We start from the raw sequence: 71,158 nt of genomic DNA, 5'->3' as shown, positions 1-71,158 counted from the left end.
TAGCTTTGCTTGACAGTGTCTTGTTATATCTGTAAGATACAGGCCTAACAGCATTCCTGCATCCTTTGTTCTTTTTGATGTGAAGCTCCAGCAATTAATATTTTTTCCCTGTAGTTCCATCTGAGATTCCTATAAAAAGCATCTATTTTAATAATGTGGTGGAATAAATGGATGCCTCATTGTCCTTAAAGCACTATAAACTACACTTTCATCTACACACACTACTGTTGCTTTTTAACAGTGGTCCAAAGACTGGGCCATAAAAGACATGTTGCTAAAACAGGGTTCAGGATTTTTACCTCCAGTTTTCACAGCAAGAATGCATTCTGTTGGATGAGCATACTGATCAAGGTATATATGTATGTATTTTATACATTTGGGGGGCACTTGAGTAAATTATATTGTCATCTCTCTCAATTACTCCTTTTATATATAAACATACTCATCTTTCCATGCATTAAGTCATTCTTACAGGGTTTCAAGATGATGTTTTAAGGCCTGACATAATCAACAGATACACTCTTTGCACAGGCATCATTCAGTAGCTGTTGATGTCCTTGGGAAGAGTTTGTGGAAGGTATTACTAATCTTGTATTAAATAAACCACCTTTGTGGTTTATTGTGCTGCCTTCTTCAACTAAATACTCTTCAAAATGAGATAAGAAAGGAGGAGTTTCTTTATCCTTGAGAAAAGATGGGCCTGTTTTATGAAACAAGAACATCCTCGTAGGATGTCATTGTCATCAGTTCTGGCATGAGGTTTTGACTTTATACCCTTATCACTGTAACTTTTACCAGTGCTTTTTAAATGAGGTAGCATTTGACTTGCTTTGCACACACAAGCAAATTCCTTAATGGCAGTGATGGCTCAGAGGCAGAAACATCTGGCCATGTCCCAGGCAAGTTGGGCAGCTGCCCACAGAGCTCCAGCATCCTTGAAGTCATCGTTTCTGCCATCAACAGAGGCTGATTGCCCTAAGGAGAGCTGCTCCACAAAGGGTGCAGAGCAGGGTTGGGTTTGGCTGCCCTGAGTTGAGTAGAATAGGGGGGTGTCAATCAGGAATCATTACTGGAATAGAATAGCATCAAAAAAACGACAGAGGCAAACAAATTCCTTAAGTAGCTGCTGCTTTAGGAGTTCCCCCAAAGTATCCCATGATGGACTTCTTGATTAAACACTAGGGCAACTTGTAGAAATAAATTTGTGTTAGAATCCATGCTGAAAAGGGGTCTAGGTTAAGATTTTGGCGTGTATCTATGATTAAATATGCCCTTTTTGTATGCCTATGCCACATTCCCAATTTTAATGTAAATTTGTTCAGCCAGGATAAAAGTATTTTTTAATAAACCCATTATCAGTACTGACAGCCCGGGGTGTTCTGTTGCTCATTGTGGATTGTTAGCACTCACTGGCAGCAGCCAGTTGCCCTTCTATTTAAAGAAAAAAGAAAAGTCAATTTGGAATGATAAAAAAGGGAAAGCCCAAGGGAAGCCCCTGACAATAAAAGTTAACTGCAGATGAAAGTGGGGTGGTTCAGACCTCGCTGCTGACGTTATGAGCACTGTCATGTGCTCTGCAAATCGCAGCAGGCACCCTGGTGGTCACAGATTGAGCTCAATCAGGGGCACGTTTCCATCAGATAATAGGAGTGGGCTTTGCTGAAATAAAAGCCAGTGACAGTGAGATGATGTTCTGTGTGCACAGATTTGTTGGGTACACACACACATCTGGTGGCAGCGTCCTTGCATGCACTGTCTGAGATGCCAGTGCTGCCCTGCTCAGAGCGTGAGCAGAAATCTACTTGCCAAGTGCTACCACCTTCATCTTTAGTGCTGTTACTTGGAAGAGCAGTATATTTCTATCTCATGATGATGTTTCTTAAGTATTAGCAAACTGGAAACATTGCTAGGGTTTTAAGTGCTGGAAGCTCTTTGGCACTTGTAATCCCTGAATCTTTTTTTTTTTTTTTTTTTTTTTTTTTAAGAGGAAAGGGTTTCTTTCTCCTGAGCACAAACCACACCTTGCTTTTTTGGGTGCATTAGGGTTGCTGTCCTTGCAGCAGCTGGGTAGGATGTGCATTCAGTGCCCATTTCTTGATCAGCCAAAGGGCTGCTGATGTGTTATTTTCTCCCATCGGGATCTCTCCGTGCTGCGTCTCTAACATTTGCATCCCTTGCCAATCCAAGAGGAAAATGGCTGAAGCCTGAGCCAGCTCCCACTGAAGTTGATGGTGAAATGCCCACTGACTTCAGTAGGAGCTGGAGCAGGCTCCAAGAAAGAAATTGAATGTCACTGATCATTGGTAGCAGGCCAAGATGTTGATGTCCTGGTAGGTTGTTTTTCAATATTTCTTCTGCTGCATGGTCTTTTCTTTTGTTTGTTGGTTACTGGAGAGACTTGGAAAAATTTAAACTGGATAATCTCAGCCTTCTGCACAGTAGATGTGAACAGTTTTCTCTGTGTAAGGGTCTATATACACATGTATTTATAAAAGTTACCACTCCATATGTGTAAAAAAACAGCCCTTGCTTGCCACCACATTATTTTGGTTTTTCATCTCCTAAACCTGGAAGAATCCATTGTGTGGTTCTTAAAAGTTCAAAACAAATTAGTCTGGTGAAATATTTGTACAGTACTATATGCTTAGGAAAATGGTCTAAATAAATATATATATATACACATATATATATATATATATATATATATATACATGGAAGAGTGGGTTATATATATATAATTGGAAAATATTGAAAGAATTTGGGTCTCGGGAGGAGGGGAAGCCGCTGTTACTGAATTGATATTTAGTCTGAGTTAATCTCTTGACAGACAGTTCTGCCTATTGTCAGCTTATTATGTAGAAACGTAAATTTGTTTTCTTCTTCCTCTTACTGACAGCCTTCAGTGAGCATCCCCATCAGTAATTAGAGGATGCTCTATCTGCTGGGTTTATCTGCTAAATAGGGTGAATTGCTGGAAGCCATGGGGATGTTTTACTTAAGATGTACCAGAGGTAACAAGGAGATTCTTCTGTCAGGCTTCCCTGTCTTTCATTCCAGCCTCCCTTATTTGAGCCCAAAGGATCTTATCTCTGAAGTCAATGACAGCACTCCCTTTGATATGAGAGGTGGTTACATCAACCACTTCTGTCACTGGAAGTAGGCAGGTCACGTTCAGACTTGAAAACAAAGTGAAAAGACCCCAGCCTCCCTCACCCTCTATTAAAACAAGGCACAGCACATGTCTGGCAAACCCATGTGTGTTCTAAAGCTCCATACGGACTGGGGTGCCCTACGCCATGTGTAATGGAGCTGCTGTCATCTATTATGTATTATGACATGCAGGCAAATTGGAAAATACAAACTGATGTGAGGTGGTAAAAACATGAATGAAAAGGCATTTCCTGCACATGCATTGTGCCTGTCATTTACCAGCAGAGCTGTTTCCCTGGCTGCGTTTGCTTTTCTGCTTTTTGCTTCCCTTGACCCAGCAGTCAGAAGAACTGATTGTTAGATTTAAATCAAAGATGCTTCTCAGTGCTGGGTGTTTCAAGAGGTAATAGTCTGGGTGCTTTTCATGTTTTTCTAACATGATTACAGCACCCAGAAAAGCAGTTCTGTCTCTTACAAGCACATTTCCTTTGTTTTAAGACCATACTCCTATAGTTTTTATATTTGCATATGTCGTGGATACCATTTCCTTATCCATCTCTGATGCTTTGTAAGGATTTAGCTATGTACCAAGCTTCTTATGTAGTCCAGGTAATCAGGCTCCTGAGTGGCAAGAGGCAGAGTTGTAAGTACAGCTAGAAATTCAATGCAGTTTGCATTCTCTTGGACAAAGTGGGCGGGTTCGCTGTAAGAAGTTAACAAGCAAATGTATTTTTTACTATGGAAAAAGCTAATAAAAGAAAAGTGTTACTTCAGATCCTTAAATGCTCTGAAGCAACGATCTGAATTTAGTAGCAGGCTATGGATATCATGTTTTGTTTTCCCATTAGAACCAGCTTAATGGAAAAAAAATTCAATTAGTTCCCTTTTTCCACCGCAGTCTTAAATTTTCTTGCAAGGCAAGTTTTGGTCTGAGAGCCTTCATTGATGGTGACACTAGACAAGATAGTGAGATTCTTCCTTGGCTCTCGAAACCAAAATGGAGTTTGCATATGAACTGAATTTTGGTTGAAGCAACTGTGGGTATGTCTGAGACAGACCTCTGGGGAACTGTAGAGCTCTTTCTTGTCTGATGCTGCCCTGCAGTATTGTTTGCTGCTGCTCCTCTCCCTCCACTGCAAGGCGTGATTCAGGGGGTGAATGGATCTTGGGAAACCTCTTTGAGGGGAAGAACTGGGGCTATTGTTTCTATTGGGGAAAATATGTAAACTTGGAGAAAATCTGTGTTTTTCCATTCTAAGATTATTTGATTTTAATTAATTGGAATCCTTAGAGTTATGTCCAGATTTACACGATACAGTTTTCCTAAACAAAAGCAGCTTTTTTGTAGGGCTTAATGTAAACCAGGTTGTATCTGACACAGGGTACAGTTACAATCACATAAGCTCCTGCTCCTTTAGAGCTTTGATTTCCTTCAGCATAAAAACCTGCATTTATTTGTCTTGTTAATAGCAGCCCATTGCTCTCCTTAGAAATGAGTCCAGCATTGTGCCAGGAAAAGGGTTTGTTTGCTAAAGGAGGGGAAAGATGAGCAAGGAATTCAGATCCCTTTGTTTAAGTTCTCAAGTACAGGACAAAAACAGGAGCTTGGGAAGGGAATGTTCAGCACCTTGCTGCTCACCTGGCTGAGCTGTGGGCAGTCCAGCTGGGTGCCAGCTGGTGAAATGCCACCAGAGATTAGGGATTTGCTTTTTCCATCATGCTGTGGTGCTGAGTCGGTGCTTCCTGAGCCAGGCATTCCTGCAGCACCTTCAGAAAGGGAAAGGGAAAGGGAAAGGGAAAGGGAAAGGGAAAGGGAAAGGGAAAGGGAAAGGGAAAGGATGGTTTCCCTGGAGCAGCACCGAGTGTGCCCATGGGAGAGGTGAATGAAAGCAGTGGGAAACCTCTCAGAGCTGCACTGGGCTGGAGCAGCAGCAGAGGGATCTCACCCACCCGAGGCAGGAGATGGGATGAGTAGAGCCCAAGCAGAGATTTGTTGTTGTTGTTGTTGTTGTTGTTGTTGTTAAGAGGTTACTGCTTGCTGGCTGTGTTTCTGTCCATGCAGCTGCTTTACGTGTTGAAGTAGAGAAATTAGGGTCAGAGAGGATCTTGCAAAGTTCCTTAGGAGGCTGTGCAGGGGCCAGAAAGGTAGAATATGGAGCAGGTTGAAGGCAGAGGGTTTCTCCTCCTCTGTTTCCTTTTTAGTGACGGTTCTGCCCCTCTTTCTTCTCCACCCCCATGTAATCCTTGGCTCTTTTCTGAAAGGCAGGGCCATCCACAGGCATTACAGGAGCACAGCTTTGTTTCCCCATCTCAGTGTTTTCAGCAGTCTCTGTGCTCCCAGGATGAGCTGGTCCCCAGCAATGGCAGGTGTCACTTTTGTCCTCCTCACACTCCACAGCTGGTGTGTTGTCCCTGGGTCCTGCTTTTGAGTTGTGTGGCAGAGCTGGGATGTGGCTCTGCAAAGCCTTGTTGCATTTAAAAGGTGGTTCCAGTAAACAAAGCAATTTCAAACCTGTGGCTCTGGCTTGCAATAAATTATTGATTGGTTTCACATTGGTGATGCTGTGTAGCAGGAGCACAGGATGCTTCTTCATGAGGGGACAGTTCACACGATGATGTTTGCTGGATTAAAATTTTAGACCTTGGGACTAAAAGAAGAGGAAAGATACCTGCAGGGGGTATTAAACATTTGAACATCCACCACTGATTCAAACACCAACCCCTAACCCACTAGGGTGAGCAAAGTGCATCACTGGCTAGGATTCTTATGTATTGACTAGTTATATTTGTTTTAAGTACTTCCCACCATTAATATTGGGGTAAACTGCATCTTTCTTAAAAGATTTCTGTGGTTGAATATTCAGCAGCCTCTGGTGATTTAGGGACATGGTAGTATATTTGCAGTTGTGATGTCTGAAGAAGAGTGCCTTTAATTAAATTGCTTTTTCCTGTTGTACCTCTGAGAATAAAGCATCTGCCTGAGAAGAGCTTAGAGATTTAAAAAACAATTTCAATTGTGAGTCTTGTTCTGTGGCATAGATATTTTCATTATCTGGGCTGAAACCAGTAAAAGAGAAAGCAGGCTGGCCAGAAAGGATGAGGGATTGTTTTATTATTCATTTGTATCAGTGGTGTTGAAAAACATACCCTACTAGATCTCAGGGAAAGCAATAAAAAGGAAAAAATTAACATGATTTAAAGCAATATGGGAACTTCTTGCTAATCAGTTAGAAAAATGATTTAAGTAGATTGAAGTGCTGCTGTAAGTGTGCCATGTTATATCCCGCAGTCTTTTTTCCTTCAGATGTGGTTTCCCACAGCTTGAGACATTTCTCTAGCAGTGCTGTGTGAAAGCAGGAAATGGCTTTTGTTGGGGGAGTGGGAATTTGGCTTCTGCACAAAATGTGCTCAAAATCGCTGAATAAACAAAGAGGAAAAGCAGGAAAAAGTAATTCCTTCTTCGCATTTCTGTTATGGTAGGAAGATTGCTTATAAGACAATAGGCTAAAACCCAAAATTCAACATTATTTTTAAGATTATTATGCCCTTCTGGTTCTCCTCCAGTTCTTATCCTGTTCTCTAAATATAGCCATCCTGTGAGAAAAAGCGGGCCTTTTTATAGCAAGTGATTAATGTCTAAGGTATTCATAGTTTTCTTTCTGCAATATATTGTAGAAGACACATTTCCAAACTGATCTGTGTGGCTTGGATAACACATAAGGTATTATTTTCCATTGCTGAAGTCCCACATAATTATCCAAAAGGGGAAGCCATAGCATTTTATTTCTGTTGTCTCCCCTATATAAAAGAAGAATATCCAGATTCTTGTCTCTGAGCTCAGACACTGAGTTATCCCAGGACTTCAGCTGGGAAGCCCCACTGCTGGAAGAGCTGAGAAATGACTCAGTAGCATCAGATCAGCAGCAGTGTGTGACCAACTGCCCCTGGTGTCAGTCACTGACAGCTCAGCTGAGCTGTGAGGTGCTCTGGGGCAACAGAGCATTTGACACCCTTTGGGCTCAAGGCGAGAGAAGGCACAGAACTGCTGGGGCAGGGGAATGCCTCTGGCTGCAGGATCACCTTCCTCCTTGTGTCCCGAAATTCAGCCTTGTGCCTCTCACAACACATCCTTGTGGGCTGGTGAGTGCCACCTTCGTTGTAATAGTGGTTATTTTTCTGGGGAGTTGTGTTTTCTGTAGGAATATTTATGCTGAAATAATACTAAAATCTTCCTCTGGAGAGGAGCTCCTGCCCTGCTTTCTGCACACATCCCTGTCACTATGAGCTCTTGTGCCATTGTCGTTTCGGTGGAATGGGGTTTATTTGACATTTTAAGTGAGAATTGCAAAGGATGCTTCTCTGCTGCTTCGTGGCTCAGGCCATAAAATGAACACGTGATCTTATCCTGCTCTTGGGTTGAGCAGAAAGCCTCTGCTGAGGAAGGAACTGCAGATGATCTTGTGGAATATTACTCTGAATGCAAAACATGATTTCTTTTTAAACCTTCCAGCTTTGATTGTGTTCTTTTACAAAATCCTTTTTTTTTTAGAAAGGGCCCTCACTTTTTCTGTCCTACAGTACTGTTTTAGTTAGTGTTTCAATGCATCGGAAAGAATGCAGGAAAGAATGAAGATACCAAGGAAATTAACCTCATCCCAGTTCATGGATTTCTTCTATAAAATTATGTAAAATTGCTGTGATTAAAGAAGCTGGAGTTGTACTTTTCGTTGAGCTATATCCAGTTTTAAAGTAAAAATAAAAGAGGTCAGGTAACTAAGCAGTGGTGACTGTTATGAAGTAGGACTAAATTCTTCAGCATTATTGTTTAAGCTGAAATAATCCTGTGATGAAATTATGGGTTTGTTTTGATGGTCAGACTTTGCAAGGCAGAAACCTGTAGAATATGGCACAAATGTTGCAGGTGAGTAGCACAAGGTGTGATTGCCTTTTCTGGGCACATATGATATATATTCTGTACAGGTGCCATACACACCACCTAGCAGACTGAAGGATTCCCCTGTAAGGTGATGTACTTTTTCAGTGCAGACTCAGCACTAGAAATCTCTGAATTCCCACTGACTTCTGGTCAGTGGTCTGGGGCATTTTGCACATCACTGGAGCAGACCCTCAGAGACCAGTACCCTGTGATTTTTCTGTGTCCGCCTTGCAGGTACCAAACATAATTTTATTATATTCTCAAGGCTTTATTCTCACTCTGTCTGTGCACATCAGTAATAGTGTTCCCGTGGGACAATGGTGTCATGCCTGTGGGAGCAGAATGTGAGCTGAAGGAAATCTTGGTGATCTGTTTCCTTCCCATCATCATCTTCTTGTTACCCCTCCTGTGGTTGGTCTCCTCACAGTAGGGGTTTGCTGTGAATTTAATCCTAGGATGGATGATCTTGTCACTTTTCCCTACAACAGTGTGAGTGAGGTCCATTAATAGTTAATGGTCAGAATTGTGTCCCTAAAGGAATTGTCTTGTAAATGGAGCGTGGTGACACTGTAAGTGACATGTTGGTACCTCCCCCAGCTCCTGCCTCAATATAAGCATCAGATCCAGCAGTGAGAACATTCCCCAGGGGGCAGGTGGCTTTCCATGGTCCCTCAAGTGTCACCCATCTTTCAGCTCCGGCAGGCTGGGCTGAGGTAGCTGGCTTTGCTCTTCTCTGGGCAAAAGGTTTTCACAGAATCAGAGTGCTTGGAGTTGGAAGGGACCTCTGGAGATCATCTGCTCCAGCTCCCAGAGAGGGCACCGAATTCTTTTGAGACAAAAGAATTTTGTCTATACCTATTATGTCTATATACCTATAATTTCAAAGGTATGTTTTATTAGAGAAAGGGAAATAGCTTGTGAGGTTTATGCCTCTAGAGCATAATAGAAAGTTTGTGAGGTTTATGCCACTCACCACATACATTTGCATTGTTTTCTAAAACCATGTATTCAGCAGATCCGTGGCTGCTAGGTTTGATAGGTACACTAATTCCAATTTGGTAGATGCCAAATATTAATACCTAAAATAACCAAATAACTCCACCATCACATCTCTGTTTTCTGTGGGTTGCTGTACAAATTTAATATCAAAATTTAAAATCTGTAGGGATGTTTCATATTCAAAACAGGTAATAGCTAACAATCATGTTAGAAGAAGCTAATTATTGGGGAATGTCATGTTAGCTGGAAGTCACTGTGTAGGCAAATATTATGTAAAAATCACAGCATGGAGAGTTGGCACATCTTGGATATTATCCTAACCTAGTGCTGGGATTAAGAAAATGACTTTTTGTTGTAGCTGTAGAACATTCTTGGTCCTCATGAATAGGCCCTTGGGTCAGCTAATGGCTGCTAGCCTGAAGTGGTAACTTGATCTCCAGGAAAGGAATTGCCATTTGGGCCCTCCTGATGTTTTTGAATTATGATGCAGGGCTGTATTTGTAAGAGTCTGAAGTTAAAAAAAAACAAACAAACAAAAAAAAAAAGCAGGCAAGACTGTATGTGTCTCTGTATTAGATTTGTGTAATCACCTGTACCACAGGTGATACCACAAGATGAATTATGAGAGATTGTCAGCTACTTAATTTTATATAAGCAAAAGGAAAAAGCCCTCAAATGTAAAATGTAATGAGCAGTCATTTTCCCCCTCTGGACCCTGCATACATTTACAACAAGAAGCTATACATGCTGTTTAAAGGTCCCAGCCTGAGTGGATAAGGCAGATTTGGACTGAACTGACCAAGAGCACTGAGCTCGATGAACTTCAAAGGTCCCTTCCAACCCAAACCCATTTTATGATTCTGTGTATGTGCAGCAGTTCAGAGGCAGAGTTGAGAGCAGGATTGATCTTCATCTGGAGAGATGTATTGCTGGAACATCCTGCCTCAGTGTTCTTTATTTTTTTGCTGTGGTTTACTGGGGTTTGGGGGATTTGTAAGAGAAAATCAGTTTAACCATTGAAAATGACACCTGGAAATCTGAAGATGTTTTAATCAAATTTTTACAGTGAATGAGCTGTGATTGAAATTAATTCATATCTCTGGCTGCCTTGTCTCTCTGGCTTTAGAAACTCTAAAGCTTGGAGTTACTGGGTGTCTTTCCAAATCTGTCAGCCTGTGTGGCCCTTTCCACTGCAGTAAAAGTGCCTACTTAAGTAACACACAGCCAGCTTGACCTCAGAAGGGTACAGCCACCCCTGCATCCTTGGTTCTGGGCTCCTCAGTAAACCACACCTGAATTATTCATGCAGGCTTTATGAGGATCATCTCTGAAAATGATTGATGGAGGTGAAACTACAGAACTCATTCCTCCTTTTTATTTCCAGCTCATCTCCCAGTGGGAGATACCAAGAATGAAAGCCAAAATTAATCTCCAGCACTAAATTGAACAATCTAAAAAGTTGGTTGGGTTTTTTTTTCTCCTTTTCTCTCTGATTGAGTTTCCTCTCATGGTGCATGATAAATTGTTCAGTAAATACTCATGTGAAATTTATACCTTAAATTCATTATATAACAGCTGCAAATGCTTTGGAGAGCTAGGCCTGATGGAATCTGTTTCCTTTAGGTCTTGCCACAGATGGTGCTTTTACACTAGCACTGCAGTGTTTGCTCATTTGGGTCCTTCATGCCATGGCCTTGGACTCTGTCCTTGCCTCAGATCCCTGCCCTACTTCTACAGGAACTGAGCACTGTGTGATGGTCCCCCGGTGGCAGATTCCTTGTTTGGGTCCTGAGGTTTGGGGAAACAGGTCTGCAGAGGACCTTAATGTGGGTTTATGTTTCCTAGAGGCAATGGATGCACTTGGACAGACATTTTCCCCTTGAGCTGCAGCTCTAGCCGGTTGTAAAGAACACGTGGATCTAAAGATAAGTTGGGGGGGAAAAAAAAGACAAAATACCCATTTCTGTCTTCTCCCCCTCAGGGACTCCTGCTGTCCCTCAGGAAAAGACTGTAAGAGTTATTATCAGTTAAAACTGGTCAGGGAGGAATCACTCATCTTCTCAGTCCTCACACTCAATTAGTAGTAGTGCTCACACTACAATTAGAGGGCAATTAGCAAAAAGCAGCTCTCCAGTGAACCTTTGCAGTCCTTGCTTTCATTGCATGACCCTCTGAGCACTCTTGGGTGGCAATGGAGCACAGTTTGATTTTGTTGTTGTGTGTGTGTTGTAAGATTGCCTGGTTTATTTCCTCCCAACGTGTCCTATTTCTAAATACACTATGACAATGAAGTTGTTATGTCAATAAAATACAGAGACAAAACAATTGGTGAACAGATTTTTGAGTAGCAGAGAGAAGGTTTAGTTTATGGAGTGCTGGCAGGGCATCAGTGATACTGCTGACAGGTAAGAGAGACCTCAATTAATCCAGGACATGTTCCACTAATTAGGGAAATAAACCCTACTTTTTCCTAAGTGCAAAGTTTGGAAGAAAATATACAAATTGAAATACAGGCTCTTCACCTTAGCTTTTGTGGAGCAGATCCCCCTGAAGCCAGTCTCCTGGTTACCTGTGATTCCAGAACCCTGGCTGATGGAGAGCAGCTCCTTTGGCTCCATCCCCCTCTCCCCACTCCCAACACAGGCAGCACTTCTCAGTAATGCAGCTCCAACTCCTGGCTTCAAAAATTCATAATATCACCCCCCATTTCCTCTCCAGATTGTTCATACTGCACATCAATAGATCAGTACTGCATAAAGTAGTCAGGCATGTCTTTTGTCTTTTTTTCCTGAAGTAGGCTATACACTAAATAAAAATTCTATATAGATTTAACATTAAATGTAATAACTCTACAAAAGCCCGTGGAGCTCCCTTGGCACATCCCAGTTCCAGTTTTGCTCCCTTGAGTGCCTTTGTGGGAGGTGATACTGCTGAGCTCGGTCCTCATGTCAAAGTCCTGCTTTTAAGTCTCTTGTATTCCCTTTCCCTGCTGTGAAATGGAACCAGGGTGGTGCTGGCTGTGCTGCTGCAGTGTAAATATTGGAGGAACCCGAGGCAGATGGCAGCATTCCCACCACGGCCCAAGGCCACAGCTCTGTCCAAAGCTGCTTTTTAATGAATTGAGTTTCCGGGTGGAACTGAGGTGACCTCACTCACTTCAGGAGCTGTGTCTGCCTGACGAGGGCAGGCAGTGAGGAGAGGCAGGGGAATGAAGAAATCTCATTCTTGCTTCCTGACTCTTTTCCAGCTACACTGACAAAAAGGCAATTTTTCATTCTGAAATTGGGGAGGATTTGAACTGTAAGGACCTGTGGTTTATAAAAAAAGGTAACGTAACTTTTGAGGCTGGGTTTCCACACTGCCAGAGGTGAAGAAGAGAGGTCAACCCTAGTGACTGCCTTCAGTATTTCCCCCAGAGATTTATGTAACAGGCTGGGCAAGAGCTCAGACTTCCCAGATGAGAGTGGGAGCGCTCAGGCTCCACAAGCTGATGCAGTGTTGCCAAATTTGGTTGGTCTAGTCTGATTCTTGGATTTCCCTGTTCTCCTCTGCTGTGGGACCCCATCTGTATGTGTTACATTTACGGTTTACCTTTGTCTTTCAAGAAGGGACATGAAAGACACAGAGTGAAAGAATGTTTTGTGACTTCTAAAATCTCAGTTTTTTCACCTGTTATGTACAAAATCCAGAGGATACAGATGGAAAGATATGTATGACATGTTATGAAAGTAAGCTCCCACTAATTTCCCAGGCTGGCTAAACAGATGCATGAATTTGTGCTCCTTCCTGTAGCTCCCACTCCATCCCTGCCCCACAAACAAGTCCTGCAGGCTCATACTCTGGAGCTTCAGAATCATATTCTAGGTGGTACAAGACTCTACCTCTGCTGAGAACATGCCCACAGCTGGACCTGTGGTGGCTGCTCCTTGTGCAGCTCTGAGCTGGTGCCAGCTCTCAGGGTGTATCACAATTTGACAATCTTGTTTTGCACCAAGAACTCTACAGCAATAACATTATTTCTTTATTTCATTATTGTTCCATGTATTCCCTGAATTTCTCAGAGACGAGGCATTGTGAATTGAACTGGCTGAAATATGTGATTTCCTTTTCACAGAAAATCCTGTTGTTCTGGGAAAATCTTTTCTTACCATTTTTCACGTAGGACTGTAGCCTTAAAAAAATCTCACATAAGAGAGATCATCTGTATTTTCACTAAGGAAAACTGAACACAAGATTTAATATTTCCAGGATGCATGTTGACTTTGGAGCATAGTACTGGAATGTGCTTCCAGGCTTTATGCCCAGATCCCAGGCCATGATAAAGAAGGTTTTTCTGGTATTAAGCTTCCCTTCATGTTTCTTTGTTAAAGAGAATTTTCTTTGTGAGCACAACTGCTTCTCATAACAAATCAGGATTTGAGTTATGGTTAAGACAGTTCTTATTTGATGATACTAGCTGAAAATCAGGAGTGTTGCATCAGAATCTTTTGGTAATTATTAAATATTAGCAAAACAAAGCCTTTTTCTGGAGCTCAGGCACCTGAGCTATCTGTCCATAGACTCAAGAGGTTTTCCAGAGTGGAAACTCATGCAGTGAACAAAAAAGAACAAGTATTTTTATTTACTTCAAATGGTTATGCCCAGTTCATCCAAGGAAGAGACCAAGTAAGCAAAGGGGGTTCTTTTAAAAGGTAAATAAACAGGCACCAATTCTCTCCATAATTTAACTAAGGAGGACACAGAACTGCTCCATCAAGGCAGTTTAACAAATCCTCCTTTGAGTAGGATATGAAAATGGAGGGGTTTTTTTCCGTTACTGTATATGTTATATGTGCTGTACAGACAGTTTGGAAAAAGGAGTCTAAACATTATTGTTTGAGTATGACAGAGCTAGACTTTGAGTTCAAATTGTAGAGGGTGAAACATTAAGTGCTGCACAATGAAAAACTACGTGAAAGCCTGAGAGATATGAATTACTTCTCATTTTGTTGGTTAAGATGATAACTTCCTGGTTTATTTTTATGACACTGGGAAAATGTCACACAAGTCTGTTTCTCTTTGATTCCTCAACATTAAAGTTTCCTGTACCAGCTCCATGGGGGGAGGAGAAAGGGTTGTTGTTGTTGGATACCTGTTGTGAAGCTTTATTTACAGAAGCCCTTTGTTTGCAGCTGTTCTTTAAGCTTAAGATATGTAGAACTTAAAACATGGTGCATCTTTGTAGGGATACAATTAAAAATGACGCAGTGTTCCAGTTTGACTGTTCTGTGGCCTGAGGAATGAGGATGGTTAAAGAAGTGGCACGAAGGCTTTTTGAGGAGCTGCAACAGCAGATAGAATGGAAAGCCAGACACAGTGGTTTTGAGCTGTGCAAGTTTGGGGAGGGAAAAAAGAAATCTCCAAACATCCAAAGTTACAACCTAACAGAACTCCTTTTGCTTCAGGAGTAGGGGTGATGAGCCAGGGTTTGGTTGGCACAGGGTCATGATGTGCATCCTGACGGGATGGGAGGAGGTGGGAGCTCACTCTGGGATTCTGCACAGAAGAGGGAGAGGGAAACATGGGACCCTGAGGTATCACAGGTGACACTGGGGTCTCTTCTTCCCCAACTCTCCTAAGGCTTTATGCTGTGATAGATTTAGGCAAATGAATGCAAATCCTGTATTTGTACTTCTCCTGACGTGGAGCTCCTTAAAATAATCATGAGTCTCAGGAAACCAAACAAAATCTGGCAACTCAGAGTTATCTTCTAATTTAAGCAAAATGGGAGGAGTCCTTGATTTGGGGTGGCTTGTGGAGTGCTTCTGGAGGATGAAATGGCTTCTCATTTTATGGCAACACAGAACCACTGGGAAGAGGCAAATCAGTCCTGTCCTTTAGCAAATTGCTGTGTTCAATTTACTTCATTACAGACCAACAATCCAAAACTGCATCTGACCAACAGAAATGCTTATTGAATGTATATTGAACATATGTTCAGTGCATATTGAATATGACACCATTTTTACTGCATTCCTTGCTCCCAAAGGATGAAATGTTTATAATTTGGGCTCATTTGAAGAACACATGATCTATAGTTTCCAGACCTAGAAGGACAGTTTCTTATGACTGTACACCTCTAAGAGCAAGTGGTGTGTCCTTGAATGGTTTAGATCTTCACGTAATGTTTATGTTTTTTTCATCATTTTGTTGAGTTGCTCCCTTTGGAGCCTGTGTTTCATTTGAATGACTCCTTTTTGGGTGCTGCTGTGTCCTTCCTGGGCTGGCACCAACTCGTGGTGGTCCCTATGTTTTTGTGTCCCTGTGAACACATGGTACCACAAAAGGATTATTGATAATACCAGGAATCCATACATTTTACAGGCTGTCTTACCTTGTGTCACGAGGTCTATTTGAAAAGGGCTCTGGTAAAATTCTGCTGAAAATAGAATGTATTATTTATTTCCATAGGAGGAGAATGCACAAGAGTTTGCTGCACCTCAGATATCTTCATATCTGCTCTCAGCCTTGAGAGCACACCAAGAAATTTGGTGCTATTTTAGATCTGCCAAGCCTGACCTGCAAACGTGAATCCTCCATGTGCTCACCACTCTCTGCTTTGATTTTCCTCAGGAGCTCTGACTCTGAAGAAGCATTTGAGACCCCGGAGTCCACCACACCTGTCAAGGCACCACCTTCACCTGCACAGCCACCCCCTGAAGCAGCAGCAGCAGCAGCAACAGCAGTTACTGCAGATGTAGCAGAGCAAGAAATAAAACCTCAGCTGCCCGTGGAAGATACAGGTAATGAGTGGGACAAGTTACTGAGGGAGGTGAATATACAGGGAGCTATTTCTCTAAGCACAGGCAAGGAATTCATGCTAATAAATTTGCTTCTGGAATATTAGCTGATTACTCATGCAGAAAGCAAAAAGCCCTGTTGCCTCCTGGAATAATAAAGTAATGATCTGTCCATAGCATTTGAAAAATATTAAAGAAAAGAGGAGCTCTCTAGAAAAAAAAAAAACTTTCTTCCTTTTGAACCAAGCTTCTTTTTGTAGGATCATTACAGAGTCAGATGAGTAGAAAAAGAAGATGTGAGTTGCAGATGCAGGCACCTGTGTGAGCACTGTTAACTGTGACAATTAACAAAAGGCCATTTTCAAATGTGTTACTGAAACAGGAGGTGGTCAAAAAGCCTGTTAGAACAACAGAAATACTGATTTTATAGGAGGAACATGGGGCTATGTGTGAATGTATGGTATACATATGTGAAAATTGATACATACTGGGAAAATAAAATCCTTAAAAAGGGAGAATTGTGTTTAAAACCTAAAGAAATTCTTTCCCCAAAAAAGTGTTCTTTGTTCTCCAGATTGAGTAATGGAATATGAGGGAGTAGAAAGCATTCTGTTAGCCCAAAATAGCTTTGTTTGGGCTGTCGGATGACAGCTCAACAGTTTGAGACTGAATTCCCCATTATGCTGTCTTTTTTCCATCTGAAAGTCAAGTCATCTAGATCACCTGGCTAAATTGTATGCAGATAGTATTTCTCCCAGCAGTCTAAAGCTCACTTGTATTGTGTTTGGAAAGAATTATAGCACCCCACCAAAGGTCTCAAGCCACCTAAAGCATTTCTGGGAGATACTCATTAAACAATGCTGTTTAGGATCTTGATTTATGATACAGGTTTATAAGAAGTTTCAAGGATTTTCCACAAACTGATTTCACAAAATAAAAAGTCAATATTGAGGCACCCTGATGCTTTTTCCTTTCTGCTGTTAGAGTTCCTTTGTCATTGTAGCTAAAGTTACTCATTCTGCATCTTCTTTCTTTTTTTTTTTTTTTTAAATCTTTGGCAATCCAATGATTATGAAATAAATGCTTGGAGAACAAAAGAACACACATGCTGAACAGGATTGGAGTGTGCTTTTAATTACTGCAGTAGATTATCTTCAAGCCCTTGGTTACATATGTGCTTCCCTGGCACATGATTCTTGTCTTCTTCCATCCCAGTTCTCCCCCTCCTTTTTTTCAGATCTTTCTGGGGAAAGTGGGAAACTGAATATAGCTATTCACAGCCAGTGTGAACTTAGTTGAAGGCCATGGGATGGCAGAGGGGAACCACTTCATTTGCAAGTCAGATTGTCCATGGGAGACAAGTTACAGCAAAGGGACAGAGATCTGTTCAGTGTTCCAAAATGATCCAAAACACAGTTATACAACAGGAGAATTTATTGGAGTGGAAGAAGATGTGTAATGCAGAAAAAATCCGAAATGTAGGAGGGCAACACAATGCATTCATTTGTTTTGGAAATCTTTAGAAGAAATAAATAATAGTAAGACTATAGTTCAGGTGTTTAGAAATGAGAAAAGTTAAACAATTTTGTCCTTTATAAACCACTTGAGTGTCTTGTAGTTCATTTAGTTCATAAGCTATTCATGTGGCTGCACACACAGAGAATGAGTCCCTTCCTCAGGGCTCAAGGGCATTGAAGCAGAGTTCCTGGATGGCACCATACAGCTAAAAAAGCAGGTTTCACTAGATGAGCAGTGTTGAATATGGACAGCTGGAGAGCCTGGCACAGGCAGAGGCAGCTCTGTCATGCTGGGCTCCTGGTTCAGCAGCCACATGGCTTTGTCTTCACATGGCATGGGTGACAGAGCGTGTGTTTGGGTGGAAGGAGGGAGCACAATAAGTGTTTAAAGGATTATTTCATCTATAGCTGACAGTAATTATTAATGCAGATGGCTGCAGTTGTGTTGCATGACATCATTAGCACAGCAGCTGGACCCCACTGCTGGAAAGCCAAGAGGAGAGTTTTTAATTAGGTTGACTTCAGTGGTCTTTTAATAAATATGATGAAAGTGAACTAAGCTGTACTCGTGCTGGGTTTTTGCCAGCTCCTGGTGGGGTAAAACCTGCTGCATGGCTCTGGTCCATCAGCAGCAGAACAGAGGAGGGGAGTCAGTCTGAGGGTAAGTCTGGAGGGGAAGAGGGGCAACAGAGCAGGTATGGAAACTACCCCTGAGCCCCAGGAAGTGCCACCAATGAGCCCTTCCATTCTTCCCTAAATAAATTCTGGGAAACATGGGTTATAATCTCAAGGCAAATTGGAGAGTTTGAGGTTGTAGTTAACTATTTTTTGTCATTATTTAAAATTATTGTTCCTTGTCTCCTCAGCTTCTCATAGCATTGTTCTCTTGTCCCTTGTTTCATCCATCTGACCACCAGAATGTCCCCCAAGCCCATTCTCCCAAATACCCTGGTTTTGGCCAAGAATTCCTGTCTGGAAATTTTGTCACCTCCACTGCCTTCCCCAGATGGTTACTGAATTCAGACTGTATTCACAGGGGAGAGTTAGAGCTGGAGCCTCCTTTGTGTATTACAGCCCAACAACCAGGATATGGGGCTCCTATATTTGAGTCTTTCTGGTGCCAGGGAAATTCGAGGTCAGGCTTTCTAACAGGGACATTATGTTCCAGACAAAAACAAACTAAATTTTTGGTATGAACAGCATTCTTCAGGTTTTTTTTCTATTGAAGCCTGATATGGAAAATTTGAAAATAAACTTTTCTATACAATGTTAGAATATGTCTTAGAATAAATGACAAAAGTATTTGTACAGAACTTTAAAAAAGTGATACTAATCCATTTCCTGACATCAAAGGGTTTTCATAGCAAGAAGGAACTTGAAATAAACTGTGTTTCAAAATTTCTATTGTAAGGTGATTCCAATTCCTATATGCTTTTGGCACTTTTTCCTAATAACAGTAACTGGGTGCATGTTGTATGCATTTTCCAGAGGTTTGCCTTTGTTTGCTTTTTCTCTAGAAAACAGAACTGTTATTCAGTTTTTTCTGTTTGCTTATTCCATCTGTTTAAATGTTGTTGCTAAGCTTGTCAGAAGAGTGTTTCATTTTGTTTCCAGCTCAGCAGTGTTAAGGCCTATTTTCACTTGATTGGGGTTCCCTCTGCTTTAGAGATGCTTTAGCAAAGTAGCCCCTTGCTTTGGCTACTTCTGTAAAAAAAGCAACAGAAATTGGTTTTGTTTATTAATGCACACAGCCTTGCAATATCTTTTTAATGCTCTCAGGCACAGGGTGGTATTCTTTGGTCTGTCCTGTGGAGGGCCAGGAGCTGGACTTCAGTGATCTTTGTGGATCCCTTCCAACTCAGGATATTCTGTGATTCTGTGGCTTTCTAGCAGCTTCTGATTCTTCCGTAGCCAGTGCCAGATGAAAGTGCCAAGTGTTAAATATGCCATGTAGCTCTGATATTTAGGTCTCATCACTTGTATACAAGAAGTCTGAGTTTAATGCTGTTGAATTTGGATTTGAGATTTTTTTTCATAGTTGATCCAGCCAAAATTTGGCTGAAATCAGAGTATTTCCTAGTGGAAGGAGCAGAACTTGGACTTTCTTTTTTTAATGAATGAAATGAGGGGTTTTGAGGAGCTTGCCTGGTTTTTTATTGCAGTGTAAGTTCCCCAGCTATCCTCCACATTCTTAGAGTGCTTTATAAAACTTAATATCTTCTTGTGGGCAGCTCCTAGCAGTATAAATTGTGAGTGACTCAATGCCAATAAAAGGCGTAAACCTGATTTAAAACTTTGTGCTGGTCTCTCTCTAGGGCAAGTAAGTCCTGCCTTAATTCCCATAGCTGGTGTGGTAGTATGTTCCTTTGTGATCAGACTGCATTTTAATAAAATACTGTAGTGATACTGATTGCCTTAATTTTGTGTTGTAAAAGAACAAATGCTCTCTGAATAGGCTGTTAATGCCAGGAAAGTGTGGTTTTCATGTCTCTTTGTAGTAATAAAGCCTTGAGTACCATTTATACCTCCTGCCCCAACAATTCTGCTGCTACCAGGAGTGAGCCTGTAAAGCCTGAAGAGGCTGACAGCAGCATTTCACTTCTGCCAAGAGCTGTGTTTGCTGAGACAGTTTCACATCTTGTTTCATAAAGAAACAATAAAAATATCGAGCAAGGCTCTGCAGAAATCTGAACTCTCGAGTAGAAAGGATTTGATGAGGAGGAAGTCGTGAAATAAGCAGTTAAAGAAGATTAAAGCCTTGCACTGTGCGGAGCACACAGAATTGAAATTTGTTGGGAGTAGCTGCAAAGATTTGCACACTCCCTTTGCATGATGCATCCCAAAGCCCAGCCACTTATTTACAGTCCAAGTCCTGCAGGGCAGTGGTTTATTTTATTTTATTTTATTTTATTTTATTTTACTTTGTTTTAATGCATGTTTATACTAGTTTCAACAAGGGCCTCGATGCTGTTGAGGGCTTTGACATAAAGTGGAATGAAAACAGTGCATAACTGCAGATGATTCCTTGTTCAGCTCCCACTTTCATTTCGTGCTGACCTACATTTGTACTCCGCTGACACCCCGGTGTTTTTTGTGATGTATTCCCCTGAACTGCCTTCCATTCTCCTTTCAGGGTGAATGGGACAGCTTAGGCTGATGCTGGAGGTTTATAGCATTCTCTGAGTGCCCTTAACAGGAGTCCCATCAGTGTCACCAAGTGATGTGTGTGTGAAGTGAGCACCAGCTCCCTGGCAAACTAAGCCTAATTAATGACCCCTCAGCCAGGCTGAAACCAAGCCCAAACCAGTGGGGATTAAGGAGAAAAAGAAACTGTTCTGATGTACTGCCATGCTATTAGCATTCATTTAGCAGAAAAACACATTAGAATATTATTTTAATTGGTGTATCCTAGTGAATTTCCACAGTCTTAAAAGAGAAACTGCGTAGCTGTCATCCCTTTGACAGTCTCTGGAAGTACATGGTGCCATTTTGGGAAATGTGTTCAATTCCCTTAAATCCTTTTCTGTCCTCTACATCCATAAATAATAATCCTCGCAGTCTCTGTGCAGACATACAATTTCTTCTGAAACAAAGGATTATTTTTCCCTTTTATTAATTCATTCATAATGAATTCTCACTAAAATAATAATTGATTGTCTGTATTGCTTTTATGAACAGTGTTAATGAAGTAGCAGGGCAAAATGAGAGTTATTCTGCAAAACATGTCAGGATTAGAATGAAAAGGATGAGCAGAAATGTCTCTGAAATCGTTTAGGTCTGAGCAAAGCATTCAATTTTGACTATTTTTCTCTATAACTGCGTAATTTTAAAAAGTGACAGTGTGAAGAAGGCTGTGCTGCTTCAGCAGGAAACATGGGGGCATTTTGCTCCTCTGTGAGAGCTGTGAGCAGCTGGCTCAACCCAGCCTGAACTGGGAGCTGGAGAGAGCTGTCCCAGCTCTCAGGTACCCCACAGGGACACACAGGGACAGAGGTGACCATGGTGCATTCAGGTCAGAGTAGTGCAGTCACAGCAGGAGCAAACCATATGCAGGGTTTGTAGAACATTTGAATAATCAACCTAATGAGCTGGAAGGCAGCAAGAGCCATCACCTTTCCTTTCCTTTCTGTATTTTCTGATTTTTTGTTGCTCATTCTGTCTTTTTCTACTTTGTCCAATAGAATTGTTACATCCCAAGTGAAGAGATTTCTATAAATTATTTTAGGATACCATTCAATAAGAAAACCTTTAATTGCAGTGCAAAGCTGCTTGGATTAAGAGTTTTGACATAAATCTCTCTACAAAATTTTTTCATCAACAAGTTAGAACTACACTTGTTTTCACAGGAAAAACTTGGTTTAAATAATCAGTAGGGAGCTTCTAGCTTTTTAAAAGAAGATTTTTTTCAACTGAAAATATTTGTGGAGTTCTCTAAATGACTTTTTTTTTACCTTTACCATAATTTATTTAATATTAAGTTCTCAATTATTCATGTCTTATTATAAACTTACAGCTATTGACTGCTTGGGGCAATTAGAAGAGCAGTATTGATGGGTTAGGGAGAGGAAGCCATTTTCCTCTGGGTAAATTGGTAAAAATAGCACATGGGAAACAAAACTTAAGGTCAACATGTAACTACTGAAGCACCAGTAAATTTACAGGAGATTTACTTCATAAGAGCTCTGACACAATTATGTGAACTCTTTCTAGTAGTAGAAAATGGGAATAAACAAGCGCTTTATGTGCAGTTCTTCTGGTATTTGCAATATTTATTGTGTGCATTATGGTAATATCCATCTCTCTAAGTGATAGTTTAGAAGAGGTGCTTTAGAGGCTATTCCAGATACAAATTTTGTCTTCTTGTGAAACTTGCCTTGAATCCTGTTCTGGGGAGAACAGATCTATTTTTTCCCCTAATCTGGCTCGTATATTGGAAAAGTCACTTTGGTTTGTTTAGTCAGTTTGTATGATTTTAATGCCTTTTTCTTTTACTTGCAGTAATATTCGATTCTAATAAAACCTCCTAAGCCCCTGTTGTAAAAATGTGTTTGAAGTGCACTCACTGAATTTTGTGTTTGTTCTCACAGGGCTGTGTCCAGAAGCTGAACCCGTAACCGATGTGTCACACAGTGAGCCAGTTCAGGAGAGCCCTTTCCGTCCCCCCTGCCATTCCTTCTCCACCGTCTTCGACGAGGACAAGCCCATAGCCAGCAGTGGAACCTACAACTTGGACTTTGATAACATTGAGCTGGTCGATTCTCTCCATGCCTTAGGACCGAGCTCTGCAGAGCCCAAGAACCGTGACCCCAAAGCAAATGTCCGGAGGAAATCCACGGATTCGGTCCCAGTTTCCAAATCCACGTTGTCTCGATCTCTCAGCCTGCAGGCCAGTGATTTTGATGGAGCATCTCACCTTGGCAACAGTGAGACGTTAGCACCGTCAGTGGATGTGTATGGTACTGGTTCCAGCAGTGCTTCCAGTACCCTCAAGAGAACAAAAAAACCCAGACCAGCTTCCTTAAAAAAGAAGCAGTCAGCCAAAAAACCTCTGGAAGCTCCCCTGGTGAAGGAAACCCCACAAGAACCGCCTGAGCTTGACCAAGCAGCTTGTGAGGATAAAGCACCTGAGGTGAAGGCTGAGTCAGCAAAGCCCGAATGTACTGAACCTTCCAAAATCTCTGCTGAGAAAGAGGAGGCCCCGCCTGTGCCTGAAGGATCCGACCCTTCGGATCCGGACAGTTTCGAAGGGATTGGTGCATTTAGCTCCGGAGGCAGCAAAGTGCAGAACTCTCCCCCTGCCAGCAGGAAAACGCTGCCTCTAACAGCGGCCCCCGAGGCTGTGGAGGTGACTCCGCCGGACACCGGGGGACAGGAGGACCCTCCCGTCAAAGGCCTCGCCGTGAGGCTGGAGTTTGATTATTCTGAGGAGAGAGGGGGGAGCGAAGACCAGCAGGAGAGCGCTCCTCCTCCCAAAAAAGCAGGGAAAAAGCCTGGTGCTAAAATGCCGCTACGGAGGCCAAAGACTAAAAAACCGGTGGAGAAGCTTGACAATGCTCCGACCACCCCGACCAAGTCACCCGCTGATCCAAATGAAATCCCCATCACAAAAGGCTCTTACACTTTTGATATCGACAAGTGGGATGATCCCAATTTTAACCCCTTCTCATCCAGTACAAAAATGCAGGAATCGCCCAAACTGCCTCAACAAACGTACAGCTTCGAGCCGGATATGTGTGAGGACTCCATTGACCCTTTCAAGTCTTCTTCTAAGATAGCCAGCTCGCCTTCCAAATCTCCAGCTTCCTTTGAGATACCAGCCAGTGCCAACGAAACGAACGGAACGGAAGGAGACAGCCTGAACAAACCTGCCAAGAAGAAGAAGACGCCATTAAAAACGTAAGTTAAAGGGCAGAGACATTTCTAGAACAGAAGCAGCATGTTCCTCCCCCTTAGCACAGTTACATGGGATTTATATCAGGATGGAGAGAGGGAGGTGACCTTGGTGGCCACAACTGGAGTCACACTGGGGGGCTGTTCCTGGTCTCAACCTTCTTCCTCAGTAATTTGGTATTTCCAGAACTACCAAGCCACGTTAGGCAACTGCATTCTTTAAGTCTTTGGGCTGATTGTAGTTCTGAACCTGGTTAAATTGTAATTTATCAGTTATGTACCCAGTTTTCTGTGACCTCATTCTGGGAAGTTGACGCTGTTTTAAGATGATCAGAGTAATTGCACCAGCACAACTATTTTATGAATCATTGTTTTTGAGTGTAGGATGTGAAATAGTAAGGCAGTGACAAGTCTCATATTGCAAACAGCAGGAAGATGGTTTCATCCAGTGGTTTACGGCATTTAAAAGAAAATAACCTGAAGCAGAAGAGTTCAGTACTGAAATACATTTTTTTAATATATATACACGACTAAGAAATGTAAAAAAATTCCTTTTTATTAAAGAGTTTACAATTGTGCAGAAGCTTTAAAGTCTCTGAAACTACTGTATGTTAGGGAAATAACCAGCTTTTAGACCCAGGTGACAAATTCCAGGTTAAATTTTATATGTTGCTGGTTTTAGATATTTAGTTAAAAACCTCTATGATTGGTTGCTGACTTTTGTGTTGCTTTATCTGCTCAGATATTGTTATTTTGAGTTGGTGATCAGTAAGTTTGTATCCCATATATCTAAAGTTCATCTCCTGTGTGTATCTATAATAAAGTATCTCAGTTCATGTTCCTTTATGGTGTAAATGTTCCAGCTAGCTAACAAAAATGGGAGCAAAAATTTTCAATGCCAATTTAAGATAAGCAGATAACATGGTTAATGAAAAGCAGAACAAAAGCTGATCTCCTGTACAGGGTGAGATGGAGTTGATTCAGATTTTTCTGAACAGCCTCCTGCCTTCTAAGCTTCTAATTCAAGTCCCTTGTCAGATTTGAGGAAGCTTGTGCCTTTATTTTCTTTCTAGGGAGGTTTCTGACTTATGGATAGTTTAGACCAGTGTGTAGAGTTGTTTTCTTTGGGAGAGGAGCCTGGTATTTCTGGTGTTGATACTTTTTGAGGTTTATCTGAAACTTAGTGGTAAACAACACATTTTTCCAAGGCTGTAGTCCAAACTGATTTGGTCCAAACCAAGAAGATTTAAAAGTCTGACAGCAAGAGAGGAGCAATTTGAGTCTTACTGGGGAAGTGCAGAGAGGAATTTTAATATCACCATATCTTTAAGTTTTTGCAGCTAGCCAGAGTCTCCTTGTGTCTTCCAGTAGCTGGAGTTGACAGATCCCCAGAGCAGGCCTCTTGGGTTCTCCCATCTGCTTTGAATATTGGAAAGAATTCCAAAGTTATTAATTTAGGGGCAAAATGAGTTTACAGAAAGTCTGTTAAGCCACATTTGTCCTTGAGAAAATCCATTGCAGGAAAATTCTGTCCTAGAATCACAAAGTTCAGTGCTGGTGTTTATCAGGTGGAGAAGTGAAGCTTCCCCAGCTCAGGGCTCACAAGTTCCTGGATCAGGAGGGCTACAGGAACTCCCACCCCATGCTTGGCACTTCTTTCACTGGGTTGTGTTGTGTGTTGCTCACTGCAGTCCCATAACCTCCTTTTGCAAGTGCTTTTGTTTTTGTTTTTTTTTTTTAAACAAAGATGGGACTCTGCATATTAATAACGCATTACAGCTTGCAGCTGTGGTACTTCATAGAAGAAAATTACCTTAAGGCTTGAGAGGGGATGCCAGGATAGGCAGTGACAGGAGGTTTTATTAGTATTGTTAAGGGGTGCAGAAATCAAACCCTATGGACCAGTTTAAAAATTAGTTCCTCATGTGGAAAGGGAGTGATTCTAGATTAGACGTGAAGAAGCCAGGCATGAGTTTAAGCCATTTCTGGGCTTGTACTACTTGGAATCTGAGCCATGTGCTCAGTCTAGCATGTGTTAAATCAATAAAAATAAGCCATTTTTGTTTTTGAATGAAACTGCAGCAGCAGTCTAAGCATTGACACCACCCCCCCCCCCCCCCCCCCATGAAAAGATGAAGTTTTTACAAGAGATGTGAGCTCAACACAAATTGCTCTCTGGTCATCTACCCGAGTGCTGAGCTGCTTGGAGACAATCACATTGCTCAGGTGATGCTGAGCAAAGAGCAGCTGATGCCTCCCCAGTGCCAGCTCACAGTGATGAGTAAAAATAGGTGGTTTATAGAAATACAGCTTCTGCAGGCATTGCTCTGGAAGCTCTTGGATGGCTGGAGGCTGTTTAGAAATGGAAGGTACCAGCTGTCATGAGCATTGTACGTGAGGAGAGATGAGCAGAGGCTGCCAGGCTTATGAGCAAATGAAAACTTCTCTTAGCCTAAGCTGTTTGGCAAGGTTTGGTTCTGCTTTGGGGGAAAGCAGTTCGCTCTGTTAGAACATCAGGTTAGGTTTTGGAGAAAAGCAAACCAGCTGAGATTTAAAGAAATGTCATTTTCTATCCTGACCTGGGTAAATGGTTTGAAATGGTCAAGTAGCTTTTTCTGTGCTGCCGTAACACATCAGCAAACATCTCCTTAAGCTTAGCTGCCATTCAAGAACAGTTTTGCATCTCATATAATAACAAATACTGTGTTCTGAAAAGCAAGCAGGTGGCCTCCATCAGGGAAGGCAAGGACAGTTAGTGTGTTGAAAGGAACTTAGCTTGAAGGTGTCATCTTTGAAAAATGTGTTTTGTAAGATGAAAGCATACCAAAAGTATAATATTGAACTAGAAAACATTGAAGGACTTGCTGACTTTTTTTTCTCCTTGTGTATTTCCCAATAAAAAGTAGGGGTTAAGATTGTACAGCTAGAAAATATGCATGATCAGATTGCCTTAACACATTAACATTAACAGAGTATTTGTAGGTTAATCTTTTTTGTCAGTTCCTTCTGTCTGTCTCTCTTTTCTTTGTCTTATTTGTCTTAGGATGGTAGAAGATGTGATGTCTGTATGTTCTCTGTTGTAAGTAATTCTAAGCTAACAATTCGAATTTCCTCTTTGATTTATGGGCTTTTTAATTTTACTTATTTATTTTGCAGCATGATCAGTTATTATTCAGCATGAAGTTTTTATGTTAATGATTTCACTTCACTTGCACATATGAAAGTTATTTTAAGTAAGATGCCTGACTGTGACTGAGTTTGCCTCATTATCTGTTGCCTATCAAAGAAGATCCTCATTTAAAAATTATAAAGATTTTGTATCCTTGAGCTAAAATATGAAAGCTTTATTTCTACCACTGAACAACAAGGCACAATCCATTCTCCGTAGATACTGCATAAAGTGCTTTTCTTTCTTGAAGGAAAAAGTTATCCTAATTAATTCTGTCATCATAACTGGATAATTAATGGCACTGAACAGTCCAATATTCAGCTGCCCAATTTATTTTGCCCTCTAGATGTGGTATTGATTTACCCTCTGCCGATTGAAACCCACCATTAGAATTTCTGGTGTCAACCTTGCCATCACTGATCAGGGATGAGCTGGTGGGCAGTAACTTTTGCCACTGCATCTCAGTTCAAGCATAAAGTCTTTATCAGTGAGTTTGCTGTGGTATTTTTCTCCTTTTTGTCGCTAGTAACATCAATGGTTTTGAATAACTGGCAATATGCATCAAGAGAACAGACAGATAATTAGTTTATTCCTGGTTGGAAAATCTTTTTAGCCAGTTGTTAATAAAGGCAACATTCATAATTATACACCATCATGACAATGTATGTTCTTCATTCCTTTTGCTTGAATGAAACCTGTGGTATTTTGGGGGGCTGTAGTATCTGTGCTGCCAGTCTGCACTGTGAGGTGTCAGGGGAGCTGGAAGCAGAATTGCCATATTTCTTGTTTTATTTGTTTTTAAAAAGGTCTGTTGTGCCCATTTGTAATGATGCAGCTCATTCTGACATCTGGGGAGCAGCATCTGCCTCAGATGGTTTTATATAGCTCATCTAAAGCAAACCAGCTTTTTCTTCCTGGTTTTTGGGGTCATTGGAGCCTAAGTTTATCACAGTTTTAATTCTCAGGTAAAGGTGTGGGTTAGACCTAATCTTGGGATGTGAAACTGAAGCAGACAGAAGCTAAATCATTTCCACAGGGCCCTGGAGGTGCCTGTGGGGGAGCAGGAATTTGAATTGCAGCTGAGCAGTAACTCTATTCTGTGAATGTGTCAGGAGTTAGCATGAAAAATATGGCAATCCTGCTGCTCTCAGCTTTTGGGGGATCGAGGCGTGTTCCAAGTGCATGACAAAAATACATACCCATGGCATGTTTCTCTGTGGTGTTGCTGCTTAATGGATGGGATTTTAATGCAGAAGGGCTTACAGAGGTTGCATTGTCTGTGGCTGTCTCTTGCTGAGTGTGAAATGACCTGATTCTTGCTGCTATTACCATATTAACAGTTTGAACTTTATTTTCAGTGATACATTTAGGGTGAAAAAATCACCAAAAAGATCCCCACTATCAGAACCTCCTTCTCAGGTAAAGTCCTGCATTATTTTGATGCATGTAATTCATGTTTTTGAAGGGATAAAAAGAAGGAAGTTCGATTAATTTAATTGTGGAACTGTGTGCTTAATAAAAGAAGGTATTTTTGTTGTAGACTCATGCTTTTAATAATAGATGAGATTTTTGTAAAGAATATATGCATATGTCCAAGTATAGCACATTGGGCTATTACCATAAAGCATTAACCTTTTGTCCTCTGTTATAAAAGTGTGTACACATTATGTAGTAGATGTATTTTCTCTAGGAATTCCAGTTAGAGTATTAGCAAATGTACTTTGGGAAGCCCTGTGTTAAGATGGAGCAGGGATATGAATAAATATCTTTCTGAAAAACAAGACTATCACTATCCACCCTGGAATTTTTAGATTAGAAACTAAACACACCAAATTGGTAGGCTGGAAGGGAAATAGAAATAAACCAAGTGGGCTGATCTACCAGGAACATGTGCTTGGATAGTTTGATTGCATGTTGTAAACTGCTGGCAGGTGGTTTTCTTGGAAGAGAAGTTAACAAAAGCTGCTCTTCCACAAAGGCCTGACTGCTTTGATGTGGCACAGCTCCTTCCATGCTGCTGTTCCTCTTCCTGTTATCCATCCTGCCTTTCTATTTGTACTGCTTGACAATGTAGAAGTGAAGAAAGGGGAAAGGGTTCATGACCTCATGGACCTACAAGGATTTGCTCCTATAAGGGAAGCCTAAAAAGTCAGTTTTGGTAGTCAGAGACTTCAGTGACGGGTGATGTGTGCCACTTGTGTCAAGTGCCTAACAGATTTCAACAGCTCTGGATCTTCTTTCTTCTCTGTTATCAAAGCAGCTTTGCAATGCAAGTGTTTATCATCAAAGAGCTTAGTTATACTGGGAAAACTTGCTGCTGGTAGAGTTAGTATTTTCCATTAAGTATTTTACACAGCACTGCAGCAGAGATTAGGGAATTAAAAAGATGGCTCTGGCGGTGCAAAGGAATTCAGAGATTGAGCTGTTCCACGTGTTAGTGAAAGATAATGGAATTAATTGGCTCTTGTTTGCTGCAGGATCCTACTCCCCTGCCAACTCCAGAAACGCCTCCTGTCATCTCCACGGTGGTTCATGCCACGGATGAGGAGAAGCTGGCATCCTCTGTGACGGGTCAGAAGTGGACCTGCATGACTGTGGACCTGAACACGGACAAGCAGGACTACCCACAGCCCTCTGACCTGTCCACCTTCGTCAACGAGACCAAGTTCAGCTCTCCCACAGAGGGTACTGCCTGCTCCAGCCAGGGGCTGTTTTCTGAGACAGGGGGTTTGGTTTGGTTGAGGATGCTGGCCTGTGCTCTGCTGAATGCAGACCTTCTTAGGGAACCCTAAAAATGCTGTTTTGGGGAACTTGGCAGTTAGAGGAGCTGAATGTAAGACCCCAGCAGTCCAGCCCTGAGTTTTCAGGAAAGAAAAGATGCTTAAAGGGAAAAGAGAGGGACCTTTAGAGAAAGGCTTTTGCTTCCTTGGTGTGATTAATTGTCTTCTCTGTGAGCACTGTGTTCTTTCAGTGCCTTCACAGGAAAATGGGGTCTGATACTGCTCCAGAGTCACTGGACTACTGATTTTGCCCAAATTTTCTGTATTGCATTAATACCCATACCATGCCATCTCTTCTTCCAGCTTCCTGGGCACCAAGTACCTTTATGCACAAAAGTATCCAGGATATCCCCTCTCTAAGATAGTTACCATTCATTTTTCCAGATAAAATTCCCTACTGGATCAGCCTATTAAAGTTTTTCTTGCCATCCCTTCCTATGAGCAGCTGAGAGCTAAAGCTGGAAGTTTCTGTTTAGAGAACTGTCATTCCAGGTCTGTAAAATTTGGAAGAGACAGAATTAAGAAAATTTGTGTGTGGCCTTCCTTGGGGCTACCAGAGGGAATTCTGCTTTGCAACATCTCCAAAGGCAGATGTTCAGCTTTGTGGGTGGGAAGCATGTTTAACTTGGCTTAACCTTTTTCTTCTTGATCTGAATTAATTTTTTCTCCCCAACCTTTCAGTCCCTGACCCAGTCTACTATTAAATATACTTTATGCCATTTTAGGGTGGGTCTAAATTGATGCCTTATTAAGAACTCTTAAACTTTTAGGTCAAGGTGTTTGACATCAAAAAGCAACAACAATCACAGTGCTTTTGTTCATGTGCATGGATTTTTGGAAATCTGTTGAGTATTCTAAACAGATAAGTATTTCATGATGGATGAATTCATTTGGCTTTATTGTCAAATCATAAATGTTAGACATTGACTTGCCTGTATTTGTATTTTTAAAACTAACTTAAAGAAACATTTCTTAGAAAGTAAGTCTCCCTAAATCTGGGAAAATGGAAACTGTATGAAAGAAAATGGAACAAAAGGATAGTGAGAGACATTCTGAAACAATCATTTTAGCTTTCAAGGTGGGTAGAAGAAAGTGAGCAAAGCTCCTAATTAAATGGTAATTGTCTTGTCTCATGTGTGCTGCATGGTGCAGTTGGGGTTTCAGATTACACACTCATTATAATCAACAATGCTTCCGCTCTTCACATTTCTTATTTTTTCCCCTTGACAGTCTTGCTCCTGCAGCTTTGAGAAATTTCTGAGTAATTTGAGGGCTGTTTCTCAGCATAGGTATTTTTACCTCTCCCAGACACCTGTGTGTTACCCTGTAACCTAACACTGCTTGTGTGCAGATACAGCCCAGCTCCTGAGTCAGCCAGTGCATCCAGCCCTCATCTGTTTCAGGCACTGCCTATAGCTGCTGCCATTTTCCTGTTGCACACACCCGAAATAAGCCGTAATTATTAGCAGAAAATTCTGATGCAATCTTGCAGCTATCTGTAGGAGGAGTTGGAGGACATCGCTTAGTAAGTCTGTTGTATGTGTTTATAAAAGATAACTGTCTTGCTTCGTGGGATATCCTGGGCTTTTCTGATTTTGAATGTATAGAGATAACCAGAGTCTAAGATTTTGGAGGGGAGATGATGTCTGAGAGGAGAGAGAGAAATTATGCTGGAGACTCCTGAGAGCAGTGAGATGAAACAAACTGCATTTAACCAGCCGTGTTATTCCTTTTGTTTCTACTTGGACTGTTTTCATCTGTATCCTGCCTGTTTTTTTTTTGTTTTTTTTTTTTTTTTTTTTTGTCAGCTGTACAGTTAAATCTGTGTTGTCCCAGCAGTCACTTTGGATTGGGATTGCTGAGCTGCTGGCAGTGCTGCAGGCAGGTGGAGGATCCCTGTGGCTGTGCCAGCAGAGGACAGTGCTGGAACGTCTGCTGCCCCTGAGCCAGCCTGGACACTCAGGGATTGCTCTCTGGAGCATAAAGCTGCTCCATGAACGCTCCTGATGCGCCTCACTGGGCTGTCTGTGAATAAATGGGATACTGAGAGATGGTTTCTAAACACTTGCTGCTGTTACCTGGGATTTCAGGCTTTCTCCTGCAGTTCAGCTCCTCGTAGGGAGTTTGAATTCATCCTTCCAGTTTGGGTTTTGCTTTCACCAGGAAGAAAAGTGAATGAGAAAGGATATTGCTGGTGTCTCACACCAGGGGGTTGTCCATCTTGCCTGGCTCCCTATTACCATTAAAAACATATGGTGCTAAGAAATTCAACGTGAGGAGCCTGCTATTACAGCATTCTCTTCACTCACAGGTTTTATTGTGAATATCTCCAACCAGTACTGAAGGTTTGTGGCTCTTCCTCTTCAGTGGTTGGTTGACAAAATATGTAACTTGTGGAATTACAGTCCTTGTGCAGTGCTTTTTATTACTAAAACATTCAAGCACTGTAAAATTAGCCTGAACCCTCTAAAACTTTTTTAATCAACATTACATGAAAGAGATTATCTTCAGGGTTGTTTGTTTTTAAACATCAAGCATTTTAATGGTGGTTATCATCTTCGTAATACGAGCCCTACTTTTCAAAAGCTGCCCAAATCTAGAAGGATTTTAGCACGTGACTTTATCATAATGCAAATGCTAGTGTGCATTTCCCTGGGATTTATTTATAGTGGAAATCAAATTATGCAAGTGGTTTATTGAATTAAGTCATGGAAACAGAACAAAGTACAGCATTTGGACAAATTAATTATGCTTTTAATTGTTAAATTAAGTTGTAATTGTAGGAAGTTTGCTTTTATTTGAGTGCAGGAAGGTATTTCCTGTGTTAGATCTCTCTGCTGGATGACCATGGACTGGGACGAAATTCTGGTTATTCCCTCCAGTGTAACTGGGAGATTAGAAGCAGAGAAGCAGGAAAGATTTGCATTTTGATTAAACTTCAGACTTAGGGTTCTTTGTGAATCTTCCTGCCTTAGACTCTTCCACTGAAAACAAAATGTGAGAACAGCCCAGTAAGCTGGGCTCATGTCTCACCCCTGATTCATGAGCATTCAGATATTTTAGGTATCTTTTTCTTTAGTGATAGCACAGTAGTTGCTCTGAATTAAGAGTGTGATAAGCATGAAAAAACAGAAATTAATTTTTCTCAACAGCTGTTAAAATATTTTTTTTAATAAATTGGCATCAGCATTGCCATTTATTGAAAAAAATGTGTTTTCTGTGATAACATTATAGGGGAAAGTTGTCTGTGCTCTGAATTGCTCTGAAACTTTCTTAATATTCTGGTCCCTAAGGCAAATAAAAAAGCTAAATTTTTTTTTGGCAGGCTGATTTGCCTGAAATGTGTCAGATTTATTGTTGAAAATGAGTGAATATTAATGCACCTTTTACTTTCTCTCTGTGTATTCTATTTTTAATATGTCATTGGAAAATATTGAGCAGAGTGGGAATAGCCCTTGTCAGTGAGAAGAGCTCTCATTTACTTCTGAAAAAAAATCATGTCATGGCATGTATTAACACCTCTTTTTTTTTTGTTTGTTTCTGTTGCAGAATTGGAATATGGCAACTCTTATGAAATAGAATATATGGAGAAAATAGGCTCCTCTGTGCCTGTAAGTTCTCACCTCCATTTCCATTCATTTGCATTCCCTTGTCATAATATACTACCCTTTCAATGCCCTCAGACTCACCACCCTTTAAATTAATTATAATGTGCCTGCAGCAGATTTGCAAAACCAGTTCCTTAATATTGGCATAACTGGGGTAAATTGTCTGTGCTTTGTTGTCCTGTGTCCTGTAAAGCTTGTTCCATTGTATGATTTTATTTCTAAGCTAGCATCATAGTAGTTATTTCTGGAGATTCAAAGCCAAACAGTATTTCCAGCAGTGCAGAGCTGTCTACACCAACTTCTGAACTGCTGAAGAAACTGGGAGTAAAACATGGAAGAAGCTGGAGGGAATCAGGAGAGAAACAGAATTAGTGTGAAGTCTGTAATGCAATGCTATACATTATCACTTGTTTCACCTTCTTTTTAGTCATGGATTTGATAGCTTGGCTGGATCCAATGTGGGGATATTCACTGGAGATATTAAGAAAATCAGGCATGTGGTGCTTAACCCAGTGAGAATATTCAGTGGATATTTTAGTAACACCCTCGGCAAAGGGATGCCTCATGCCTGACAGAGCCAGACATCTGTTTAACCCCAAACTGGGAGAAGAAGAGTCACTGCAAAGAGTGAACTGTTTAGGCTTTTCTTTAATAGTTTCTTCCTGGAAGGGTCCATCTCAGTATCAGCATTACAACTCAGTATTACTAGTTTTCTGTCAACTCATTTGCTCACTAAAGGCTTCAGTGACCTGAATTAGCTTTAATGGAGAATGGTTGAAGTGCTTAATGAGTTTCTCTTTCCCTGTTGCCAGCAGGATGATAGTGCCCCGAAGAAGCAGTCCTTGTACCTGATGTTTGATGCACAGCAGGAGAGCCCAGTGAAATCACCTCCCATCAGATTGTCTGACTCCACATCTCCCTGCTCAGGGTAGGTCACCATGAGCAATGCAAGAGGGTGTCAGGGGAGTGGGTGACCCTCAGAGCAAGTACACAGGCATTTCATCCTCTCTCTGCCTCTGTGCTGCCAAGTTATTTGTTTAAAAATACATTCCCATCTGTGTATACATATGAGAGAGAGCAGAGGGCAAAGGTACGTAAGTTTCATGATGGAATAAGGACATGTATTTCTCCTTCACATTCTAAATAAACAGTCACAGTGGCAACTGGTTTACTGGACAGTGGCCTCCTACTTGAAGGTTTTTCTTCAGATATTGAGGTAATTTTCACATTAATCTAGAAATCTGCTAATTGCAGATTTTCACTTGGCTTTTCCTGGATACGTTTTCTGAACAAGAGCTCTTGTTCATAAGACCAGGATGTGGGAGTTGTGTTTACTTCCAATAATTTTGCTTGTCATGGACATCTGTTCTTCTTAATTAGAGTTGTGTTTTGGGAGAGAGGTAGGCCACAATGAGAAAGGGGTAAAAAGGCAAGTGAGAAATACTGAAGAAACATGACATTTCTGATGGAGCTGGTTTTATTTTGATGTCTCCAGTGCATTGTTTTGAAAGGATATTGCAAAGTGTTAGGAGATTTAATGGTGTAAAATTGAGTTGAAACAGTGTATAAATGTATTTATATATACACACATACACATGAAAGTGATGAAGAGGACTTGCTCAGCTGTTACCAGAAGCAGAATTGTGAAGGCCTTGTGCTCCACCCTAAAAACATGCACACATTCTTTTTCCAGGTCAAGTTTTGAAGACCCTGAAGCCCAGCAGTCCTCTGGCATGAAAATACCACACCCAGCTACCCGAATTCTAGCTGCCAGCCAAGAGGCACATTTACAGTCCCCTGACAAGGCCAAGCAGAAGGATCTGGAGCCCATGACTCTAGGAACAACTCCAGAGGCTATCGAAATCGTAAGTCCTGTATGATAAGAGTTTGGGAATAATTTTCCTCCAGAAATTTTGCATTTTGCTTTTGGCCTAAAACAACTTGAGCAAAATCTCTGTTGCTTATTCAGCCTCCTCTTTACCCTTCAGACATCTCCTGAAGACTCCTTTGTCTCTGCTGATGCTCTTCTCAATAGGATATCTAAGAAAGCTTCAATATGTGATCAGCCTGAATATCTAGATCCTGACCTAGCGGAAAAGAACCCCCCAGTATTTGCTCAGAAACTTCAGGTTTGTAGCAGAAATCTAAATGTCACTTTTCTTGCTGTTTGTCCATACACAAGCAAGGGAATGTTTTGCCTCATCTGAAAGGGGTGGAGGGAGGCTTGGAGGGGATGTGGAAAAGAATTAAAATAATTATTTAATTATTTCCAAAGTAACTCTCCCTTTCAAAGCCTTGAGGAACAAAGATATTTTCATTTATCTCATGTAATTCATATAATACATAACCTTAAATTTCATCAGCACCTATCCTGTGCCTCTACTGTATGTATTTTCCAGAAGTCTTTTCAAAGCAAACTTTTTTAACCTTGAACACGGGACTTGATTTGTGGAGAGTTGTCTTGACACCTGGCCTTAGTAAGTCTGTATGTATAGATTAATTTTTTGAGATTCAAGACCTAATTCTACAGAAATGAAAATCAGGTTTTGTGGTTTTTTGTAATTTCTCTAATGCAGAATTTGGCATGGTTTCTTCTAGTAAAAGCAAATGGATCTGCAGAGCAGTTCTCTATGTCTGACATATTTTCTGGAAGATTTGCAGTCAAATTTTAAAATAGCAAAGGTTGAACTGAGACCAGCGTGTGGCATAAATTCACATAAAATGGAAATGAGTCTGTGGTAAAACAGCTTTAGCTTCAGAAAACATTTCCTTCAAATGAAGTAGTGTTCATACTGATCACCTAATAAAAATTATTTGTCTGTACAGCTACCTCAAAACTAACCAAGTCCTGGAGTTTGGTAGCACCATGAGAGGAATTTAGCGTGTTTGTTACCCAGGAATTGTCCAAATTACACGTTAAAATTTAACAATCCATTTTCGAGTATGTCAGCCATTTTTACCATGTTCTTACTACATTTTTTTTCCCTGTGGGGGACCGCCCCCCCCACCAAACCCTTGGACAGGAGGAGCTAGAGTTTGCTGCCATGAGGATAGAAGCGCTGAAGTTAGCCAGGCAGATTGCCCTCTCCTCTTTACGCTCCAAGGTATCTGCTTTGTGCCTGCCCTGTGTGTGTGAGTGTGCACAGCCTGGGGAGCCGAGTGCTGCTTGTCCTGGGGCTCCCTAGGGGGACACCAGGAGCATGCTGGCAGCAGAGCTGACACAGAAGTGCTGTCACCCCACTCACACCCCAATTAACAACAGGCAGGAAGCAGCAGCGTTCCTTCCGTGGGAGATGGATTCTGCAGTCCAGGTAGCTGTTTGTCATTTCTCCGAAGAAACTTTTGTCCTAAAATATTTGGTGGTGAAGAATACCAGGCTTGCCTTGGCCGTAAGGACATTTTGTCTTCTGCTGGTATTTTCAGCTTGAAGTCAGACACCTTTGACCCTCACTGTTTGGAATTGAATTCAGCCGACCTTGCCCTGAGGCATCTGAAGAACAGGACTGCTGCAGGGTTGGAAGGGCTAAAGAACTCCCAAGGAAAAAAAGCCTCACAACACAATGTGTCTTTATTAATAAAGATCTAAATCTTATTGATTTTTCATTGCTACTTCTAGGTCGTGCTGGCTAGTTGTGCCTCAGAGTGATGCTTTGCACTGCTGTAGGGATGCACATGGAACTCACTGTGTTTGGAAAGCCAAAAAAGTCATTCTCTAAATGCTAGTAGCTTTCTTGGGAAAGGGTATCAGCTGAATGGGATGCTGAGGGGATGGCAGTGTCCTGCTGCAGTGAGACATTTCATTCCAATTGAGGAGAATGTGCTTCTGACATGTCCTTCTACAGTGATTTTCCTACTCTTGTACTGTCCATTAATAAGTCAGCAGAAAGTTTTTTGCCCAGTCCTAAATTGTCTGGAGTTGATTGCATCACAACAGCATTTGGGCTGATTACAGAGTAGAATTTCTTGGTGCCTAAAAGATCAGTTACTAAGTAGAAACTCACAGTTTGTGCTATTTTAGACTGAAGAGAATGCATTTGTGTGTTTGTGAATGCTTGTAAGTTACTCAGGGGGGATTCTGAGCTGCAGAAATTTTGTAGAATGTGGGGTTACATTTTAAAGATGCTGTTCAGCATCATCTCAGCATCTTGTTTCGTTGGAACAAGTTTTGAACGCTTTAGAGTGTAGAAATGGGGGATGGATTCCATGTGAGTTTTTAGAAAATGTCATTAATCTGTGTAACAAAGATAACAAAATGATAAGCAGAGATGAGGAGAGAAAAACAGGCAAAAGTCCCCCCTCTGACAGAGAGCTGGCAGCGGTTATGGATGGTGACAAAGCCCCATGTTGGTCCAGGCACAGCAATGCTTGTAGACCAATACCATGGGTGTGATGTTAGCCTGGGAAGGACTTCTGTCCTTGCATAGTTTTGCTGTTCCAATGGGAGGTTGCTGCTGTTAAATTAGCCTATGATGACACCCCTTTGTGACCTACAGTGACTGATGGCCTGGATTAAGTAGAACAGAAACCAGCAGATGACTGCAGTGACTTAAATTTGGATGCTCCTGGCAGAATTCCCTTCTAGATGGCTGGCCTCAGTTCTTTTCTCAAGGCTGTATAATTACATTTAACATTTGCTAAACGATGACTGGATGGGTAACAAGAATAGGATGATAAATAAAGACAGAAGCACTTGTTATGACAAATTCCATCACCTCAAATAAAGATTAAATATAAGCATTTTGTGCTAGCACTAGGAGTGAGAACAAGGATGTGCAGTTTATTGTTCTCAGGCAAAGGGGAGTTATTTGGCCACTCCCAAATTTCTTGTCACAGACTTAAACAGCAGCAGGACCAGTCACCTGCTCTTACATTGCCGAGTATTTCTGTCTTCCAGGGTTGAGGTGAATTTGTGCTTTTCTGTTGAGCAGTCTCCATTTAGATGTTGTGAAGTAATTTTTAGTAGTAATTTTTAGTAATTTCAGCTGGTGTAGGGTTTGTGTCCAGCACCCTGTAGATGCTTAGGTGATGGAGAGTAGGAAGCTGAGATAGGATCCAAGGAAAATAGAAACTGAAAGGAAAGGTATGGGCAAAAATGGAATTAATGCATTACTACATCTTTGTGGGCCTCTCATGGTGGTGGAGGAGGATTATTTCCTTCAAACAGCAATGCCATTGATTTTAGTAAAACTTTACAGGCAGAAGACTTCTGCTTGGGTTTTGCTTGCCTTTCCATGTATTTGCAAGCACAAGTAGGTCTCATGTTGCCTGCACTGACCTGTCTGCTCACACATCAGTTCAAAGAGTCCATCATTCCATGCACACCCAGGCAGCATTTCCAGGGCTTGGAAAGGGCAGCCTCACTTTCAGCAGGGCTAAACACACATTCCCCTAATTGTTATTATAAAAACCAGTTTTCATTTTCATTCCATTTCTCCATTTTCTTCCTCTCTGACCCCCTGGAAGTGAGATAACTGCAGCTGGTTAATAGATCTGCATTTGTTTCCCTTCTGGTCAGATATCTGGTTTCTGTGAAAGGTGCTGGGAAGAGAAGCATGTTGAGCTCTCAAATATTTACACTAAGATTGCAGTGACCTACATTTTGTAGTAATTCCCCTGAAGACTCTAATCTTTCTGTGCAAGGTTTAGTGACTTACAAATCCCTGCGCTGATTATTACCCCAATTAACTGCTTACCTTCTCAGCAATTAGGTGCTAAAGCATTATTATTGGGTTATTTTGGGTAATACCATCATCCTGTTGGTCAGGTGCTGTTATTTTCTTGGGGTAGGAATATTTTGCAGGTAGCAAATTACAGTTACTGAGTGATGCATCAGTTAGGAGCTGTGTAAAATTGGCTTTTGAAGTAAAACCATGACGACTTTTAGTGGTTACTCCTGCCACAGAGCCCAGCTGTGACTTGTGCAGTGTGTTTCCAGAGTTTGGGTAACACTGGTTGGACCACTACCACAAGCATTTCTGCTCAGTGGTTAAATTCCAGGAGTTTAAATGGTAATTTTTGGAAATTTTAAGCTGTTCTGCATGTCATTAATGCTATTGTTTTGTACAGTTTGCTCAAATGCAAAGAGAACTAGAGAAAATATAACTGTATTAATGAGCTGTTGTGCACTATATAAAAATACCTATAAGTATGTATTAAATGCTCTAAATATCTTTTTCTTGAGAAATTGTCATCCCCCCAGCAGTTACTTTGACATGGTTTTATATCAGCTTGGAAAAAGTTTGTGTTTCTTCTTGGCACAATGAATATTTTCCAGCAATCTCTTTATGAGATCCTGCAAATTAAGCTGCAGGAGGCTTCTGAAATGTGGCAGATGCAGTTCAACAGATCGATCTGAGGGGTGGCCTTTCTTTGGAGGACAGCTTTGATGATCTAATGGCTCTTTTTTATCTCTCACTTTTCCTGCCTTGTGATTAAGGAGGGACTAAAGCACGTTTCTTTTGTATTTATGCATTTACAGAGGTGTCTGAGCTTCTATCCCGTGGTGTGTATTTTTTTCCTACGTAGTTGTACATTGGGAGGTACTTTTAAGAGAACAGACTATGCAGTCTTGACAGATCTTGGAATGTTTTTTCTTCTGCTAGGAAAATCCATCGAGTTTGAGCTTGCATCTCCTAATTCTGCTGGAATTGATACTTATTTTGGGTGTTCATGTTAAAGGTAGCAAAAACAGAGAAGGGATAGCCTTTTCCATAAATCCTAGAAGTAAGAGCCAATTGACTCCTAGGTTTAAAACCAAAAATATCAAGCAAATTAGTGAGAGTCTTCTGTAAATGAAGATGCAGTGAGGTGTTCTGTAAGTATTGTTTAGGTTATTCTTGTTCTAATTAAATTTTCTTGCCTAGTCTTTTAAAGCTGTTAGTGCTTTTTTTCGTGTCTCTACAGATGTGATATCCAGAACATCTGGTCCTGTGTGCATTGTATACAATTTTTAATACAGCTTCTTAAGTCAGGTGTGATACAAGAACTCACAAGGGATTACAACAAGATTAACAGTGGATTTGGATGTTTTCTGTGAGAAGAACTGTGAGGAAGGGAATGTTTCATGGAATAGCATCCGGCAAAATTTCCTTTACCAGTGTTGAGACAAGAACATGTGATGTTGAAATTAATGAGGACTGAACCTTGATCCAGACATTATCTACTCCCTTTCACATTCCTGTGCTTCAGTCACCAGAGCGTGACTCTGCTATTTTCTTTTACAAAAATACAAACAAAACAACTGAAACAAAACCACACCACCCTCTTTTACAATAAAATACAAGAAAATAATTATTTTCTCTTTTATGTAGAAAAATAATTTAAATACTCTTCATTACTACTCTTAATTATTGCAGATAAAGCCTAAAGACTTAGGTACAGCATTAGTGAACTTGAAGGAACAGAATACATTGTTTTATACACAAAGTTAACAAGTAAACTGGGAAAATACATTATCCCCTTTTCAGCAGCAAGAAAATGCTTCACCAGAAAAACAGGATGTGAATATCCATTTGCAGCAGTGGATGGAAAAAGGCATTGATCAGCCTGACTTTCCTCCCCACTCCTGGTCCAGCCCTTGTAGTGGGGACTTGGCAGTGCCCGGAGAAGCTGTGGCTGCCCCTGGATCCCTGGAAGTGTCCAAGGCCAGGCTGGACAGGTCTTGGAGCAACATGGGATAGTGGAAGGTATCCCTGCCCATGGCAGGGGGTGACACTGGAGGAGCTTTAAGGTCCCTTCTGACTGAAACCATTCTGGGTTCTGTGAACTATCCTTTGTAATATCAATTTTAATGTGCTGTAGCTTGGGTTGTTTGTTTGCTTAGAGAGTTCTTTGTGAGGCATCTCCTGCATCTCTGTCATGTTCCTGTTCTTTACTCTCCTCATTTCACATGCTGCTCTCCCCTGTTTGATCTGAGCTGCTGACATGAGCAAAATTGACAGCTGCAAAAAAAAGCCTCCTTTAACTGACTAATCGCATGCTGGACACCAGCAGTGCCACCTGCATATTCACACTTTTTATGTGGCATTCTTTATAGATACCATGTTTGACAGGCCAGACCTAAGAAAGTGAGCTGTCCTCTTGCTTCTGGTTTCTTGATTTATTTTTATGGAAGCAGAATTCCCCTTAACAAGCTTTCAGCCTTCAAATCTGATTCCTTCTGCTGATGTGCATTTCTTGTGGATGTTGTGGTGAAAAGCAGTACATTTTCTAAGACCTTAAAACATTGATGATAAAGTGTTGTCTTTATTTTCTCTCTGTGAAGGTAATATGATTCTCCTGGTGCTTCTTACAGATCTTAAATGTTTGTTTTATGATTACTGAATTCAGAGCTCCTTGTCAGTGTTACCACTCTTGTAATTTAGGGATGCACAGAACTCTAGTCCTAGCACCACACCCAGAAAACCCATGAGCTAAACACCTATTTAATGATTTGTTTCTTTGTATTTAAAAAACCAAACACACAGAGAGAACCTGCTATCCCGGCAGATGTTTCCATCTCCAAAAGTGTACTGTACTCCCGCATCGGCGCCTCAGACGCAGAGAGCACCACGGCTCTGCTCTACCCCCAGCAGGACTTGGACTCTGCACTCCGGCTTGCCAGAGCAGAGGTAACTGTTCCCACAATTTGGGAAAGGAAGAACCTGCTCCTTGTTGTTCCCTTCTTGCCTGTTTTCTCCCAGATGCTTTGTGCTGTGATCGCTTGGTCTGTTCTTGGAACCATCCTCAGCCTCAGTGCTAAAGCAAAAGGTGCTGTGCTGCAAGTTTTGCTTGTTTTGCATATGTGGAAAGCAGATATGATGTAAAAAGAAATCTTTATGTTCTTAAACCCCAGATGTACTGTGTGCATCTTGACATTGCTATATAATTATATAAAAGTGGTAAGCTGCTCAAAATAGGAATAAAATTATGTATTTTACAAAGCTATGGATCATATTAGTGTGGCTGGCAATAGCAATGAAAAAATAGGTATAATCCAGTGGGGTTTTTCCCCTTTATTTTCTGTTTCAGATTGTGGCCAAGGAAAGGGAAGTATCTGAGTGGAAAGAGAAATATGAAGAAAGCAGAAGGGAAGTGATGGAAATGAGGTGGGTTATTGATCACTCTGTCAGCCTCATCTCAGCCTGTGGGTAGTACACAGAGTCCCATACTCACACAATGTTTTGCTTAGCTGAATTTGCTTCATTATTTTTAACTTGAAGCTTTGGATTGATCCTAGACTGATACTTTGTCTTTTCTCTGTATGGTGGGCACTGCTGTTCAGGGTAATCATTTGAAAACTTCTGTGTTGCTAATCTCATTTCCCACCCTCAGAATACTGAGGTAAGGGAGGTTTTACTCCAGATTAATGTCAGGGAAGGATTTCCTCTGGTTTGTGTGTGAATTCTGACTAGGATTGCATAGTGAGATTCCCATTGCAGACTGGATCAGTTTCCTGCAGAGCTGGCAGGGGGATGCACATGCCAATGTTAATTCATTCTCCACAAGTAGTTTAGCTTGGGAAAAGGAAAGAATGTAGGGAAGAATGTGCAGGTTTTCAGATAGTTAGGAGTAGTACAGGCTGCCTTCAGGACATCATTGTAAACAGTTGTTCAACGACAGAAATCCAACCAGTGTCAGTAGAAAAGCATTTCTTGTGAAGGAACCATTCTGAACTATGGATGTTGGCTTTTGAGGAGATTCTACACCCTTTTCTTTGAGTTAAGATGATTTTTTAGTTACTGCACACACTAAGGTTGATTTTAGTTAAGCAATAGTTCTCTGCTTTTTGCTCTCTTGTTCCATTTGAGAGCTGACAGAAGGACCTGGATCTTTTCAGTTAGTTCTGGTGGTATCTGTTCTATTTCTATGCCAACCTGCTTCTATTACATTAAATTTCTGTCTGCTGGAACATGGTTTGACCTTCCTTTCCAGCCCAGGTCCTACCACTTGCAAGGTTAACAACAACGTCCCTGTAGTGGATGATGTGAGCAGTGCTGCTCAAAGAAGCACTGATGTCTCCCATTCAGTCAGCTGAAAGGTTCAGCTTCGCTTCCTTTTTTCAGTTTGTAGGACCATAAGAAGGACAAAGTGTTGAGCTTGGCCTCCTCATTGATCTGAATCAGAGAAGGCCATCAATTGCAAAATAGAATGTATAAAATACTTTATGGAGTCTTTAAAGCTTATTATTTCCTACCTTCAAAAAATGGGAAAAATGGCCCCTGCTCTTAAGTCATAAATAGAAGGAAACTGTCGGATTATTTTAGCATCCTTCCTTTAAGTAATAATTTATACAATCGCTTCTGAGACTGAATTTTCTTTAAAATCCCTCCTTTCTAGCACCAGCTTCTTCCCAAAATGAGGAGCTTCCGTGATTTAAAGCTAAACTCTGTATCTAGTGATGACCTACATAAGCAATTGCTTATATCCAGGAAAACTGTGCTTAGGGAGGGAGAGTAGAAGGGAACTGCAGTGCAGAGCTCCACAAACGCTTGCATGGATGCCAGGAATTGCACATGGCAGATTGGAATAGTGGCAGCACAGGGCTCTGAGCCAAAGCATCTTAAGAGAGGCATCTGCAAAAGGGAAGAGCAGCCTCTTTATTTCTTTTTTGCCACCTCCCAGTGCCCAGCTGAGTTCTCTCACCTCCCTTGTGCTCCATCGGGAGGGGGAACAAAGCCCTGAAATGCTTAATGAGGAGGAACAGAACGGAGTGGCTTCAAGCAGTCAAACCCAGGGAGCAAAACAAGGAGGGAGCAAAATGAGGGATTGTAAGGAATGTCTCAGCGTGCAGCTCACACTCAAGTGTGGTGCTTGGTCTGTTCTGTGTCAGGGTGCACGTGTCTGCTGGCTGCCAGCATACACTGCCAGCCTTTTCCCTCATGGAAGGAGAGCCAGGGGTGACACAGAGCAGCTGGCACACTGTAGATCTGCACCTTCATCTTCCACACAGTCATTTGCTTATGTGTGTCTCCACCCTCCATAAAGTCTCATTCGTGAAAAAAACAGCACAATGAGCCAGATTCCCACAGGCACATGCCTGGAACACATGGATGAAAGGAAAAAATCTGGCTAATATTGTCACAAAATGATAAATATGCATATGTGCACAAAGAAAGATTTCTCTTGGAAGTTTAAATGTTCAAGCAGGCCATGTGTGGTAAATTAGAGATGCAGCAATGAGATATGACAGAATGATAAACAGGAGTATTTTAGAGTTGCAAGCACAAAAGCATCACTTCCCAGAGGAGGAGAAGCAGTGCTCCTGTACCCATGTCCTGCATACTGTAGCTGGAATGTCCTGAATTCATCTAAATTTCCAGGAAAAGATCAGTTGGAGGAAATTCCACTCCTGACAGCAGAAGCCAAAATGGGGTTTAATAATGCAGTAGCTATCAAAGAGCTGAACCACAGTGAGCTGTACCATAATCCAAGAGTCTAACCAGAGACAGGCAAGAAATATTTAATTATGGTTATTTAGAGGTCTAATTGATTATGACTCTGTAAGGGGAGTCAAGCAGATGACCTCTGAGACCCTTTGTAGCCCTGGATTCTGGCCTTTTTATGCCTTACAAATGTGCAGTCAGTGAGCAGACTGAGTGTCTCAAATATCAACATTTAAGCCGATGTCATGTGTCAGCCTGGGGTTAAGATGTGCCCTCCCAAAGAGGAATGATGTGGCAGCATCCTTTGGCTCCCCAGCTGTAATGACCATTATTTAGGCTGCTTGACTGAAAGAGGCCTTTGACATGGATCTGGAGCAAATTCTTCCCTGGGAAGTGCTGCAGTGTTGTAATGTTGTGTTCCTTACCCCGAGTACCGTGCCCCGAGTACCCTGAGTCCTTGGGTTCCTTTTCTTGGATGATCAAACTCCCTAAAAGTGTCACAAGAATATGACAAAGCTTTAAAACCCTCATTGCTTACAGCAGGCTTTTGAGGTAAGCTGCTTTGGACATGAAACCAAACCTTTTCTTTTAGGGCAAAATCCTTGCTGTTATCTTTGCTCTCCAAAGTGTAAATGATGGTTGAAAGGAAAAATCCCAGTGCTCAGGGACAGAGCCCCTGCTCTCTGAGTGCTCTGCAGGACCAGAGCAGGGGAGATGCTGCTGGCCTTAGGGCCAGGTGGTCTTCTCAGGCCTCTGGGCTCTGTCCATGATTCAGATTTGAGGCAGTTCTGGAGTTACTGTAGTAGTTTTTTGGAAGCTCTGCAAGTTTCTCCTTTCCTTACTGACTTTTATCTCGGGATTTTCCCACATCCTTTCTGTAACCTCACCAACTGCAGCAGAGCTCTAAAAATGGAGCTAGTGAAAAGGAGTTTCAAAAGAGGTGTATTCCAACTCCAGTGAGCTGTTTTGAATATCCACTTCAGATGAAGTGTGGGGTAATTTTGTTTCTTGTAGACGGTCCTGTGTGGCTCATGAATCAAAGCACAGATCAAGCTAGTCTCATTTCATTAGCTTTATTTGGCTCTGGGAAGGGATGGATCATCTTTCTAAATCACATTTAATCTGCTTATTTTGGCTAACCTCTTTTCAAGAAGGAAATTCAAAGCCTACCCTGAGTATATGAAATAAAACAGTCTTAAAAGTAGCATTTTGCCACCTCTGCTTCAAAAACAGATTTGAGAAATGGGACATGATGGATTTTGTGCTACGCAGTTGAATATTTTGATCTTGTTCTTTTAAGTGGTAGTGAATCATTTAATCATGAGAAGATTAATTTAGAAGATGAGATACATTTTGGATTATAACCAACACTACTCTTGTTAGATTTACTTGCTACTAATTATAAGTTTACTTAAAGTTTATATAAACCAACAGAAATTTGGAGAAGATGGGAGAAAGCAATGGAAAAATCAGGCTTTTCACAGTTGTTGAGTTAGGCCAGTGTGATTATGATGATGGATGATGTTTCAAAAAACAGAATCTGTTTCAAAGCAATTTCTTCTTCCTCCCCTCACCTTTATTATTTCCATGGAGAGTTTAAAATCAGGTGCAGTGTTAAAATTGTCAGTTTTATCTGTTATTTGGGCAATAAATAACATGTAAAAGTGTGATGGGGTTCTATATCTCTTAAAAACTCCACAGTTCAGTTTCTGGTAGTGTTATTTGCTAAGTAAGCATGAGCAATGATATTGTTTGCTGAAAGTTTTTCTTTTTTTTCCCTCCTCTTACAGAAAAATAGTTTCAGAATATGAGAAGACAATTGCTCAGATGATAGGTAAGTGTTCCTGCAGATGCTCCCTGGTTGGATTCTGTGGGCTTCATTTTGATGCTGGCTGCATCTGCTGATGCTGCAGGGAATTGTGAATGCATCTGAGGACACCAGAAAAGGAAGAGTCAGGGCCTGGTTTCACAGCCAGCAGCCCCCCGGGCAGTTCAGGTAACAGAAAGCTCAGGGCTGTCCTTTCTGCAGCAGAGCAAACTGGCCCTTAGGAAACAGGTTCAAATTCATGGGTTTCTCTAGGAGAGACTTGCAGTGACCTAAAAACCCCTTAGGCATCAGCTCACAGCTGTTTAATGGCAGATACAAACTTAGCTCTTCACAACAACAGGGATTATCTGCTCTAAATGCATCGATCAGACCAAAACCAAGATTAACTCCAATCCCAGCTGGGAGGTTGCAAGTGCCCAATCCACCCCCGCAGTTACTGACACAGGGCTCTCCTTTTAAGTCTAAATTATGACAAGTTTTGCCTCTCAGTAATTAAAAAACACCTTTGCTAACAGTGTGCCCCACAAATAAAAAACACTACTCTCAGTAGCACTTCAAACCCAAACGTTGCAGGGCTTCTGTGTTCCTTGGTGCAGGAGGTCTGCCCCCTGGGATGTGAGTTTAAAGCCTCCTGTAAGATTTCTAAAGCTCTTTTTATTAGTCTGGCTATGGAAAGCACCAGTGGCTTGTGCTGCCTTGTACTGCTTCAGCTGGAGCTGTTTCCCAGAAAGGCAAATGGCTGAGTGGAATTTTGGGATCTACAAGGCCAAAGTTGCTCAGAAGAGCAGCAGTGTCTGGTGCTTTTGCTGGATTTCTTGGCCATTGGGAGACATCCCAGCCTCCTTTCAAGTGAAGGCTAAAATGGAGCCTACAAATAAATTTTATGAGAATGACAACTATGATAAATAAAGTAATTAATTAAATATCTATAAAAATCAAGAATAAACACTAATAATATGCCAGGTTCCATTCTCTGTGTTGTTATGCCTCCATCAGCCAATGTGCTGCCTTCTGACATGGTGTCTGTCATTATCATCATGCAAATGTTCAAGTAGGAGGGATCAGAATATGCAAAGAGCTTATTTCACTTTGGTTTACAGTAAACATAGCCTGGTGTGGCTTCCACCCTGAACCTGGCCAGTGCTATGAACACACAAGAGTGTCAAGAAGTCCTTTTTGCCCCAAGCTATGCATACAGTTAGCAACAGATAAATTCAAATTCTATTTTTGAGAAACAGATTTTTTAAAAAATCAAATTTTGAGACTGCACTGCAACAGTAAGATAGAGAATAGGAATCCTGAGGCAGAGGCACAGCCTTGATGTACACAGTACATTCCACCATTGCCACTTCCTCTTGTTGCAAAGAAATGAAGGTTAAATAAGTATTGGGTCATTGACTATGGGTAAATAGACCTTTCAACTTCAGAGTATCAGAGCCTCTCAGATGCTCTATGGTGAGTTTTGAAGGGCTATGGCTGTAAGTAATTTGATTTGCTGTCCATTTGCAAAGGAACTGAACCAACAACAGCGACACAGAAAACATCTTTCTGTGTTAATTAGAGCAGTATGCAAATCCTACAGCATGGTAATACGTTAAATGTGAGGTTTCTCCCTGCATTTAATGTAAATTTTTGATCTAATTGTCCCACTTTGTCATGCCATTTCTTATAAATTGCTGTCCCTTCGGATTAAGGAATTCACTCATCCCAATGCCACATGTGGAGGAAAATGTGTGTGTGTTTGTTACTTGCATGTACTTCAGTGACCTGTTACCCCAGTAATGCCTCAGTGCTAAAGCAGAATATGCATCTTAACAAAAAAAGTGCGTGTGCTGTTTCTGTTTATCATTTAACCCTTCTGAACTATTTACACAGTTTTATTATTTTATTTATACTATTTATACAGTTAGAAGGGCACTGCACATAAACCAGTTTCACTCGTCCCTTTGATGAGTATGCAGTGAGGTTGATAGGTCCTGCTGAGCCTTTTGTTGGCTGGTGTGTGCATAATAATTACTGAAAATATCCCATATTAACAATATATGGCTGCCTATGTTTGCTTCTAAAGGCACTGAAAAATGTGCATTGCAAACAGTGATTGCCTTTGACTCCAAGGGCTGTGCAAGGTTAAATATTTGCTGTCATACATATATGGAACCCAAAATTGCCCAACTTAGGTTACTTCATGCCACACTCTGTGCAGCCAGAGCTTGCAAGCTGTCAGTGTGGAGATCCCTGTTTAGTGTCACTTGGCATATTTTTTACTGGTGCTTTATCTTTTTTTTTTTTTTCCTTTTTTTTCTTACACTTGCCTCAACCCCTAACATATTTTTTAGTTTACACAGAGGAGTGGGGGAAAGACCAGGCTTTCCAGTTCCTTTTCACTGACAGCTTTCTAATGTTGTTTTTTTTTTTCCTGTTAAAAAATGTATCCTTATTCTTTACATTTGAATACATTATGAAATTCTCCTTGTGGAAAACAAACAGATGTTATGCTTTGTGCATTACAGGTTGTTGCATTACTTATTTGCTGCTTTCCTAACAATTCCCGATTTTTCTATTTTGCTTCCGTTTTCGTTGCTTCTTGCTATTTGCTTGCAAAAACAAAACAGGCAAGCCTGGTAAGTAAAGCTTTTCACCAACTTTCACACCAGCATTTTGCATCTTCAGTTTCTTTCGCTTTTGTTCTCTGTTTGCTGCATTCCCATTAAGTCATGTGAGTAGTAGTGAGCTGAGCCTGAAAGCGGATCTGCCGTGGTGCTGCTCTGATTCTGTCAATTCGGATAGTGTTAGTCCTGAGCATACTGCTCTTATTGTTGGTGAGCCCTGGACAGGGTCTGTTGCAGACGTGGCAGTCATTTAATTCAAATATTTTGATCACATAACCTTGTAAACATATTTAGAATTAAGGATGTGTAACCGCTTAGCTAAGATTTGACTGGCAGACTGTTACCAGCACATTTTATTGAAACTAAATCACAGTCTTAGAATATAGAAGGTCCTTTCCTACCCAAACCATTCAATCATTTTATTAAATACCAGATAAAACTCTAGTCCCCCTCCAGCCAAGTTTCTGCATTTTGTTGTATTTAACCACTTTGGTTTGGGAGCACTTGGACAGGTCTTGGAGCAGTGTGGTCAGGTGGGAGGTGTCCCTGCCCATGGCAGGGTGGTGGAACTAAATGAGCTTTAAGGTACCTTCCAGCCAAAACCATTGTGTGCTTCTGTAGCATTTGCCCCAGTTTCCCATGAGTGAGTTTAAATAGTGCTGGGGATTGAGTGTTAGAGGAGCTGATCCAGCTGAGGAGGGAGGAGGGCCCGAGATGTGCTGGGAGGAAGAGGAGCAGCTCAGTAGTTCTGAGGGAGTGTGACATGAATTATTAACTTCCTGATCACCCTGCAAACAAATAAGGAAGTTGGTAAAATATCTCAGACAAAGGTCTCACAAAAAGTAGGGATGTGACATTAAATGCATTGAAGTATTTTGGGTGATCATGTGAAGGGATCTCTCACCCTGCCTGGAGTTGCAGTGACAGAAGTGTTGCCAGAGAACAGGATCCTGCCTGCACAGGAAGGGGTTTGGAATTATCTAGGCAGGTTGTAATATCCAGCATGATTAAAGAAATCCAGTGGAACACAAGGAGACAGCCTCTGAGGTTTACAAAATTAAACAAAAGACAACAAATGATTTTTTTTGTTTTAATTGAGAACACATTAATTTTGACATTGCAGAGGAATACAGGGTATCTCTAAGAAGGCAAAATAGAAAAGAATGTTTATTTTTAATAAAGTGTTAAATATATCCAAGTGATGTTGTATTACAGGACTCTGGGCTTCTCTGCCGTGTCAGAGGTGTTTGTTCACAAGTAAAATAAAGGTGTTACAAGCAGATCCTGAGAACTTCTCTGGGTCTTTTGATCTTCTGTATCACACAGCAAAATCAGCTCAGGTCAGGCCCTGCCCCAGCCAGGTGCTGTCAGGGGTGAGCAGAGGAGCCCAAGAGCTGATGAACAGGGTGGCATCATCCCTGCTTTGGCCTTGGTCAGGCCAGCAAAAATGTGCATGTTTTGAATGGAATATGCAAAAGGAAGAGATTAATCACAGTTTAGGAATTGACAGTTTCAGCTTTGGTATTTTGTAGCTGACCAGCAGTACAAATAATTCAGATGAGATCTTCTATTCAAATAAAAAAACCTGAAACTTGTTTAGTTCTTTATATTTCCATATGTAAAGGCCCAAATGAAAAGTTGTACATTGTGAAATGCCCCATGCTTTTTCTACAGAACTTTTTACCTTATTTTAGTTTCTATCATAAATAAAGGGAAATGGTAATATAAAACTTCTGTGTTTTATGGGTGGGTTTTCCTTTCAGTATCATTCAAAGTAGCCCTTAAAACATGGACAAAACAATCATAGTTGAGGATGTGAAGGAAACAATGCAGCATTTTGGAAGACAATGCCAGACCTTTTGTTCCAGTGTTATGTGGATATTCCAACTTATTATGAGGTCAATTCCCTTGAAAATTCCTCCTCCACATGGATTTGTATTCCTGTTATGTTCTTCCCACCATCCCTGGCTCAAATTTAGCTATACACTGGAGGATCTTGGCAGATGTTTTTTGCAGTTTTTTTACAGTTAGGAAGTCTATCTACTGTTAGATTTCCTTTCTGTCACTTGCTCCAGTAATCCTGAGAGTTGGTAAAACACTGCTTTTCCAAGGGAAGAATTGGAGTTGAATCCCACTGAACAAAGTGCATTGTTTGTGCAGGATTAGAAAGTGCCAGGAGATGACAGACATTTATCAGCAACGGCAAATAATTTGTGGCCAGCGCTAGGAATGTGCATAAATGTTCTTTCCTTCAGCTAGTGCATCTTCAGACAAACAGGGATAATCCAACACGGGTCTTTTCATGGGAACAGCCAAGTTCAGAGTGAAGAAATCATCAGAACAGAGATACATTCACATTTTCCCCCAACATCAAAATACTTAGATGTCACTGTATTTAGCAACTGTTTTCCAAACAGGCTTGTGTCTTCATATAAATCTGACTTTTCTGGGTCCTGTAAACTTACTAATACACAAATAGGGCAGAGTATAGTAGAAACTGTAGATGATAGTGAAATCAGTGGACTTACTCCTATTACCCTTTTGAAAGCCTCTCTTTTCCCTACCCCTCTCTTCTTTCAGAGGATGAACAGAGAGAGAAATCTGTCTCCCACCACACTGTTCAGCAGCTCATAGTGGAGAAGGAGCAAGCTCTGGCTGATCTGAACTCAGTGGAGAAATCCCTGGCAGATCTTTTCAGGAGATATGAGAAGATGAAAGAAGTCCTGGAAGGGTTTCGGAAGGTGCATCATGTTAACATTGCCTTTAAAGAGCAGAGCTGAACAGATTCTGTGAATCAGAATGTGCTGTGCTGCTGAAAAGAAGGCAGTTCTGTTTCCTGCTAATTCTGTTGTCCTGCATGACAAACCATAATCCTCAGGTGGAGGATTGCAGCCAGCTATCAAATGCAAGCAGAAAAATTGTAAAGCTCTTTGCATTGTGTAATATTCTCCTTCAGGTGGCCTCTGGGGGGTGGGGGGTGTCAGTGTTGGACTGCAGCCCTTCAAACAGCTGTCTGTGATTCCCACAAACAGGTGCTTGTCCAGCATTTTAACCTTTTGGATTAAATTTGATGTCATCTTCTCTTTTAAGAATGAAGAAGTGTTGAAGAAATGCGCGCAGGAATATTTGTCACGAGTAAAGAAGGAAGAGCAGAGGTATCAGGCACTCAAAATTCACGCTGAGGAAAAACTGGACAGGTAATTGAGTCATGGATTCACAGAATGGTTTGGGTTGGAAGGGATCTTAAAACCATCTTGTTTCACCCCCTTCCACTATGCCAAGTTGCCCCCCAAGCCCTGTCCAGCCAGGCTTTGGACACTTCCAGGGCTGGTGCATGGATTGTACAGATATTTTTTTCAGGGGTTCATGCTGCAGGAAGATTCCCATGGCTGACCCTCACATCCCAAACTGTTCCTGCAATATCCAAAAGCACGGGTTGCTTTGTGATGGAGGGTGGAAAGAAAGGAAATAATGGGGATTTCTGCAATGTGCTGGTGTTTCTTTCAGCTCCTGACCATACAGAACACCTGAAGTTTCTATATTTAGCTGATGTCTTTATGTTTGTTTGATGTATTTTCATGGGAGGATCAAGAAGGAAGACATTAACCAGTTTCTTTTTTTGAGATTTCGATGCAATGACCAGTTAAGCATTTCTAGGAATCATGTTCAGGACTCATAGTACAGTCCCCTGAACTGGAGATCAGGTTTGGAAACTGCCATAAAACACTTCTACCTGAGTCATATTTGTGACTTCAGCAGAAATATCTGAGAGAAGCATGAAGGGAGCATCACAGACAGTAAGAAAAGACTCTGCAGCTCCTGCTGAGTAAGAGAGGGAGTTGTGAAGTCTCTAGGGACAAGTGTAGGAACATACCCAAGATGTGCAGAAGGCAGCCCTGGCCTCTCCCCCCATCTGTTAAAGAGCTGTCCACCTTTGGGCACCCTGTGCCCCTCCCTGTAGAGAACCTGATGTGACCAAACCCTGTGTTCTTTGCAGAGCCAACGCTGAAATTGCACAAGTGAGAGGCAAGGCCCAGCAGGAGCAGGCGGCGTACCAGGCCAGCCTTCGGAAGGAGCAGCTCAAAGTGGATGCCTTGGAGAGAACACTGGAACAAAAGGTAAATCAGGAATCTGCCCTCCCCAGAGCCAAGCTCTGCCTGATGATTGTCCTGCAGCTCACTGGCCCTGGGGACAGCAGCACTCCCCAGATTTTAAGGCAAAACCCCCGTGTGCCTGGGGGGACCCAGGTTTGATTTGAGCCCAAGTATTTGAGGCTGTCTCAGCCTAGGCCTTGGTTTGCTTCACTTCTTAGGTTTCAGACCATGCTTTAGCTTTTCTCTCAGGTTCTGTTTCCCTTTTTAGTGCTAGCTGTAATTCCAATGCTAATTCCAAAGTGTAGGAAATGCCTATTTTTATCTCTGTGTTCTCCAGCTCAGCCAAGGGAGCTTGCTTTGGCACAGAACAGCTCGTCCTTTCTTGCAGCTCTGCAAGGCAGGGTGAAAATAATGGAAAAAATAGAAAACTGCAGCCTAGAAATTTCCACTATGTATTATTGAGGTGTGCTGGGAATGTCTGTTATGAAGCTGTCTGCTTTGGTGCTAAATTTGATTTATTACAACTGGAGGAGCTGTATTTGGAAAAAAAGGAAGCATTTGTTTCAATGCATGTAGCTGTACCATGAATATGACCACTTAGTTGTACTATATATGCACATATATCTATATGTATAGATCTCCTGTTCTCAGCATTGGAGAAAAGTTAATTTTCCCACACCTCTCCCACGAGTTAGATAATATTAAAATTTTTAAAAGCCATCTTAATGCAGCAGTCCTTTTTATAATACTTCATGTTTTATTTTCCAGAATAAAGAGATAGAAGAATTAACAAAGATTTGTGATGAACTGATTGCCAAAATGGGGAAAAGCTAACTTTTAACCAAATTTCTGGACTTCGCTATTGAGTGCAATATGACCATTGGCACACTGATGTCCATGCATTTATGTGGACAGGTTATATTTTCACTTTTTCGTATGCACTACTGTATTTTCTTTCTAAATAAAGTTGATTTAATTGTATGCAGTACTAAGATGACTATCAGAATTTCTTGCTATTGTTTGCATTTTCATAGTATAATTCATAGCAAGTTGATCTCAAAGTTCCTGTATCAGGGAGATTGTCAAGTTCTCTAAGAAATTACAATTTGCTGATCCTAGCCTTCCCTTTGTACATGAGTTCCCATGTTGGATGTTTTTTGGATTTAATATAAACATGTATTACTTGCATGGGGACTCTTGCCTTAAGGAATGTAAACTTTATCTGCATTTGCTGATTTATAAAATAAAAATTAAAAAAAAAAGGAAATGCATGTCACAAATGAAATTCTCTATTGTAAATAAATTTTTTTTTGTTGAAAGTTGAAGATAAGTATGGCTCTGTTTTGTGTCCTCCACTTGCTTATTTCAGCACCAGATGCTCTTGGGAATTAATTCCTCCACAGAAAGCACTTCATGGGTCGCTGCTTGGATCACTTTGTGGGTCACAAGAGTCTGCTGCTTATGTGCACATATCTAGGTCTATATCTTACTGTCTCTCTAAATATATATATAATATATGTATAAGTGTTGGATTTGGACCACTCAAGTCTCAAGCATAGGCTTAATCCTCCAAAATATTTAATGCTCTGACCCTGATCCAGCAAATCCCATGGGCAAATGTAATGAGGCTGCTGGAGGAGTCAGAGGCTGTGGCATGTGGTGACAGGATGGTTTTTAAGCATGCCTGGCACTGGAAGGTGAATACATTTCCTGCTCCTGGAAGAATTTGCCTGCAGGGCTGGTGGAGATGAGGTTGGTGTGATCAGAGGTGCAGCCGGAACAAGCTCCATAAGTAGCACTCTCGAACACCTCTTTATCCTGTAAGTTATCCTCTGCACAGGATTAGGGATGTAGGAGAAGCATTAAGGCTCTAATAGCAAACAAACTGCTTTCTCTGGCTAATGGTGCATCTCTTGGCTCTCCATGATGTGGACAGTCTTCAGCCTGGTTCTTATCAGCTCCCTTCTTGTCCTCAGAAGTAAGTCAACTCCTTTTTCTTTCCTTTTCTACTTCATTTGCATTTCCTGCCTCAGGCATGGCTGAGCCTCTTTGCTGTTCTGGGCTCCTCTTCTGGGTTGGTTTGGTTTCAGATCAATTTGTATGTGTGGTTAGCAGCACAGAACTGCATCTCTGTGAAGATAAATATGTGTGCTAACAGATTCAAATATCCCCACTGATAGTAAGCTCTGCAAGCTTCAAGTGTTATGTTTTAAACATATTTCAAATTCATGCTTGCCTTTGAAAATACTGTGTAGTTTGAGTCACAGAAGAGGATTGAGGTATGGTTGTAATGTTTGAACAGGAGCAAAACTCAAGATACACTGTTGTGCTTTCCAGCTGAGTTGATACTTTAGGAGAAAAGGAAAATTGGATCATTGTAAGGTTTTACATATATACAATGTGCTTTTTCATGGTACTGTCAACCAAAGATCATGATGGGGGGGGGGAAACAGCCTGTGGGCTCTGCTCTGAAAATGTTACAAGAAGTTACAGGTGCAGAGACAGAAAATCGAATGTTTTATGTATTAAGTGCAGATTATAACAACTAAATAATCTGTGGTTGATTTTTTATTATTATTTTTGATCAGTATCTGAACCATTTCTAAAAAAGAAACAATGCTAAGATTTGCAGACTCTGTGGATTTTCCAAAACTTCCTTGCATTTTTTTTAATGTATGCTCTAAACCGTATTAGAAAGATTGGCATTTTTAAATGCTTCTTGTAAACTCTTAAGTGGTCTCTTCTCCCTCCACCCAGGTGAAGCACTGCAGTGTTACACCTGTGTAGGTTCTAGTGATGACGACTGCAACAGACAAGGAAGTCAGCAGTGTCCAGGCCATGCAGATGCCTGTGCAGTCATTAGAGGACAAGCAAGTAAGTGTCACAAATGTGTCAGACTTGTTACATTTGCCACAAAAGAAATAAATAACCCTGTCGGAAAGAGAAGAGTGCATAGTAAATTAAGGAGAAAACCGAAAGTAAATGTCTCCTCTCAAAATAAAGCCCATTAATAAATCTCAGTCCCTAGTTTTGCTGACACAAAATCCCACCCAGAATGATTTGTTGGTGTGCCATGATGGGCTGCACCAGTCTCTGTGAAAGCTGGAAAGAAGCATTTTTAAGTATTGCCCACTTTTTACTTAAGTGACTTAGCTGGAAATTAGAATGGAAAAGAAGCTGATGAGCCCCTGCTCTTGGTCACATCCAAAGACATTTAAGCTGCACCAGTTGCCTCTGAGAAGAATCAGAGCTACTTAAGTGGGAGCTTGTTGGTGTGCTGACATGTGCTGTGGTCGCATTCATTTATTTGTGAAGATCAGCCAAACCCAAGGTTGTTGCTCAGTGCTGGGTGGTCAGGCTGGTGCTGAGGAGGTGCAGGTGGGAGCAGGTGGCCATTTGCAGCCCCTCTGGGCTCACTGTGGCTCTGTTCCAGGTGGCATCATGAAGTCCTGCTCGTTCAGGTCCTTCTGCGAGCGCGCGAGGAGGGACGGGTCGAGGGCGCCCGGAGTGAGCGTCCACTGCTGCTACTCCAACAACTGCAACGCCAAGAGCCTGGCTCCCAGGGTCACCAGCTCCAGCAGCTACTTCTCCCTCCTTGTCTTCACACTGCTCTGGCACCCCTTGTTGAAGCTGACATGAGGGGGAGAAAGAAAATTTAAAAAAAGAGTATCCTGAAGCAACAACTCTGCCTTCTTAGCAAGGGATGATAATATCTCCTAATCATGCTCCATGTACCATATATCTCACTAGGCAAAAAGCTGTAGGAAGACCTGAAAGATGTTTAGATAAAATTTATTTCAGCTGCTAAACAAGTCTTGTTCTCTGTGCAAGAAACTGCCCTGCTGTTTATCCTGAGGGGTTGTTTGTGCAAATACATAACATTTTCCTGCAATTGAGATAAGGAGGAATCTTTGCTGCAGGTAGCCTGGTAGTAAGGTAAAGGGCAAATGTCTGCCCAATGCTGTTTACTCTTGGCAAACATTCAAAAGCAAACTAAAATTTTCAAGCATAAAGTGACTGAAAATTCTAGCAAGCAAGTTAACCTTCCAGAGCATTGGTGTACTGGACAAAGCCAGGAAACTTGAAATACAGATGATTTAGTATTAATACAAACTGGTAAGAGAAGGTCATTAAGAGAATAATGCATGGAGGTGTAGTATTGTATTGTATAGGATGTGTTCCTGGCAGGGGGGCTGGAACTGGATGGTCTTTAAGGTCCCTTCCAACCCAAACCATTCCATGGTTCTATGCTTGTGTGTATTTCCTTGGGAAAAAAACACCTTCCAGTCGTTTCTGATCCTTTGAGAATCTTACCACAGCATCAGAAGAAGATAAAAGAAAAATTTGGAAGTTGTTTTTGAACTGGTACTCCATCCAAAGATTGGCTCAATCTCTCTCCCTTACTGGTTTTAAAAACAAGTGATTAATCCCTCTCTTGTAGGCAAATTATAACTTCAGTTATAATTCTTCTTGAGGTTTCAGTTATGTAGATAATTCTCCACTGTCCAAAACTGCAGTCTTTGGGAGCAAGAGTGTATGTATCTATACATATCTCCCCCTTCAGTGTTGTGATTGAGTTGAGGTGGTTTTGCAAAGTGACTGCAGTTACTTGGAGGTCTTTAGAGGCATAAGGGACTAAATCGGTATTTTTAATAAACCCATTCATGGCAGTTCTACCAAGTGAAGGATCCAGAAAAGGTCACATAGTAGAAGGCATTGTGCATCACTACCTCCTTTGATCCAAAACTCAGAGCACCAGGCAAGGAGATGAGTGATATTTGTAGATTTTAATGTCCAGCTGTGATGACGTGGTCCAACCCCTGGCACACAACATGCACAGGATTGGCTTAAAGTCCAGCTGGTGTAACTGAAGTAGAGGTGGTCTTTCCAGGTCTAGTTTTAGTTACCTAGTAGGAAAAATGTTAGGTGATCAAATCTATGGAACTCACAAAATATGTGGCAAAGTAGTTTTTCCCCTAGCTTTGTGTTGTGACTTTTTTCAGTATAATTCTTCAAAAAATCAGTTCCAGGAAAGGCAGTTTGGTCTATTTTTAGTCCCTAGGCACCAGTTTGATAAAGCTGTTGAATATAAAGATTGCAACAATGCAGCAGATCTTGGCGGAGAATGGTAATTTGGACTCCAGCATCTCATCTATATAAAAAACATTTAAATTGGTGTAAGTATTTTTCATTTCATTCGCAGCTTGAAGCAGTTCCTTCAGTCTTTTCTGCTGCAGGAAGCAGGTATTGATTGTATCTTTATCTTCGTATGGTTCTGTAATGATAAATCTGTATTGAATGTAATATCTGTATATGCTCACTGCATTTCCTTAATGAGAAAATAAATTACATGCAATGGCTGACATGGTCTCTTGGTAAACAAAACTGCTTCTTTTAACTGGGATTTCCAGCTGCATCTGGCGCTCTGTTTTCCTGCAGGAATCCTGTTGGGCTTCGTTGTTTTGTTTTGTTTTGTTTTGTTTTTCAGTGTGGGATACATTTCTTAAATCTGTTGGATAAAATAGTGGATGTTGGTAGTGTTCTCGCTGCTACATTTCCATGGTAAAATAAGAAGGTAAATCTCTATCCTCTTGACAAACACCATCTGTCATTCCTGACAGCAGCCAGGACTGGGATCTTCAGGCAGCTCCCACTGCCTCCATCCAATCCTGCCTCCATCATGGGCCCTGCTTTGCTTTTTACAGAATAAAGGGACATTTTTCCTGCCCAGTTATGACCCTGAACTGTGCCTGCATGTGGATATCTAGGAAGGATAAGCCATTTTTGTGGACTGGTGTTTTCAGAGTTGTTTCACAATGGTTCTTGGCATAAGCATTGACAGGAAGACAAGCACAGAGAAAAAAAAAAACACAACAAAATAGAAGGGATATTTTTCAAACTCCATTAAAAATGCAGAAAATATTTTAAAGTTTTTATTACCATGACTGTGCAGAGCTATTCCCAGTCACAGGTGCAATAGAAAGTTGGTTGTTCTGAGGTTAATTTCTGCTGCAGCCACAGGCTCATTCTCCCTTCCTTAATGTCAACAGCAGAGAGGCTGATACTGAAATGCTTTCTGCTGCAACTCTAAATGACAGGACTCCTTTTTCATCTCTTGTAGCAACTGGATTTATGTAGTGGCTCAGTTGGGTAAGTGCTGGGTTTGAGTGTAACTCTGCCCTCTCACCTCTGAGGAAGGATCTCCAAAGAGATTCATGATTTCTAAGTGAGAGAAAATCTCAGTTGTAACTACTGCCCCAAATCATAATTGCCATTTTTCCTTTCTATCCTCTTGTTTTTGGCTGTTTCCTTTATTTTCTTGGTCTTCTCTAGGGCAGCAAGAGCCTCTAGGACTTCTCAGGAGGGCACAGCTGAGCAGAGTGCCTTGAGCTCTATATAAGAGTGAGAATTTGCCATTTAATTTGTGCCAGTGTTCATCCACACCTGGCTTTTCCACAGTGAGTACAAGGGTACAAGGTACCAAGTTGTCCCTTGTTCTTGGTAAGAAATAAGCAATTTTTTTTGGCCTTGAAAATCTAGATCAGACAAGGTCAGTTCAATACTGGCTGTGCAATTCGATGAAAGTTTAAAGTACGTCTTGGTGTCACAAACCACAGTTTATTTTTTTAACCTTTTTTCCTCATGTGAAAATTTAGTCATGCATTTCTGTCCAGTAGGGATCAAACAAAAAATATGCTTGCAGCCTGTGTTACTATGTCTTTGTGTGCAAAGAAAGCCCATCTGTGACAGATTTCATTGTGAGCATCTCTCCAAAGGGTCTTGACCTTTCTAGACCTACAGATGTTTAGGACACAGCCTGGAGGTGTTGGCTGTGGTTGGTAACATGCCCTTGGGGAAGAGTTTTATGCTTCTGAAATCAGAATTCCTGACTGCAGTTCCTGGAGACCAAGGTTATCACCCTGCATACACATACACTCTTATCACCCACTGCCAGCAGTGCACGGGGTATTTTTAATTGTAAATTTGTGACATGCTCAGATGTGGCATATTTACTCACAACAGACTGGGGGGAAATGATAACAATGTTAATCCCACAAACAGTGTAGCGAGAAATTGTGTTGGTGGCGTAGGTACAGGTGAACTTTCTTAGCATCTGAGAATAAAACCCACAAGTGAAAAACCAGTGTGGGATTGAGTTTGGAAAGAATCACAGAAGCAGCTCGTGATGCTTGGCAGGATGGCTTCATGGAAAATAGGTCTTGTCAAAAACATCTCATTTGAGGCTATGGGTTTTTGCTGATAAAGGCAAATACGTGGATTTTGCAACACATTTCAGATAAAATAACAGTCGTGATACACAGACTGAGAGTTCAAGAGCCAGGAGAGTGAAAGACTGCAAAAACAAGTTCTCAGTAGAAAATCTTTCCAAGTGGTGTCTTGCCACAGGCAAGCTCCCATCATCTCTCCAACAACCTCGGGATGGTGCCATGGGATGGTGCCATGAGAAGTGTCACAGAAAGAAGGGGCTGTCAAAGCCCTGACGTGTCTGCATGGAGATATTCCTGCATGTTGCCATAGGGACTGGTTTCCAAGGGAGACAGGTGATGCACTTTTCTGGAACAAAACTAAAGCAGAGAGGAATGAGGGTGGGAGGATGGAGCTGAGCATTTTATCACAGAATCACAGGATGGTTTGGGCTGGAAAGGACCTTAAAGCTCATTCAGATCCACCCCTGCCATGGCAGGGACACCTTCTACTATCCCAGGGTTCTCGAAGCCCCATCCAGCCTGGCCTTGGACACTTCTAGGGATCCAGGGGCAGCCACAGCTTCTCTGGGTGCCCTGTGCCTTTCCCACCCTCACAGGGAAGAATTCCTTCCCAATATCCCATCTCACCCTGCCCTCTTTTTTAGCCACCCAACCCTCCTTTCTTCCACACTTAGCACTAATAATCCCTTAAGGAGTACGCTTTTCCTAAAATTCCTTGCATCTTTTATAGCAGCCTTGCTTAGCCCCACAGGCAATATTTCTCTTTAAACAACCTTTTTAGCTTCAGGCCCAAAAGACTTCCAAGTATGAGATAATGTTTGACAGGTGGAGAGGGATTTCTCTCTTGAAACTATTCCCCTTCTCTGAGGACTTCCTGCCTTTCATCCTCACCAAAATGGTTTTAATTTTTTCCTCTAAATGCTCAAGGGGGGGTTGGTATTTGAACACTGGCAGAGACTCAGCCGAAAAAATAAGACTGGTGTCCAAATCACTGACTGCTACTGCCTTCATTGGAGACATTCGATGTAGTGTTTGAAGCAATGACAGTTTCTGATTTTCAGTTAAAAAACAAAATCAGTTTCTGTAGATCTGGAGCTCAGAGGGACTGGCTGGTGTGTCTTCAGCCAGGTCAGAGCCTGATTTTCCCTATAGAAACGATTTGTGGGTTTCCTCCTGTGGTCTCCCAAAAAAGAGCTTTTGCAACATATTATTGAGATCCTGAGGATGTTCATCTCCGTTTAGCAACTTCTTTTTAACCCCCTTTTACAATTTTTAGAGGGGTTTCCAGTGCAAGTAAAATCTCCACAAGTGTGTAGTTACTAAGTTCAAGTTCTCATCTCTATGTGTCACTGGAATGACATTTCTAACAGGAGACTAATCTCTGAGTTTCCTCTTCACACTCTGGTGATCACCAGCCTTTATCTACAGGGTGAATTTTGCTCTAATTTTACTTTTACTCATATGAGCCAGCTGCAGAGGAAAGTTCCTGCCCCACTGGTGCCTGCCAGGGACCAGGAGCTGAGTGTAGCACAGGATCCATCCAAATCACAGTTGGGGCTGCAGAGCTGGAGTCAGGACACACTTCTGAAGAAATCTGCTGTCACAGAAGGGAAATGAGCACTTCTGCAGTATCCAGTGGCCTCAGTGATTTTTTGAGTCTCACTTCTGATGCACTTCATCCATGAGATGGGTGGGGAGAGCAGCAAGGGACAAGCCCTGCCCTCATCTCATTTAGTCCTTAAGGGTTAACTTTCACTTTTTGGAGCTGTCTTTTTGGACATCTCTCTTGCACTGTACCATTAACAGTACTCATGAGTATTTGGCAGTCTCCATCACTTGTTTCCACATTCTCCCAGCCAACTATGACTCCTCATATTGGATAAACACGTCTGGTTTTGTTAAATATTCTGTTTCAGTGATTACGACTCTGGAAAGAGCAAATCAGTTACTGAGATGAAGCAAATCCATGACTGGGGCAGTGAACTGTGCCAGGAAAAAATGTGCATGGGGAAATCATCCGAGCAGGGCTGTGCCTGGGGGGCATTGGCAGAGGTTTATCAGCATTCCTGTAATCAGGGGTGTGAGGAGGAAAGATCTACTAGGGTCCTTTGGGTTGGTTCATGCAGCAGATGAAAGGAGAGGTTGTCCCTGGGTTGGTTTGGTTCACTCACACCAAGGCTTAGGACAGGAGGAGCTTCTCCTAAAGCATCTTCCCAACACTTTCTAACCCATTTTTGCTAGATTTAGGAGATTTTTCTCCTGAATGCCAGCATATGTATGTCTGGTGCTCTTTAAATGAGGAGTGGTCTACGGAGTTTCATCAGTTGCTGGTGATTTCAGCTGTGATAAATGAGGGACTGTGCAAGCCAGGAAGTTTTTCAGAGCTGGCCTGATGAGACTCTTCTGAGGATTATGAGAAGCAGGGAAAAAAAAAAAAAACTACTTTGATTTGACACATCCTGTTAACATCAGAGAGAAGCAGTACCTGGAAAACCCATCTCCTCAAAAACCAGGATCCCTTGTGGAAACTGAAAACAATACTTTGCTCATGGATGATCAAGAGTCGAGTGATCTCATCTGACCTTTGCTTTAATATGGCTTATCCAAAGCTTTTTATGCTTATCCAAACCTTGGCTTCAGCCTGCACTGTGAACCCAGGCTATTCAGGGCAAATCCTGGTGACCTCTCCTTCAGCTGGCTCTCCTCAGGAGGATGAAGAGGGATTACTGCCAATGGGTGGGTGTCCTGAGCCAGCAAATAAAACACTGCTGCCCATCTTGGACTGATTTCTAAGCCAAGCTGTGCTCGAAGATCTGTCTGTGCCCAGTCTCAGAGACCAATTCTCCTGGAGACAGATGGCCTGTGGGCTGCACTGGTCCCAAGAAATACAGTCAGTCACAGGCTTAAAAATAGTTCTCTTTTTAATTTTTTTTCCTTTTCTTAACTACTTTTGCTCTAGATTTCATTCCTGTTATTTCCATACCTGTGAAACTGAGATCAAGGTGTCCACGAACCCCAGTCAGGCAGAGGAGATGGGATTGGAGCCAGTGGCTGTGAGTGGGACAATGTTTAGGCATGGTGGTGGCACTGGGAGGTTGCCCTGGCTGGAATGAGGTGTCTGCAGACAGGCAGTGACCCTCAGGTGTCCCAGTTCCAGGTCCCCTCCCAGACGTGCCCCTCTGGATGTCAGCTTTGTCCTGCTTCCCTGCTGCTGGGAATTTGGATGCATTTTAAATCAGATTAGACTCCCCTAGTTCTGCATGAAAAGCCTGAAGAGGCTGCAGTGCCAAATCAGGGGCTCATTTAAGGAGGGTTGGTTGAGCATTAATGCTCTTGTTCTTCATCATTTCTGCAGAAAAATCACCTCCATTTCTTTGCTGTGATTTCACCTTCCACTGTCCCAGGCTGCTCCAAGCCCAGTGTCCAACCTGGCCTTGGGCACTGCCAGGGATCCAGGGGATCCACAGCTGCTCTGGGAATTCCACCCTGTGCCAGGGCCTGCCCACCCTCCCAGGGAACAATTCCTTCCCAATATCCCGTTTATCCATCCCTGCCCTCTGGCAGTGGAAGCCATTCCCTGTGTCCTGTCCCTCCATCCCTTGTCCCCAGTCCCTCTCCAGCTCTCCTGGAGCCCCTTCAGGCTCTGGAAGGGGCTCTGAGCTCTCCCTGGAGCCTTCTCCTGCCCAGGTGAGCACCCCAAGGAAGGAGGGAGTGATTCAGAATCTGCAGCTCTTGCAGACCACGGTCAGGGCTTCCAGACAGGGCAAAATGGAAACAGCTTTCAGCCACACTGGCTCTGGTGAATTATGGAATTTTCAGTAAGAGCTGTTTGTTTTGCAGCTTTTTTTTCTTTTTTTACTGCAAAATACAGTTCAAACACACCCACTTGAGTTAGAATTGCATCTCTCAGTGGAATCAAACCAGCCCCAGTTAGCTGGGGGTCACCACCTTGATCAGCAGAGGCTCCTGGGAACATTCTGTGCAATCTCCCAGCTTTTTAATTGCTTTTGAGGCCAGCAGCACACAAAAAGCAAGGTGTTAACCCTTGAAAAGTCTCACTGGTGGCCAGGGAACAGCACACACGCACAAAGCTGCCACAGAGGGACTTAGATAGCAGCAATCAGCAGTTTTCACTTCCCCTCCACCATGCTGGGGCTGGCAGGCAGTTCACTTGCTGCTCAGCATCCCTGAAATGCCTTGGACTGGACTGGTTCCTTAGCAAAGCCTCCAATTCTGCATCCAAGCTGTTCTCTGCAGACAGCTGAAGCAGATAACAGACACCATGATAAAGTCCAGCTCTGCTGTGTGGTTTAAGCTATCCCAGGAACAAGAGCAGTGTACAGAACTACAGCACAAGCAGGAAAAGAAACCCCTGCCGTAGTGCCTGCTCCTCTCAGCTTCTCATTTCCTGAATTGTAGGGATGAAATATCTCTTTTCTGAAAGACAGGGACCTCTTGAATTTAAAAATAAATAAATAAATAAACCCCACTTAATTACAACTTAAAATTGATAATAAGTGGCAGCACTAGAAGGATAATCTGCATCTTGTCAGTCATTTGATTTAAAGTAATTATGTCAAGCACAAGGCAAGGGATGAGCTGATCTAGAGTGTGCAGGTATCAGTGGAAACTGCTCCTGTGCACTCTGAATCCAGTGAGCAGATTCAGATAAAGCTTTAGACTCTCAGCTTATCTTAATGCCTGAATTAGTTTGAGAATGAACCTATTTTTGCATAGCTGATCATGAGAGAATCTGCAGAACTCCTGGCTGGGCTGAAGAAGAGTGGGGCCATAGAGGAAAGAATCTGTCACAGGAGTTAGAACGTGCTTTTCAACATAACTACATAGATCCAAGTGAGTGTGATCAGTATTTATCTGATTTTTGAGTCGTCACTGCTCCTCCAGCTCAAATACAGCCAGGAGGCTGCAAGTTTGGTCACCACCACGCTCGTGATCCTCTGTAGGCATTCCTTTCCTTTCCCTCACCCACAGCATCTCCAGAGTGAGAGAGCTGCAAAAAAATTGTCTTTATTATCTTGCTGCAGCATATGAAAACAAATATTGGCCACAGGCACGAAAAGGTCCTGTTGGTTGGCTATTTAAACTCAAATCAATGCAGAAATACTTAAAGTTTTAGTTTTTCCTTGAATTATCAGATGCAAAAACCTCTTGGAAAGCAGCAACTGGACAAACTTCTCTTACAGACCAGAATATATACCTATATTTGTATACAATTTATTCCTCTTTCTTGTTTGAAAAACTTGGTTTTCCACAACCAAACTAATGACAGCAATGACAGTGATTGACAGTAATGTTAAAAATTAAGATTCAAAGCCACTGCAATTTAAACTGCAGCCCCCTGCAGATTAATATTTAATTATTGTTAACATTTAAGTGTCTTTAAATTGCATTTAATTTGTGCATGTGATTTGTTCCTTTGATGGAGCAAGATATTAAACAGTAATAGAAAACTGACTGATTATTAGGATGATCAGAGTCACTTCTTTTTGGCTCATTAAGTTCCTTCACAGCTCCCTGGTGTTCTCCAAACCGGTATCACCCAACAGACCTGGAACGTGCTACCTCCTCTTACTGATAAAAATGGCATTCAGGGAATAAGCACTGACAATACCATAATCAAAGTGGGGGTTTTTTTGAAACCAGGTTATACGAGAAAAACCAAAGACCCTTTCCTCTGGGGATCTGGAATCCATCCAGACCTCACTTCCAGCTCAGACCTCCAGTTTTCCCAGGGGTTATGGAGGGCATTAGCAGCTGCCCATCCTGGAGCACTGCAGCTCTTCCTTCTCCCCAACTCCTCTCTTGGCATCCCTGCTTGCTTTGGTCTCTTCAGAATCACTAAAACTCTTTTTTTCTCCCTTTTTTTTTTTCACCCCTCCATATACTAAAATAATCACTTATTGATGTTTCTGTCACCTCCAACTCAATTTCAAGTTCCTTCTGAAAACTCCTTTTTCCCTGGGAATTTTTTTCTTTCTTCCAACTGGCAACAGTTCTTGGGCACTTCTCAACTGTTCCCCAGCTGCTGCCTGTGCTTGGCCGGGCATCTGGCTCCCACGAAGGGCACCGAGATTCCCAGGCTGTTCTTACAATAATAGGAAACTTAACACCCATTCTGGGGACTGTTAATGTGAAAAGATCTTTTGAGCTTTCCTCAAAGAAAATAACAGAGAATGTTCTGTTGGCAAACAGCTGTTAGCAAGCAGAGTCCTCACCCCACCCCAGTTTAACTGTTGAAACGGCCTTTTAGACTCACTTCTTTTGACTAAAAAATTGAGGTATTTCTTTCTGTATGCTTTAAAAATACTGTTTTTCCTCTGCATCACAGGTTTCAACAAATCTGGAGTTTGCCAAACTGCATCTGTAGCTGCTGGCCAGAGGTAGGAGGCCTGGGGACACTCCCTGGGGTAGGAGGTCTCAAAGTGACTAAACTGACCACTGGTTCAGGAACTTCCAAACCATCTATGGACGCCCCAGAGTTCTTGGAAAAAAAACACCTGCATGCATTAAGTTGTACAAAGCACCTCTGTACTGGCTTTTTTTTGTGTTAGTTGATAAAAACTGGGCTTGAAAACAGTGAACTCTGGCACCTACACAAAATTGAGATGCTGATTAATTTGCCCATTGATTTAGGTCAATTTATGATGTCATAGAATCATAGAATGGTTTGGGAAGGGACCTAACACTCACCTTGTTCCAGTCCCAGGGACACCTTCCACTATACCAGGCTGCTCCAAGCCCCAGAGTCCAACCTGATCTTGGACACTTCCAGGGATCCAGGGGATCCACAGCTGCTCTGGGAACCCTGTGCCAGGGCCTGCCCACCCTCCCAGGGAACAATTCCTTCCCAACATCCATTAAACTTTGCCCTCTGTCACTTTAAAGCCTTTCTTCTTGTCCTGTCATTCCATGCCCTTGCAGAAAGTACTGCAGCTCTCTTGTAGAATTTTTCAGACAATTAATTTACTCTCTGTGGGGTTTGAATTTTATGGGCATGAATGATGCGATGAACCCAGCCTGACACCAGGATTCTGTTTGTTAAGGTCCCACTGGCAGGGAGCAATGGTCTGAGACCTGGGTGATGCTCCCAGCCCTGCTCCATCCTCAGAGTCCCCCAGGATGCTGCCAGCCCCAACAATTTCCCCAGCCCCTTCCCCTGCTCCATCCCTGTCCCAGTCCTAATGGTGCTGCCAGTCCCTTCCCCTATTCCAGCCCCAGATGATGCTCCCAGCCCCTCTCCCTGCTCCATCCCTGTCCCAGTCCTAATGATGGTCCTAACTCCCGTCCCTGCTCCAGTCCTAACGATGTTCCCAGCCCCTGTCCCTGCTCCATCCCTGTCCATATTCCAGACCCAGATGATGCTCCCAGCCACTTCCCCTGCTCCACCCCGTCCCATCCCCGTCCTTGTCCCGACCCCGTCCCCCGCTCCGACCCCGTCCCGCACTGCTCCCTCCCCGTCCCGCACTGCTCCCTCCCCGTCCCGCACTGCTCCCTCCCCGTCCCGCACTGCTCCCTCCCCGTCCCGCACTGCTCCCGCACTGCTCCCTCCCCGTCCCGCACTGCTCCCTCCCCGTCCCGCACTGCTCCCTCCCCGTCCCGCACTGCTCCCGCACTGCTCCCTCCCCGTCCCGCACTGCTCCCTCCCCGTCCCGCACTGCTCCCTCCCCGTCCCGCACTGCTCCCTCCCCGTCCCGCACTGCTCCCTCCCCGTCCCGCACTGCTCCCTCCCCGTCCCGCACTGCTCCCTCCCCGTCCCGCACTGCTCCCTCCCCGTCCCGCACTGCTCCCTCCCACCAGCAGATGGAACCCGGCATTTACCAACAGCTCCGCTCTGCGTTTGAGCGGCGATCAGCCCGTCCCAAAGGCGGCTCGGTCCCACCCGTGCTCCTCCCCCAGAGCCCCGTGTGCTCCGTGCCCAGGTGGGACAGGACGGCAGGTCCCTCTTCTTTAGGTGTGACATTATTTTACCATCCTCCCAAAAGCGCTGCCCGGGTCCGGGTCCTGCAAGAAGCGAAGGTGAGCTGAGGAATCATCGCCAGCCCGAGGGGAGCCGGGCACGTGAAAAAGCCTCCAGCTCCAACCTGGGCTGAGTTTTAGGGGGGCAGATCCCCGAGCACGCTGCATTTCCACACAAAATGAAAATAAGTCCTAAAATACATTTGTAGGTGCTCACGCTTTTTGAGGAAGATGATAACATTAACAATGAAGTAATGTCACAAAGCAGCCGATTTTGTGCTGTCCTTGGGTCACCACACAAGCACCCTCATAAAAGTTAAATCAAAATCTGTTTTCCAAACCATGTGCCTGCAGTTTTGTTCTTATTCATAGAATGGTTTGGGCTGGAAGGGACCGTAAAAATAATCTTTTTCCAAGCTCCTGACATGGGCAGCAACACCTTCCACTGTCCCAGGTTTCTCCAACCCCAATGTCCAACCTGGCCTTGGTCACTTCCAGGGATCCAGGGCATCCACAGCTGCTCTGGGCACCCTGTGCCAGGGAACAATTCCTTCCTAACATCCAAATTAAACTTCTTCTCTTTTGGTTTAAAAATATCCCCCCCCCTCTCCCCCCGTGTGTTGTCACTCTCTGCAGAGGTGAAAAGCTGCTCTCCCGTTCCCAGCTCCTGCCCCCAGGACAGACAGGACAGGGATTTTCTGGAGATGCAGTCAGGAAGTTCAGGAGCAGTGCTGGGAGCACACACCAACATTTCCAGTGGGATGACCACAGACCCGTGAGCTTTGTCCTGCTCCTTTTTGGAATTTCCACCTTCTGCAGAGACACCAGGCTGGTGTCTGGGTTAGTTAAGCTCTAGTTTTTCACTTACACAGAATGACTTCGTCTTTATACCAATGCAGAAAACAGAATCAGGCAAATACACTGAAATGGCAAAAAACCCCCAAAAAACAAAAATAAAAACAACAAAAAACAATATATAAGACCAGTGTAATGCATTGTGCTCTAAGTAGGAACTCTTACACTGAACACAGATTGTAATAAAATCACCTAAAATAATAATTAAACCTCTGTTTTTCTCAGCTATTTTATCCAGACCTATTTCCAACTCCACAAATATTCTACGTGATATTGGCATTGTTGAGAGTTTACTTGTTATGAAGGCTCTGAAGCTCATGATGGTGTCTTCCAGCTAAAGGGATAACCATAAAAAAAACAAAAAACAACTCCAGATCTCTCCTGTAAATATGACCACAGTGACCCAGAGCAGAGGGAAGGCTGGTGGGACAAGGCTCTGAACTGAACATCAGTCTTTTACACCCAGATACATAAATAGCTTATTTTTAAAAGATAACTAAATGTTTCCCCACAGATATATAAACATTCTTCCGTGTCTGGAAACACTGTGTTGTAAGCCAGCATACCATGGCCACCAGTGGAGCGGAGCATTTTAAAACAAACAAACAGCAAAGAAATGACGATGGACATGAAAACATGAAAGCAAATTTTCTGGAAGGTTTGTTGTTGCTGCCCTTTTAAAATGAAACAGTCTGGGGATTTGTCAGAAGGTTCAAAATATTGACAGTCTCACCTCCCTGCTTTTGTTCCTAAGCTCTTCCACCTTCAGCTGCGCTGCAATTTTTTTATATTGAGCATAGTTTCTCTCCAATCCCTTCCAGTTAATTATGTTTTAATAAGAAAGAAACCTCAAATTTAATGAAAGTTAGAAATAATTAGAGAGTACCATAGCTTACACTCACAAACACTGACTTAGAAGAAATGGGATGAAGAGCTTTTCCCCTACAGGTTCCTGGTTTTAATATCTAATGAGGATCTAAAATCCAGTAAAATGAGAATAGCCCCGATAGACAAACAAAGTCAATGCTCTGCTAAACAAGAGCCACCCCCTAATCTATGTAATATTCTCATTGCTGTTAATTAACTCAAAATGGAAGAGTAGGCTGCAAAACTTTAACAGAACTGTAACAGAGATGCTCACTGATCTCTCAGTGGTGCCTCAGTGAGGGTTGATGTAGAGTTGGAGCCTTCACTCATCCCACCTCTCCTTGCTGTGTTGTTCTGCTGTGTTTAGGGGTGTGGGTGTCCCACTATCCCCAGCTGTGCTGGAGGCTCTGAGTGTGGGCTGCTGTTATCACAGGCAAACCCAGCACAGATGTTTAATTCAGCAGGACACATCTGTACCATCACCCACAGCCTGCTGTGTGCCTCCTGGTCCTCCCTCTGCCATTTCTTTCAGACTCTTAGGGTGTTAGTTAACAGTTACACTGATTGTCTTGTCCCTCCCAAACCAAATTTTCCAATCTCCATGTCAAGTGTTGAGCAAAACCAGAAAATCACAGCTGTTCCTGTTGGGCTCCTGCACTACAAAGTGTGCTTTCCTGACACAACACAGCCTGATGTCACCTTTTCCACTGGAAAACCAGGAGCTTTCCTTCACACCAGCTGTCATCATAAACACCCATGGCAGTGGATCCCTCCAAACATCTGATACCTTCAGAGCAGCCTCCTTGACACAGACTCATAGAAGTTATGTCAAGACAGATACAACTGGTACCATCCCCAGTCCATCATTAAAAATTTCTCATGCCTTCTCTCAGAGGACTTTTCTCTTAGCTCCACACAGCACTGACTCCTTCTCTCCTCTCTGCAAGTTTCCTTCTGCATGACTGGCTAAGCCCCAAGCTGTCCCTTACCCTGCCACCTAACCCTGTC

The 71,158-nt window shown here is 42.2% G+C and overlaps 2 protein-coding genes across 2 annotated transcripts; both read left to right on the top strand.

Moving 5' to 3' along the window:
• The first annotated feature begins 23,382 nt into the window (after positions 1-23,382).
• TACC2 (transforming acidic coiled-coil containing protein 2) lies at positions 23,383-54,056 on the top strand. Its single transcript, XM_062496311.1, has 13 exons — positions 23,383-23,777; positions 28,299-28,359; positions 29,418-29,625; positions 33,270-33,331; positions 34,141-34,256; positions 35,022-35,193; positions 41,794-41,937; positions 42,338-42,414; positions 46,482-46,525; positions 51,709-51,869; positions 52,219-52,325; positions 53,126-53,246; positions 53,991-54,056. Exons 1-13 carry the CDS (start codon positions 23,383-23,385, stop codon positions 54,054-54,056), a joined length of 1,734 nt encoding a protein of 577 aa, XP_062352295.1.
• Positions 54,057-55,145: 1,089 nt separating this feature from the next.
• On the top strand, positions 55,146-56,861 carry LOC134046364 (CD59 glycoprotein-like). The gene is made up of 3 exons (XM_062496745.1): positions 55,146-55,200; positions 55,980-56,096; positions 56,656-56,861. Exons 1-3 carry the CDS (start codon positions 55,146-55,148, stop codon positions 56,859-56,861), a joined length of 378 nt encoding a protein of 125 aa, XP_062352729.1.
• The last annotated feature ends 14,297 nt before the right edge of the window (positions 56,862-71,158 follow it).

The sequence above is a fragment of the Cinclus cinclus genome, chromosome 7 (genome assembly GCF_963662255.1).
Source record: "Cinclus cinclus chromosome 7, bCinCin1.1, whole genome shotgun sequence".
Classification (NCBI taxonomy): Eukaryota; Metazoa; Chordata; class Aves; order Passeriformes; family Cinclidae; genus Cinclus; species Cinclus cinclus.
This window is presented reverse-complemented; position numbering and strand designations above follow the sequence as displayed.

What these genes read in the sequence shown, in the direction of transcription:
- TACC2 (XM_062496311.1), top strand. Translation starts at nt 23,383, where the DNA reads ATGCCGCTACGGAGGCCAAAGACTAAAAAACCGGTGGAGAAGCTTGAC. An exon ending in AAGAAGACGCCATTAAAAAC is followed by an intron (nt 23,778 to 28,298) that starts GTAAGTTAAAGG and finishes CTTTATTTTCAG; the next exon opens with TGATACATTTAGGGTGAAAA. An exon ending in TCCTGGAAGGGTTTCGGAAG is followed by an intron (nt 51,870 to 52,218) that starts GTGCATCATGTT and finishes TTCTCTTTTAAG; the next exon opens with AATGAAGAAGTGTTGAAGAA.
- LOC134046364 (XM_062496745.1), top strand. Translation starts at nt 55,146, where the DNA reads ATGATGTGGACAGTCTTCAGCCTGGTTCTTATCAGCTCCCTTCTTGTC. An exon ending in CTCCCTTCTTGTCCTCAGAA is followed by an intron (nt 55,201 to 55,979) that starts GTAAGTCAACTC and finishes CCCTCCACCCAG; the next exon opens with GTGAAGCACTGCAGTGTTAC. An exon ending in AGTCATTAGAGGACAAGCAA is followed by an intron (nt 56,097 to 56,655) that starts GTAAGTGTCACA and finishes GCTCTGTTCCAG; the next exon opens with GTGGCATCATGAAGTCCTGC.